This window comes from Schistocerca nitens, chromosome 1, assembly GCF_023898315.1.
Source record: "Schistocerca nitens isolate TAMUIC-IGC-003100 chromosome 1, iqSchNite1.1, whole genome shotgun sequence".
Taxonomy (NCBI): domain Eukaryota; kingdom Metazoa; phylum Arthropoda; class Insecta; order Orthoptera; family Acrididae; genus Schistocerca; species Schistocerca nitens.
Window position 1 is genome coordinate 330156364 of NC_064614.1, and position 72089 is coordinate 330228452.

Genomic DNA, 72089 nt, shown 5'->3' on the forward strand with positions numbered 1-72089 from the left:
TTTCTTTAAAAATGGTTCAAATGGCTCTGAGCACTATGGGACTCAACTGCTGAGGTCATTAGTCCCCTAGAACTTAGAACTAGTTAAACCTAACTAACCTAAGGACATCACACACATCCATGCCCGAGGCAGGATTCGAACCTGCGACCGTAGCTGTCCCGCGGTTCCAGACTGCAGCGCCAGAACCGCGCGGCCACTTCGGCCGGCCTCATTTCTTTACCGCTTGACCAGGAACAGATCCAAAAAAGCTAGCAGGCATGAGTGCCTTTTCAAAACAATTTACTTTACAGTTAACGGCTAAGCCATTTTACTTAAAACCGGCTTTGATAAAACAAATCAATATTTTCCAAGTAATGAAATTAAAAACTTTACTTTGCCGTTAATAGCCAAGCCATTTTACTTAAAACAGACTTTGATAAAGCATTTAATAACAAAATTAAAACTTTCCAAGTAATGAAACAAAACACCAATTTGCATAGAATTTCACTACCGAACATGTAGGGAGCCATTCTTTTAAATTTTGGCACAACAGGATATTAAATTACAAGGGCTCGCTAACAGGGAGGCAGAACTAGCATTTTCAGGGATGCCAAGTAGATTAAAACAATCAAAGTAAAGATACAGTCATTCACCTTTTACAATAACTAACAATTTTAAAGCCACGTAATTTTAAAAAACCCACCAATGAAAGGCAAACTTAACCTTTTTAAACAGTGGCAAAATACCATCAGAGTAAAATACAACCATTTAACATTTTACAATAACTAACAACTTTAATACCATTTGCTGCCACCAAAATGTCCTGGGAAGGAAATAATTAACCGACCGGGTGTAAGGGCAGCCACAATTGTCTCCCGAAGGATGCTCAGGCTAGAAGTGGACTAGCAGACCCACAACGCCTCACATTCAGCAATCACATCGACCTCACGCGAGGGCAGGGGAGGAGGAGTAATCAAATCAGGAACCATAATCACTGCGCAAAAATACACTTCCTTCCAGGCAGTACTAATAAGAAGTCAAAAGATCGCTGTCTACAACTACACCGGCGACAGGGACAGGAAATCCGAACGCAGGAGGCCACAAGGCAGAAAACATGTAGTCTAAAACAATAACCCCTGCCCAAAAATACACTTCCTACCGGGCAGTACTAAAAAGAAGTGCACCACAGTCACCGGCGACAGGGACAGGAAACCCGAACGTAGGAGGCCACAAGGCAGAACAGACGCTGGTTGCACAAACCAAAATTCTTCAATTAACATCTAAACCTTTACCCAACTTAACTTGCAGTTTATCAGAGAAACAGCAGGTAAACTCCGATGCAAAGGTTCCTCACACCCGACCGTGTCCACGTCGCCAGCGTACCCAACCTGGCACACTCACGCAGCCACGCGCTCTGTCACCGGAGCCCTCGTCTTCTCTGCAGCCACGGCGGCGAAAAATCACTCCTCAGGTTAGGCGAGTTACTAGTCCATCATTCCCGTACCCAGTCGGAAAATTTAAAGACATCCGTTGCCGCTCCCAGCAAGTACACCAAGTAGTGACTCGGAACCACAGCCGTGGCCCCCGGGTATTCACAGCAAGAGCTTACAGCCTTGTCCCGTCAACTCGTCCCACACGTCTCGCACCGCCAGGATAGACCACGCGGCTTCTCGGAACAACAGCCAACTCTCCACCGCCACGCCACGCCGCTGCCTCATCGTAAGATATTCTCTAATTCCCGTTTTTAAAAACGGATCGACCGACTCGTCACCCCTAGGCAACCAACCGGCCATCCCCCCAAAAATCTTATTCCCTTACACAAGGCTAACAGGAAGCAACGACTCGAAGATCGATAAGACCAGACGCGCCGCGAGAGGGGAATCTCAACAGAATCGTACGCAGCATAACTATAAATATGAAAGAATCAATTAACGATGGAATGGAAGGACTCAGAACAATCTTAACAGCGCGTTATATGTTGAGAGCCGACACACGGCTCACCCACTCACGGTGACTCTTTGCAAAGTAACTGCATCTCGTTTGATTTATGACCACTTCATCTTTGTGACTGTGTTGCACTGACAATATCTACACAGCAGTGGAAATGTCGACAATATGCACTGCATGTCTTGCTCGTAAACGAACTTGTTTCTCTCATAAACGGTGCTTTCTGTTGACAACAGTAATGCCCACTTCACTCTTCATCCTCCTTCATGCTTTCAGCACTTTTCGATTCTGTCTCGGATTTGTTTACACGGTAGCGTTAGTTGTACGTTAACAGTGATACACAACAGTATGAATAGGCTTAGTGAGAAAGACTTGCAGAGTAATAGCTCAGTACAGAATCGTTGTGGTCACTCATTCATTGCTTTCAGTAAACCTATACACGAGGCGCATGTCGGACAATTCTTCGTCAGTAAACGCACCCACGCCGCTCTGTATCACTATTAAGGCACAGTTAAACGGCATGAAAAACGAACCCGGGGCAGAACTGAATGAATGAGGGAGAAGGATAAAGTGGGTACTACCACTGTTAACAACAAATACCTCAAGTGAATAGAACAAAATTGTTTCTAAGAGGGACTGCCAGTGCATCGACATTTTCACCGACGCGTAAATATTTTCAGTGCAGTACAGATACAGAGTAAATGGTGGTAAGAAATCAAATGAAATGCAATTGCTCTGTAATGAGTCATTGAAACTGTCTAATTCAGGACATAATCATACAAACTGTGAACGGATGTCGTTACGATCGTGTTCTGCACGAAAGATGCCATTCCGATTACCGGATAATCACGCCAGCAAGCGGGGAGTGCCTGAGGAATAGTCCCACATCCACATTCGCTGTGTATGCAGTCACACACGGTGCAGTGTGGAGCAGAGAAGACGCCTACAGACTCTCTGCTGTGCAGGGCCTTAGAAAGAATGGAAGCAGGAGAGTCGCAAACTGCTGAGGCCCGATGGTTTAATGTGAATCGTTCTGTAGTTTCCCGGGTGAGGCGACAGTTTGTAGAGACGGAAACTGTATACCGGAGACCAGGACAAAGTCGACCACGAGTGACATCAGGAAGGTTGTGAAGTTACTTGGCTGTAAGGGCACGATGGTCTCGTCTTAATACTGCACTGCAATTGGCATCTGACCTCGCAGCATCCCCTGGACATGTCGTACAGTGGCAAAGCGTGTACAGAAGGCAGAGTGGCCTTTAGTCTTGGAAACATGCTGTCTGTTCACTTCTGGTGTGTCTTCACAGCAGGGAACATCTAGAATGCAGCCATCAACATGCCACACGGACGGTCGAACTATGGGCCAATGTTCCTTTCACAGATGAGTCCTGATTTAGTCTGGAGAGTGATTCTTGAGCGATTCGCATCTGGATAGTACGTGGAATATGATTTCGGGATCCACACATTGTGGAAAGAGACCAATATCGAGGAGAATTCTTAATGGTGTGGGCAGGGACTATGTTGACCACTCGAAAACCTCTTCATGAAATTCTACATCTACATCTACATTTATACTCCGCAAGCCACCCAACGGTGTGTGGCGGAGGGCACTTTACGTGCCACTGTCATTACCTCCCTTCCCTGTTCCAATCGCGTATGGTTCGCGGGAAGAACGACTGTCTGAAAGCCTCCGTGCGCGCTCTAATCTCTCTAATTTTACATTCGTGATCTCCTCGGGAGGTATAAGTAGGGGGAAGCAATATATTCGATACCTCATCCAGAAACGCACCCTCTCGAAACCTGGCGAGCAAGCTACACCGCGATGCAGAGCGCCTCTCTTGCAGAGTCTGCCACTTGAGTTTGTTAAACATCTCCGTAACGCTATCACGGTTACCAAATAACCCTGTGACGAAACGCGCCGCTCTTCTTTGGATCTTCTCTATCTCCTCCGTCAACCCGATCTGGTACGGATCCCACACTGATGAGCAATACTCAAGTATAGGTCGAACGAGTGTTTTGTAAGCCACCTCCTTTGTTGATGGACTACATTTTCTAAGGACTCTCCCAATGAATCTCAACCTGGTACCCGCCTTACCAACAATTAATTTTATATGATCATTCCACTTCAAATCGTTCCGCACGCATACTCCCAGATATTTTACAGAAGTAAGTGCTACCGGTGTTTGTTCCGCTATCATATAATCATACAATAAAGGATCCTTCTTTCTACGTATTCGCAATACATTACATTTGTCTATGTTAAGGGTCAGTTGCCACTCCCTGCACCAAGTGCCTATCCGCTGCAGATCTTCCTGCATTTCGCTACAATTTTCTAATGCTGCAACTTCTCTGTATATTACAGCATCATCCGCGAAAAGCCGCATGGAACTTCCGACACTATCTACTAGGTCGTTTATATATATTGTGAAAAGCAATGGTCCCATAACACTCCCCTGTGGCACGCCAGAGGTTACTTTAACGTCTGTAGACGTCTCTCCATTGATAACAACATGCTGTGTTCTATTTGCTAAAAACTCTTCAATCCAGCCACACAGCTGGTCTGATATTCCGTAGGCTCTTACTTTGTTTATCAGGCGACGGTGCGGAACTGTATCGAACGCCTTCCGGAAGTCAAGAAAAATAGCATCTACCTGGGAGCCTGTATCTAATATTTTCTGGGTCTCATGAACAAATAAAGCGAGTTGGGTCTCACACGATCGCTGTTTCCGGAATCTATGTTGATTCTTACAGAGTAGATTCTGTGTTTCCAGAAATGACATGATACGCGAGCAAAAAAACATGTTCTAAAAATCTACAACAGATCGATGTCAGAGATATAGGCGCCGGCCGCGGTGGTCTAGCGGTTCTGGCGCTGCAGTCCGGAACCGCGGGACTGCTACGGCCGCAGGTTCGAATCCTGCCTCGGGCATGGATGTGTGTGATGTCCTTAGGTTAGTTAGGTTTAAGTAGATTGAAGTTCTAGGGGACTTATGACCTAAGATGTTGAGTCCCATAGTGCTCAGAGCCATTTGAACCATTTGAGATATAGGCCTATAGTTTTGCGCATCTGCTCGACGACCCTTCTTGAAAACTGGGACTACCTGCGCTCTTTTCCCATCATTTGGAACCTTCCGTTCCTCTAGACTAGAGACTTGCGGTACACGGCTGTTAGAAGCGGGGAAAGTTCTTTCGCGTACTCTGTGTAGAATCGAATTGGTATACCGTCAGGTCCAGTTGTCTTTCCTCTGTTGAGTGATTCCAGATGCTTTTCTATTCCTTGGACACTTATTTCGATGTCAGCCATTTTTTCGTTTGTGCGAGGATTTAGAGAAGAAACTGCAGTGCGGTCTTCCTCTGTGAAACAGCTTTGGAAAAAGGTGTTTAGTATTTCAGCTTTACGCGTGTCATCCTCTGTTTCAATGCCATCATCATCCCGGAGTGTCTGGATATGCTGTTTCGAGCCACTTACTGATTTAACGTAAGACCAGAACTTCCTAGGATTTTCTGTCAAGTCGGTACATAGAATTTTACTTTCAAATTCACTGAACGCTTCACGCATAGCCCTCCTTACGCTAACTTTGACATCGTTTAGCTTCTGTTTGTCTGACAGGGTTTGGCTGCGTTTAAACTTGTTGTGAAGCTCTCTTTGCTTTCGCAGTAGTTTCCTAACTTTGTTTTTGTACCACGGTGGGTTTTTTCCGTCCCTCACAGTTTTACTCGGCACGTACCTGTCTAAAACGCATTTTACGATTGCCTTGAACTTTTTCCATAAACACTCAACATTGTCAGTGTCGGAACAGAAATTTTCGTTTTGATCTGTGAGGTAGTCTGAAATCTGCCTTCTATTACTCTTGCTAAACAGATAAACCTTCCTCCCTTTTTTTATATTCCTATTAACTTCCATATTTAGGGATGCTGCAACGGCCTTATGATCACTGATTCCCTGTTCTGCACATACAGAATCTAAAAGTTCGGGTCTGTTTGTTATCAGTAGGTCCAAGATGTTATCTCCACGAGTCGGTTCTCTGTTTAATTGCTCGAGGTAATTTTCGGATAGTGCACTCAGTATAATGTCACTCGATGCTCTGTCCCTACCAACCGTCCTAAACATCTGAGTGTCCCAGTCTATATCTGGTAAATTGAAATCTCCACCTAAGACTATAACATGCTGAGAAAATTTATGTGAAATGTATTCCAAATTTTCTCTCAGTTGTTCTGCCACTAATGCTGCTGAGTCGGGAGGTCGGTAAAAGGAGCCAATTATTAACCTAGCTCGGTTGTTGAGTGTAACCTCCACCCATAATAATTCACAGGAACTATCCACTTCTACTTCACTACAGGATAAACTACTACTAACAGCGACGAACACTCCACCACCGGTTGCATGCAATCTATCCCTTCTAAACACCATCTGTACCTTTGTAAAAATTTCGGCAGAATTTATCTCTGGTTTCAGCCAGCTTTCTGTACCTATAACGATTTCAGCTTCGGTGCTTTCTATCAGCGCTTGAAGTTCCGGTACTTTACCAACGCAGCTTCGACAGTTTACAATTACAATACCGATTGCTGCTTGGTCCCCGCATGTCCTGACTTTGCCCCACACCCGTTGAGGCTGTTGCCCTTTCTGTACTTGCCCAAGGCCATCTAACCTAAAAAAACCGCCCAGCCCACGCCACACAACCCCTGCTACCCGTGTAGCCGCTTGTTGCGTGTAGTGGACTCCTGATGTATCCAGCGGAACCCGAAACCCCACCACCCTATGGCGCAAGTCGAGGAATCTGCAGCCCACACGGTCGCAGAACCGTCTCAGCCTCTGATTCAGACCCTCCACTCGGCTCTGTACCAAAGGTCCGCAGTCAGTCCTGTCGACGATGATGCAGATGGTGAGCTCTGCTTTCATCCCGCTAGCGAGACTGGCAGTCTTCACCAAATCAGATAGCCGCCGGAAGCCAGAGAGGATTTCCTCCGATCCATAGCGAAACACATCATTGGTGCCGACATGAGCGACCACCTGCAGATGGGTGCACCCTGTACCCTTCATGGCGTCCGGAAGGACCCTTTCCACATTTGGAATGACTACGCACACGGAGTGCACATTGGTTTTCTTCCCCTCTCTTGCTGCCATATCCCTAAGGGGCCCCATTACGAGCCTGACGTTGGAGCTCCCAACTACCAGTAAGCCCACCCTCTGCGACCGCCCGGATCTTGCAGACTGAGGGGCAACCTCTGGAACAGGACAAGCAGCCATTTCAGGCCGAAGATTAGTATCAGCCTGAGACAGAGCCTGAAACCGCTTCGTCAGACAAACTGGATAGGCCTTCCGTTCAGCCCTCCGGAATGTCTTTCGCCCCATGCCACACCTTGAGACGACCTCCCAGTCTACCACAGGTGAGGGATCAGCCTCAATGCGGGCAGTATCACGGGCAACCACAGTCGTAGTCCGATCGGGGGATGTGTGGGACGAGCTGGCCGTCCCCGAGAAACCCCCATCCGGACCCCCACAGTGATGCCCATTGGCAACAGCCTCAAGTTGTGTGACCGAAGCCAACACTGCCTGAAGCTGGGAGCGAAGGGATGCCAACTCAGCCTGCATCTGAACACAGCAGTTGAAGTCCCTATCCATGCTAAAAACTGTTCTGCAAAGAATGTCTGATCTAATCTACAGAGAGCGCAAACAAATCGACACAAAATTTAATCGGTTATTAAAATACAAGATTGCCTAGTAAATGCAGTAATGCTGCTACTTGCGCACTGCTGACGCACTGCTCGGCGGCGGAAGGAGACTACGCGATTTTACACTATTCAGGTACTAAAACGCGATGCTACAACTCTCAAATACTATAATACGCCCGAAATTTATGAATTAAACAATGCAAGTACCAAAAACACGCAAAGAAATTAAGAATTATACTATGTAACAAATGAGTGAGCTAGGAGTATACGACTTGCTGCTGCAGCTGCTTATCCAACGGCGGCAGGGAGCACAGAAAAATTTAACTGCGTTCATGTACCGTGATGAGATCTTGGGCTCTCATGCGCAGTTGTTGCGTTGTGCTGTGGGCCCAGACCTCATGGGCGATAATGCTCGACCTCGTAGAGCACGGATGGTTGATGTTTTTTTTGGAAACGGAAGATATTGCACTCATGGCGTGGCCTGCTCTCTCTCGCGATTTGAATCCCATAGAGCATGTCCTAGATGCACTAGGGAGACGCGTTGCATCACTTCAGCATCCAACAACAACTCTCCAAGACTTGGGAGCAGCTCTGCATAAAGAATGAGCATTATTGCTACAACATGGGATTAATGACATCATTCACAGCACGTCCCGTCGTTGTCAGACCTGTGCCACACCCCATTCTGAGCACATTAACCAGCTGTGCAAGTCCGTTAAGTTGAAAAAAAAAACAAAGAACATTTTTGCGTACCGTTATGTATGTTGCAGTTGATTACATTGTGTATTCTTCACATTATTTCTACTTTACTATCACTGTTTGTACTGTTTTGTGGCAAAATAAACGCAATCTTATAAAATTTCCGTTTTTTGTTTTAATTTTGGACACCAGTGTACTTCTAGGATTTAAAGTGAAAGACGTGGGGTAAAAGGATGTGAGATATTCATGCATAGTAAGTAGTGAAATAGTAAGGAGGATAACTATGAATGGGTTAATTATGTATTGCAAGCACCTTCCATCTTTCATATTAAATCTTTGAAGTATTTTCACAGCTATTAAAAATTCGTGAAATTTCATACTCACAAATACTATGAGTATGGGATTTGGAATCTGTATGGGGCTAGGAGAAACTATTTTATACTTTGTTTTATAAAATTACGACAGAGACATGTGGTAAATTTCAGGCTTATTGTAGTTTCTCGTTCCCTGATTCAGCCAATATACTGCTTCCTCCTGCGTATCTCTTGCGAAAAGATTGTGAAAGTAAAAGTTAGAGAGATTCGAGCTCATACAGCGGTTTGGCAACAATCGGTTTTCCCACAAATCGTTCGCGACTGGAACAGGAAAAGAGGGAAATTTTAGTGGTTCATAAAGGACTCATCACCACACACGACTAGAAATCGAGTTAAAGTTGCAATGTCATCCATTTCTGAGCTATGTTGAAAGTTTCAAATCTCTAGCGCAATGGCAAATGTCAGTGGTAAACAAAGTACCATCCACCACACGCCAGACAAGAAAGGGAATTAGTTTTCATTGTCATCTAGTATTGAGCTGTATGTAAAATTTCTAGTTTTGAGCTGTATGTAAAACTTCAAGTCTCTAGCTCATCAGGAAGTTAGTTCTAAATCACTTGCAAAATTTGTATCGAAGTGACAGAAGAAAAGAACACCCATCTCCTCTTCTCCCTCTCTCTGCTCAGCCGTGCCCATCCTCTCCCATACAGCCTGAATCACATTTCGATACCACCCACATAACATGCCAGTCATGCAGAGCAGCCTGGATGTCAGGCATTACCAAACTTTTTCACTCCCACCCAAACCCCTGCAGAACAGACCGACAAGAAAGCGAGTTAACATTGCACAGTCATTCAGTCTATAGGTCATCGGGAAGTTAGTTTAAAATAAATTGAAAAATTTATATCTGACAGGCAGAAAGACAAGAAAGTGATCTCATAAAAGCATGGTAAAAAAACTTCGGTTTCAGAATACAGTTCTGGAAACACAAACACTACACACACCAATTTACTACCCAACAAACAAGGGATGTAATAAGTCCGAAATATACGCTTGTAATCATCTGCATATAGACCAAAGTAAAGTATGTTATTCTGGTTGTACCAGGCGTTCCTAGGATTTTCGTATCTGTGTATACTGTGTTTTGAAACTGACAGTCTTATGCACATATATCAGGCACTGGACAGGTAAAGCACTTATACATGTGTCTGAAACTACAAAATTATCTCCTCTTCTCTCTCACTCTGAGCACCCACAAATGAAACATTAAGTATGCAATTAATTCAACGAGGGTTTCAATTCAACATTTAACAGCACACTAATTAGCTTCGTTCAGGAGTCTTTTTCCTGAGCACACTTTCTCATAAAGCCCACATAATCTACGGCCTTCACCTAGACTACATCTGCTACACATTTCGTTCGCAAAATCGAGCTGTCACCCAGTCTTAATGCCTGACGGTTACAAATACAGTCAGCCAGTCGTGTGAACAACTGGAATTAAAACGTGTAGAAATCAAGCGCAACTATCAGATAAGCTAAATTGCGTGTAAATCAAATTTAGATTTATTGATAGGACACTGGGAAGTTACCAGCTCACGTGGAACGGCACTTTTAACGATATGTTAGCAAACGAAAAGTAAATTGTCTTCGACTCTTGCACGATTGATTGTTAACCATTTTGCTACATTTGACTGAAAAAGAGACTTAAGACATGGAACAAATGCGCCAATTGGCAGAACAGTTTGGTATCTAAAATCTTGTTCCGACTATCAGCACTGACGGCTCCCGCAAAAGCTCTTCCTTTGTGATGGAGCAACGAGGACGATTTCTGAAACCATAAGACTGTCTGTATTGTTGGTTAGAATTTTCGGTACTGACTGGAACTGTGAAACGCTTTTGGTGGACGAAGGACGGAGGGAACGGAATTTACAGTAACACAGCTGCTCGCCAAAATTTTACCAGCCGAGTATGTTCCTATGCTGTTATGTCGGCTCTTATTATAACTGAGTGGGTGCAGCTATGTTTGCTGTTTCTGTGCCGCTCCGCTTCTAGCGTCTGGTTATTTCTAGAGTAGTTGTTGCCGCATACGGGGGCGCGGAAGTCTAATAAAACGTTGGGGCCCTGCAGTAGCGCCGTAAATTTTAAACTCGATTTGCTTGTAAATTCTGGGTCACAAGCAAAGTGAAAAATAGAATTATGATATTTATTTTTCCCGTTTTCTGTTGATCCTGAAAGTATGCTTCGCAGAATTTCTACTAACCGCACTTTACAAAGTTCCATAAAACGCTGAGGGAGATGGCGGAGTTGTTAGGAGACCAGTCTCACTTTCGAGAGAACAACAGTTAAAATTCCCGCCCAGACCTCCCGAATTATGGATTTCCGTATTCTTTCTATATCGTGCCAAGGCAAATGTCGGGGTGGAGCCTTTGTAGCGGACATGGGCGGCTTCGTTCCCCGTACTTCCCGAAAATGAGTTTTTTCTTAGACTCTAACGACCTTCCTTCACTGTCATAAACCAATTTAAAATAGCGGATAGTTACCAGCACTAAATGTTATCTTACTTACGTTCCTTATGCGTAAAGAATGTGCGTCTGTGTTTTATTCTTATATTGTGTAGCATCCTCGAGTGAGGTTACTGTAATGTGTCGAGTAATTGTGAAAGTGATCATTCTTAAATAAGTATTCGTCTGTTTTCAACTTGTATTGCTGTCTGAAACTGCTTTAATTCTTGTTTTCTTTTGGGTTGGGTTCTGATTTGTTCGTTGTGGAGCTATACGAATTCTTCTGCTGTGCCAGTTTCCTCACCTCAGAGCGCCATTTCCGCACAACGCCCTGAATTATTTCTCCGATATATGACAACCTGTCTTCCTCTACGGTTTTTACCTTCTACAGCGCCATTATGTGTCGTGGAAGTTATTCCTTGATGTTGTAACACATATCCTATCACCCTGTCCCTTCTTGATGTCAAAATTTTCACACGTTCCTCTCTTCACCGATTCTGCGAGGAACCTCCAAATTTCAGAGAAAATATTTGTTTCAATCTATAGTAGCACTTTTATTTGCCCTACTGACTACCTGTTTCATCATTTAATATCTTATCAGTCAGTTTCTACATCCTACTATAGTATCTCAAACTCAATTGCTTCGAACCTTATTTTATCCGACGTTCTCAATGTCCATGATTCGTTTCCATACAGCGCTTCTTCACGGTCTTTAACGTTGGTGTTAAGTTTATTGAGACTTATTTCTGCTACTCCTCATTCCTTTCATATTTCTTCGATTTATTCTCAATCCATAGCGTGCGCCTACTAGGCGGTTCATTTCATTCAACATGTCTTATAATTCTTCCTCGCTTTTACTCAGGATAGCAACGTAATCAGCGAACCTTATCACTGGTATCCTTTCACCATTACTGTCAATCCCACTCTACAACTTTGCATTTATGACGGTCATCGCTTCCTTGGTGTATAGATTGACATTAAAGGGAAAATACTGCATCCATTTCCAATCCGCTCACCTCATTCTTAGTCTTTAATTCTTATTGTTCCTTCTTGGCTCTTCTAAATCGCTTAATTTACACCTACTTTGCTGAGACTTTCGAACAGCTAACACGATGTTGTCGAATGCTTTTTCTGTATCGGTATATCCGAGAACGTGTCTTGAACTGCCTCTCCAGTGGCTTTACTCAAATGCTATCTGATCGTCAGCTAACAGTTCTTCCATTTTCTTTTCTATTCTATCAAGTCATCACACATTCCCTTCCACTCGTAGTGGGTTTCGGTGTAATCTTACTGTCTATCAGATGTCATCTCTGCATTCGACAGCGGTATTCCTTTTGATTTTTTAATGATAAAGTCTTTATTTTTAATTTAATCGAAAGTTGTTTTACTCTTCTACATGATGTATCAGATCTTCCGACGACCACTTCTTGCTCGATTTCTTAGCATTTTTCCTGCAGCCGTTTCGTCTTCGCTTCTCTGCACTTCCTATTTATTTAATTCCTAAGTCACTTACCTTTCTGTATTCATGTCTGTTCCTGAACATTTTTGTACGTTCTTCTTTCTTTCATCGATCAACCGAAGTATTTCTTCTGTTACCCAATGTTTCTTCACAGTTACCATCTTCGGACCTATATTCGTGGAACATACTATTTCATTAACAGGTCTCATTCTGAAAGGGTATAATACATATTTTAGCATTGTACCACATGAAGACAGACCTATTTGACACGAGATTCCACTGTCCATAGTTTAAAATGAAAAAGTTTTTGCTGAAGATAACTTTTATATCAATAATTCTTTTTTACATTTGGCGCTGGCCAGCTTGTCATTTACTTTTATTCTACGACTTATCTTGATGTCATTCCTAAATGGCTTCTATCACGTTCCTCCAGAGCTGTACTTTCTTCTTAATTTTTGTTTTGTGTGGTATTTTAAACTTCTTTTCGCTCGCTTTTCGTTATCCCTGTAAAAGTATTTTCGGTTTAATTATTTTCTTATTTATTACTTTCCTTGAACTAAGCTCCATTTACGCAACGAAGAGTCACTTTCTGTAAGAATTAAGAATTTCGAATTCATATCAGTGTTTGCAGACTTACTATTATTATTATTTTTTGGTTCCTCAAAAAGGGCATGGCTCTAACCGTTAACTATCTCCTGATGTGCTCCTAAGTCCAGTGTCATTATCACTATCATCTTCTAACAATTATGTCTTCAACTATTCAACATCTTGAATATTACCATCCTAAAACTATTATTTTCTGCCGCAATTGCCTGCCTCTCCGCTCTTCAAACTTATTGCCTCAGAAGTGTATGCTCAGAAATTGCGTCTACATACATGGCTACTTTGATTTGTTCCTCGAGGAAGTTCCAGCGTTATCCACAAGATCATTTATATATATTTTAGGAAAAGTAATTGTCCTATGTCATTGCATGTCTGAAGATTTCTCTCAATTGAGAATGTCACGCTCAATAGAAATAAATTTTCAGACCTAAAAGTAACTTTGATCACACTCCAGTGCTGTTTCACAGGACCATTACTTTTCACAATATATATAAATGTGGTGTATAAAGTCGGAATTTCAATGGGGCTTTTAATGGTCGATGCTACCGTACACAGAGAAGTTGTATTGACAGAAAATTGTAGAGCTTGGTGCAGGAATTCGCAACTCACCATCGACATAAACAAATGGAACATATTGCAAATACATAGACACCAAGGCCCATTGTATGATTGCACGATTGCAGAAAAACCGCAACCCTCAAAATATCTAGGAGTTTGTGTAGAAAGCGATTTAAAGTGGAACAATCACATGAAACTAACAGTATGTAGGGCAGATGCCAGTCTGAGATTGAGAGAGGACAAATTACTCACTCACCTATTTTTCACAATGATTTTGTTACAACGTTACACAACTTGAGCGAGACCCCAGAAAGTTAACGGCCTGAGCAGGCGTTGATGGAGCCTGGTAGTGTGCTAAAAGCATGAGGTATTTTTCTGGTTCTTAGTTCATAGAAATAGAATGTTGGAAGTTGAAAGCAAGTGGCGGCGAGCCCATCCCTCAGTAAATCTTGCCAGACAGGCCCACAACCGTACAGGGCTGACAGAGCACGCCGTAGTCGAGACAGGTCTCCAGCAGCACAATGTCATTATACCTACATTGGTGCCAACCGAAGGCTGGGCTGGGGGCGACAGACTGAAGGGACACCTCTACACAGTGGAGTCGTAAACTGGGCATTGTGTGCAGCACCATACCTAATAAAAGTCCGCAAGTTTTGGTGTTCACTGATTCTGCAAATAGGCCCGTGACCCACTTCCATGGGTCGCCTCGGTCATGTAAGAAACTCGGGCGTCTGAGAAACGTTTAGAGATAGAATCTTTATTACACCTCATAGCTAGGACTAACACACTCCAATGCACAGGCAATTTAGATAAAGATCTTTAAGATTATATCTGTTGACCCACTGCGAAAACTAAAAAAATGCCAGTAATTGGTGGTTTCTTTTTTTTTCAGAGATGCAGGTTTCTTAACTCTTGCACTGGTTCGACATGAGTTTGTGCTGTCGTGTAGGAGGGGAGATTTAACGCCTCTAAAGCCCTGTGATTGGCTCAAGACGGGGTGAAGGAGGTGTCGTTCGTGCACTTTGCGGAAAAAAGGAATTGTTTTTATCTGGGGAGGTGCGAGGCACTCAGACTGTGGGCTTTAGTCTGGAAGCAACTTCTGGTCGAAGCTCTGGCGTGTGTGGCTGGTACTTGGGACCTGTCCTAAGACTGATTTCACTTGCGAGTAGTTACACTGGGGAGCCTGTGGTGAAGTTCTTACTGTACCGACAATGTGCGCCCGCATCTCGTGGTCGTGCGGTAGCGTCCTCGCTTCCCACGCCCGGGTTCCCGGGTTCGATTCCCGGCGGGGTCAGGGATTTTCTCTGCCTTGTGATGGCTGGGTGTTGTGTGCTGTCCTTAGGTTAGTTAGGTTTAAGTATTTCTAAGTTCTAGGGGACTTATGACCACAGCAGTTGAGTCCCATAGTGCTCAGAGCCATTTGAACCATTTTTGAACCGACAATGTGACTTCAAAAGTCTCGGACTACTTGTTTGCCAAAGGCACCCTTATTCGTTTTTGGTTTACCAGCCTTGACGTTTGGTATCCTTGTGCACTACGTCGTATGATTGAGCCAAATTGGTCCTTGGTACGATCAGCGAACGGGTGTGTCGCTCACTGAAATCTACCGTGATTTCAGGGCTCTGGTAGAGAGTAAATTGCGATCCGTCGGCCTGATCGCTAGACGTGAGGTTTTGCATTTCTTTCGTAGCCGCGATCGATTCACAGATGCCACCTTACGCCTCGCCTCCGCCGCACACATCTCGCCAGCTGCAAGTTACATCGCTGCACGAAGTAAACAGGGTAACCTTTTGTTGCTCCAGCCTTGTCAGGGCGTACAAATCCCAATAGCCACTTGCTTTCAGCTGCGCTAATATAAACTTCTGTAGATTGGAACAGTCAAGGTCTGCTCAGGGTCAGATTAATTCAGATTGCGTTATCCACATTTTTAGGGCCAGTGTACTTGACTCACTTCTGCCACCCAGGATCCTTGTCGATTGTGGTATTAAACAACCTGTTAGTTGTTTACGATATTCTATCATATCGTGTTTAGCATATATCATGTCTGTCTTTGTTTTGGGAAAATAAATGTTGTCAGTAAACTACATTTTGCATACATTGTCAATCATTTTTTTAGAGCCCCGAAACAGGTTAACTTTGATTGTGGCATCCAATGCCAGGTTAAATTTCATTGTGGCGTCCCCGGCCAGGTTCTCAATCATTTTTATATAGTCCAAAACAGGTTAACTTTCAAGATTCAGTGGGAGAATCCTCACGAAATGTAGTCCACTCACAAATAAGCTAGCTGACAAATACTCGTTCGGCCAGTACTGGAATATTTCTGGTTCATCTGGAACCTATAATAGGTGCGACTGACAAACGAAGTAGAGAAGATCCAAAGAAGAGCAGAGTGTTTCGTTACGTGTCCAGTAAACGCGAAAACGTCACGGAACAACTCAGACAACTCTAGTGGCAGACACTGCAGGAGAGGCGTTCTGCAATACGGTGTACTTTACTGTTAAATTTCCGAGAGCGTACGTTTTTAGAAGAGCTGCTCCCTCTTACATTTTGGAAAAAGATGATGTAGGTAATATCAGAGAGATTCGAGATCGCACGGAGACTTTCCAGCAATCCTCCTTCCTGCCGTTGCTCCACGGCAGTGCTTGACTTGGCGTGAGGGAACCGTGAATGATTTAACAGAAAACGTTACGGCAGGGAGTGACTCAAGAAGTCACAGTGGCATGGCCAGCTAGCAGTTCTTGCTCAAGAAACCACGTACTAATACAAAAAATGGCTCTGAGCACTATGGGACTTAACATCTTAGGTCATCAGTCCCCTACAACTTAGATCTACTTAAACCTAACTAACCTAAGGACATCACACACATCCATGCCCGAGGCAGGATTCGAACCTGCGACCGTAGCCGTCGCGCGGCTCCGGACTGAGCGCCTAGAACCGCGAGACCACCACTGCCGGCCGTAGTAATACATATAAGGCTCCTAGTCTCTCTCGTTAATGTCTTTTCTTGTTTAGTTTTGCAGCTATCGGACTCAAATATGGGGGCCTTACATAGTGATCTCACTTCGTTACGAAAATAACATGACCATGGACCTTGCCGTTGCTGCGGAGGCTTGCGTGACTCAACGATACAGATAGCCGTACCGTAGGTGCAACCACAACGGAGGGGTATCTGTTGAGAGGCCAGACAAACGTGTGGTTCCTGAAGAGGGGCAGCAGCCTTTTCAGTAATTGCAGGGGCAACAGTCTGGACGATTGACTGATCTGGCCTTGTAACATTAACCAAAACGGCCTTGCTGTTGTGGTACTGCGAACGGCTGAAAGAAAGGGGAAACTACAGCCGTAATTTTTCCCGAGGGCATGCAGCTTTACTGTATGGTTAAATGATGATGGCGTCCTATTGGGTAAAATATTCCGGAGGTAAAATAGTCCCCCGTTCGGATCTCCGGGCGGGGACTACTCAGAAGGACGTCGTTATCAGGAGAAAGAAAACTGGTGTTCTACGGATCGGAGCGTGGAATGTCAGATCCCTTAATCGGGCAGGTAGGTTAGAAAATTTAAAAAGGGAAATGGATAGGTTAAAGTTAGATATAGTGGGAATTAGTGAAGTTCGGTGGCAGGAGGAACAAGACTTTTGGTCAGGTGAATACAGGGTCATAAATACAAAATCAAATAGGGATAATACTGGAGTAGGTTTAATAATGAATAAAAAATAGGAGTACGGGTAAGCTACTACAAACAGCAGAGTGAACGCATTATTGTGGCCAAGATAGACACGAAGCCCACGCCTACTACGGTAGTACAAGTTTATATGCCAACTAGCTCTGCAGATGACGAAGAAATTGATGAAATGTATGATGAGATAAAAGAAATTATTCACTTAGTTAAGGGAGACGAAAATTTAATAGTCATGGGTGACTGGAATTCGAGAGTAGGAACAGGAAGAGAAGCAAACATAGTAGGTGAATATGGATTGGGGCTAAGAAATGAAAGAGGAACCGCCTGGTAGAATTTTGCGCAGACCATAACTTAATCATAGCTAACACTTGGTTCAAGAATCATAAAAGAAGGTTGTATACATGGAAGAAGCTTGGAGATACTGACATGTTTCAGATAGATTATATAATGGTAAGACAGAGATTTAGGAACCAGGTTTTAAATTGCAAGACATTTCCAGGGGCAGATGTGGACTCTGACCATAATCTATTGGTTATGAACTGTAGATTAAAACTGCAGAAACTGCAAAAAGGTAGGAATTTTAGGAGATGGGACCTGGATAAACTGAATGAACCAGAGATTGTATAGAGTTTCAGGGAGAACATAAGAGAACAATTGACAGGAATGGGTGAAAGAAGTACAGTAGAAGAAGAATGGGTAGCTTTGAGGGATGAAATAGTGAAGGCAGCAGAGGATCAAATAGGTAAAAAGACGAGGGCTAATATTAATCCTTGGGTAACAGAAGAAATATTGAATTTAATTGATGAAAGGAGAAAATATAAAAATGCAGTAAATGAAGCAGGCAAAAAGGATTACAAACGTCTCAAAAATGATATCGACAGGAAGTGCAAAATGGCTAAGCAGGGATGGCTAGAGAACAGATGTAAGGATGTAGAGGCTTATCTCACTAGGGGTAAGATAGATACTGCCTACAGGAAAATTAAAGACATCTTTGGAGAAAGGAGAACCACTTAAATGAATATCAAGAGCTCAGATGGAAACCCAGTTCTAAGCAAAGAAGGGAAAGCAGAAAGGTGGAAGGAGTGTATAGAGGGTCTATACAAGGGCGATGTACTTGAGGAGAACATTGTAGAATTGGAAGAGGATGTAGATGAAGATGAAATGGGAGATATGATACTGCGTGAAGAGTTTGACAGAGCGCTGAAAGACCTGAGTCGAAACAAGGCCCCAGGAGTAGACAACATTCCATTAGAACTACTGACAGCCTTAGGAGAGCCAGTCGTGACAAAACTCTACCATCTGGTGAGTAAGATGTATGAGACAGGCGAAATACCCTCAGACTTAAAGAAGAATAGAATAATTCCAATCCCAAAGTAATCAGGCGTTGACAGATGTGAAAATTACCGAACTATCAGTTTAATAAGTCACAGCTGCAAAATACTAACGCGAATTCTTTACAGACGAATGGAAAAACTGATAGAAGCCGACCTCGGGGAAGATCAGTTTGGATTCCGTAGAAATGTTGGAACACGTGAGGCAATACTGACCCTACGACTTAGAAAACAGATTAAGGAAAGGCAAACCTACGTTTCTAGCATTTGTAGACTTAGAGAAAGCTTTTGTCAATGTTGACTGGAACACTCTCTTTCTAATTCTGAAGTTGGCAGGGGTAAAATACAGGGAGCGAAAGGCTATTTACAATTTGTACAGAAACCAGATGACAGTTATAAGAGTCGAGGGGTATGAAAGGGAAGCAGTGGTTGGGAAGGGAGTGAGACAGGGTTGTAGCCTATCCACAATGTTATTGAATCTGTATATCGTGCAAGCAATAAAGGAAACAAAAGAAAAATTCGGTGTAGGGATTAAAATCCATGGAGAAGAAATAAAAACTTTGAGGTTCGCCGATGATATTGTAATTCTGTCAGAGACACCAAAGGACTTGGAAGAGCAGTTGAACGGAATGGACAGTGTCTTGAAACGAGGATATAAGATAAACATCAACAAAAGCAAAACGAGTATAATGGAATGTAGTCGAATTAAGTCGGGTGATGCTGAGGGAATTAGATTAGGAAATGAGACACTTAAAGTAGTAAAGGAGTTTTGCTATTTGGGGAGCAAAATAACTGATGATGGTCGAAGTAGAGAGGATATAAAATGTAGACTGGCAATGGCAAGGATATCGTTTCTGAAGAAGAGAAATTTGTTAACATCGAGTATAGATTTCAATGTCAGGAAGTCGTTTCTGAAAGTATATGTATGGAGTGTAGCCATGTATGGAAGTGAAACGTTGACGATAACTAGTTTGGACAAGAAGAGAATAGAAGCTTTCGAAATGTGGTGCTACAGAAGAATGCTGAAGATAAGGTGGGTAGATCACGTAACTAATGAGGAGGTATTGAATAGTATTGGGGAGAAGTTTTTGGCATAACTTGACTAGAAGAAGGGATCGATTGGTAGGACATGTTCTGAGGAATCGAGGGATCACCAGTTTAGTATTGGAGGGCAGGGTGGAGGGTAAAAATCGTAGAGGGAGACCAAGAGACGAATACACTAAGCAGATTCAGAAGGATGTAGGCTGCAGTAGGTACTGGGAGATGAAGAAGCTTGCACCGGATAGAGTAGCATGGAGAGCTGCATCAAACCAGTCTCAGGACTGAAGACCACAACAACAACATGTGCTAATACGACTACGTGTCTTGTATACTTTTCGAATATGAGAGCTATTTAGTTAAATAATGAAATATATCGTTTTGAAACAATAACAGTACCAGTCAAATTGCTTTGTTTTATTGTTCCTATTGCACGTGACTGACGTCCCTAACAATTTCTCTGCTTTTCCAGTCTTGTTTAACAGTTATGTTTGTTTCACATTCATAATGAAGCAACCATTGCTACGTTACATTTCCACTTTAGTTAAACAAGTTATCACTGACGATAGAAGCCTTTTTATTTACATTCTACTATCGATATGTTTCACGATGACCATTACTCATTCTCCAACAGGGCACTGTACATCCATAAATATCTTAATGAATCCCCAACACCTTTACGCGAAATAACTGAATTACTGAAATAACGTAACACTTTTAAATCTTAATTCCACTATCTACCAAATTCTTCCTACAACTTAACATCGATGCGTCTGTACGTGACAGCTCGGTACGGAAGCCCAATACAGACTATTTCCTGACGCCGAGCCGGCGCGTGGCCACTAGCGCTGGGCACTGTTATCATTACGCAGCAAGACAATGCTCCCTCAGAGAAGAGAGGCCCTCGGCTCCGAAAGTTCCAGGAGCCAAAGATAGGTAAGGCGCACATTATCAGTACGTTATGTACTCCTCACACACCGCAGGAAACGCTGCCGGTCCTCATAACAGGGGGAATTGCCAAACATCCAAACCACAACGATAGAGCCAGGACTACAGCTCTGCTGACACAACGGAAAGACAGAAGCCCCTGTGGCGATAGTGATGAGATTGCCACACACCAAACTTCGGGCCCTGGCTCCGTTAGGTGACCTAGGTGATGGGGACGATGCCCTTTCTAAAGTGAAAGCCGATCCTGCATAAAAACTCCCCATTTTAGCCAAACACCACCTGCAGTTAGCTAGGATAGAAAGCCTACGCCAGTCATCGTCAAGAACTGGGTCATCTAGCTGCTGTGCAAGATGCTGTCTTCACTAAGCTGTGGGAATTCCTGCTGCACCAAAGCCCAGATGCTGCTGGAAGCTGAACTGGTTCCTTCCAGCAGGAACACCACCTACCAGGTGACTTCCACCAACTGTCGGTCGCCTACTTTTCGGTTATTAATTCACACCAGAGCCTGAAAACCTGGGTTGTGAGGCCATACTATACTGCTGTCTGTTTACTTAATACAGGCATGCTCTCTTGCTGCTGTTTCGCCCTGCACAGGAACACTCTACTGCTGTCCATTTACCTAGTGCCGGAACACTCAACTGTTATTCGTTTTCCCTGTGCAGACATACTCTACTGCTGATGGTTTGCCCTGCGGGGGCGTGCTCTACTGCTGCTGGTTCGTCCTGTTCAGGCATACTCTAGTGCTGCTGATTCGTACTCTACTGCTGTTGCTTCACCCTGTGTGGGCATATTTTACTGCTGCTTGTTCGCCCTGTGCAGGCATACTCCGCTGGTGCTGGTTCGCTTTGCTTAGGCGAACTACACTGTGCTAGATCTCTCTGTGCAGGCATACTCTGCTGCTCCTGCTTCACCTGGGACACTCTACTGCAACTGGTTCGTGCTGTGCAGGCATACTCTACTGCTGCACTTTCGTCCTGTGCAGATACACACTACTTATTGATTCATCGTGTGCATGCATGTTCCACTGTTACTGGTTCGCCTTGTGCAGGCTGGTCCACGTGTTCAAGAATATTCTACTGCTGTTGGTTCGCCCTGTGGATGCATATTCTGCTGCTGCTAGTTCGCCCTGAGCAGGCATACTCTACTGCTGCTGGCTAACCCTGTGCAGGCATACTCTACTACTGTTAGTTCACTCCGTGCAGGCATATTCGAGTACTGATGGTTCGCCCTGTGTGGGAACACTCTGCTGCTGCCACGCAATGCCATTACAGTCGGTGTTGGAGTTCACCGAACAATTGTACACTCCCACGTATTACCTAAATTAATCCCCTGCGCCAGCACATACCAGCCCAGTCAACGTCTCCACAGACAGTCACATCCAGGCTGGAACCGTAACTCGGCATCTTCACATCGCCATATCACTGTCTGGCTATGGCATGGTTATGCTGTGAGCTGCAGCACTGTAGACGCTCACCAGGACCAACGTCCTACCCTGGCCACTGTCTGTCCCGACACAACCGCTGCGTACTGATGAATAAACGTATAACAGTGTTACGCTCTTGATTTATGAAAAGACATACACCTGGTTCCTACCCTCCACCTCGCTGCAGCCACACCCAAGGTAGAGAGTTGAATGCCATCCTGAAGAGCGGAAGTACGACCTTTACACTTTCTGTACAGGTCAAGACACTGTAGATTTCTACATTTGGCGCCAGAAGTGCTCCTCCCACGGAAAAGCTGGATTAAGGACAACTTCAGCAGCAGCTAGGTGCAACATCAAGAGCACAGAGAAATCACTGGAATAACCGGTTTTCTTCTCGTACTTGGCGCGCAAGTTTAGTCACAGAACTCCATGAGTGCCTTAAGAACTAGCAGGCGAAATTTATTAGGTCGTACCTATCACATTTTCAGGGTAATACTAGAGGACTACGCTGGTATCCGTCCAGTGAGCTGCACGTAGTGTAGCTTTCTAATCCACAGTGCACCTTTTTTGGAAGCGGCTCAGTTACCTGTTATGGCCATTGTGCTAAGAAGTGTAGTGATCAAAGATGGCTCACGATCAGACGTAAGGATTAGGAATAGTGTTTCGGTGTCACGATTGCGTACGTTGCTGTTATAAATGTTTATTTTTCCTTTTGTGTTTTTGTGTATTGGACTGGGGTTTCACAATGTCTGAGAGGTATAGCGGCTTACCCTTCAGGAAACAAGTGCAAACTTTGACATTTTAGTTAGCCTAGTTGAGAGGTAATAATGTAGATTTGTATAAGCACTTGAAGGATATAAGAGGGGAAAAGGTTTCGTTCAATGTAGCTGCTTCTGCAATAATTTGAACTACAGTTGGGTGAATTACACCTGTCGAGAGTTTTTTAGGTAGAAAACGGAAAGATAGTAAATCGAGGTTGGCTAGACACACGGAGTAATGGTTAATCCTTGGGGGAAATTATTGCAGATATAAGAAGATCTAGAAGTTAAATAAGGATAGTATTTGTGCAAAAGCAGAGAGTTAGAGTAAATAACACTGCTACAGAAGGTACTAAGACTGTGGACGTTGAGGAAAATAATGCGGGATTAGCAGCTAAAATGTTTTGTGAACATTAAGTTTGAATCAGCTCTAGTGCCAAACGAGGTAAATATTTCTGTACTGAGACAGATGAGTGCGTGATGATATTGATATAGGTGTAGTGGTATCTGCCACTGTGGAAGTTGATGGGTGTTATAAACAGGCCGTGGAGTCTAGGTCGGGTGTATTTCTGGAAAGACATGTACAAGGAGGCACATGTGCCAATAATCCTTGTGTCGTACATAGTGCAATTGAAGACGATACTTTTGCAGTAGATACTGCGAAGGATGCACTGGATGTAATTGATGATGTTAATTATGTTATGGATGTTGAGGATAACAAGGTGATACAGACACATTTATTTCTAGAGAAGACAGCTTGATTGTCACTGGTAATGGAACTACTCCTTGCAAAAGTGGGACGGGGTAAGAGAAGGAGGAGGACAAGTGTTTACAACGCTAGTGATAAAGCTGACTATGCTAAATCTTTTCGGGAATACGTGTCTGAAGATTGTGAAGTTCATAAAAGTGGTGATACTTACAATCCATTGTTTACTGGTGGTAAATGGAAACGTCGTGCGAAAACTGATTTCCGACAATGCTCGGGAACATTGTTCCAGCTGGGGACGTGTTGTCACAAGTTTCGTATGTCACGAAAGATAAACCAATTAAACTGCGTACAAAGTCATTAAGGCTCAATTCACTTGACGTTCATGAAAACGTAGCATTTGAGAAAAGATTCAGCCTGTGGTTGGCAATGAAATAAGGGAAATAAGTGAGACTACCACGGTGGGCGCAGGTAGTAATACGAGGCCAAATCAGAAAGTCTTTCCCTAACTTTTTTTATCGTCATGCATGCATGTTCAAAGGAACTTTGCAGCTAAATCAGAATGACACAGATACTGCAATATCACAGTTATAAGAGTCGAGGGTTACGAAAGGGAGGCAGTAGCCGAAAACGAAGTGAGACAGGATTGTAGCCTATCCCTTACGTTATTGAATATGTACATTGAGCAAGCAGAGTAGGTAACAAAAAAATTGGAGTAGGAATTAAAGTTCTGGGAGAAAAAACCAAAAGCTTTGAGGTTTGCAGATGACACTGTAATACTGTCAGAGACAGCAAAGGACCTGGAAGAGCAGTTGAACTGAATGGACAGTGTCTTGAAAGGAGGATGTAAGATGAACATCAACAAAAACAAAACTAGGGCAAAGGAAGATAGTCGAATGAAACCAGCTGATGCTGAGGGAATTAGACGAGGAAACGAGACCCTTTAAGTAGTAGATCAGTTTTGTTATTTGGACAGCAAAATAACTGATAATGGCTGAAGTCGAGAGGATGTAAAATGCAGACTTGAGCAATGGCAAGGAAATCGTTCCTGAAAATGAGAAATTTGTTAACATCGGTTATAGACTTACGTGTAAGGAAGTTTTTTTCTGAAGATATTTTCTGTAATACAGCCACGCATGGAAATGAAACATGGACGACAAACAGTTTAGACAAGAAGGGAGTAGAAGCTTCTTTAATGTAGCGCTACAGATTGGATGGGTTAATCTCGTAAATAAGGGGAGGTTCGGAAGAGCAATGGGGAGACAAGAAATTTGTGGCACAACTTGAGTAAAAGAAGGAATCGGTTGATAGGACACGTTGTGAGACATCAAGTAATTACCAGTTTAGTACTGGAGGGAAGTGTAGGAGAGACCAAGAGATAATACAATAAGCAAATTCAGACGGATGTAGGTTGCAGCAGTTATCCGGAGTTGAAGATTGTTGCACAGGATAGAGGCTGTCTTCTGACTGAAGACCGCAATAACAACATCATTCTGCAGTTGCATCATATGGAGCTATCGATGGAAGGTATTCTTATATAAAAAATTAACAATTCTTAAAAGTGAAGGTGTAACATCATTGACGCCAATGAAGGGCAACAGTGGGGAGGATGCACCATTGTTCTAGGAAACGCGGCTGGAGTCTGAAGCGATCGGGCGTGATGCGAGATACAGCTCCAGTTATGTCAAAATACTCTTTGTCCTTGTGAAAATTATGTATTTAGAAGTCATGTCGCCTAGGAAGTGAATTTCTTTGCGGATAAGGATATTTTTAAATTTGTATGAAATTCGCAGAATTAGACGATATCAGACAATGCGCAAAGCTTAAGCCACTCACGACGCCATTACTACAATCCACATAGGTAAGTTGGATGCTTTTATTGTTATTATGTTCACTACCTATTAGGTGTCACTTTATCGATGCTGATGACCATTTTTTTTTTGCGACAGGCAGAGGATCCTGTCAGTGTACGTTGAGGATGTGCCAGCAGTTCCTAAAATATCATGGCTGTGTGGTAACAAGGCAGGGATGTCAAGTACAGGTTTCGAAGCATAAAAGCATTGCGGCACATTAGTAATTTGCATTTTGGTGCAAGAAACTTTCTCTTACATATCGATTGTGCACCCAGCTTTACACAGTGGTAATTGCCATTTTGCATATCGGTAGTGTTCAAATGGCTCTGAGCACTATGGGACTTAACTTCTGAGGTCATCAGTCCCCTAGAACTTAGAACTATTTAAACCTAACTAACCTAAGGACATCACACACATCCATGCCCGAGGCAGGATTCGAACCTGCGACCGTAGCGGTCGCGCGGTTCCAGACTGTAGCGCCTAGAACCGCTCAGCCACCACGGCCGGCATCGGTAGTGTTGGGGCGAGAGAAAGAAGTTACGTTCGCGAGAACACTCTGCATTCTGATCAAAGCAACTGTAGCTTTGTGCAGCTGCTGTATCGAATGTATACCTTGTAAACTGGAGAACACTGGGCCTTGACAATACAGTAAGCTTTTGCCAGATTTGTGTAATTCACTTCAGATATATCAACTTCCCCAGTGAGTTATTTTCTAGCACAACCTTTCTCAGAGTTTGTACGCTGTTGTGCAACGTTCTGGTAGTTGTCCTGCAGGTAAGATAAGGTAGGTTTAATAGGTGGATAATATGCAGTTCAACTTGAAAGATGCAGAGCCAAAAAGGTAGGTCTGCTATTCACTAGACCCATTCACCCCTACTAGACCACCGTTTCCTGATTCAGGCAGTTTATGTGTGGTACATTGCTGGTTATGGTTTGGACCACCGTTATTTTCTCTCGTAGCAAACCGACGTTTTTTTATTTTGTTTGACGCTAAATGAGTAAGAACTCAAATTCACGTAAAATGCGAGCGGAATAAGGGAATAGTTTACGGGAAGGAGCCGGATAGATGTTCTTGCACAAAAAACCACAGGCAGACTATGCTGACACCGAAACTAATGGGCCTCCTGAAGAAACGGCCACAAATTCTCAACCGCTCGGTTCAACGATACACTCTCTCTGCTGTATTCTGCTTTAACCTGTCCGTCAGCACTCTACAGCATAGTCGGCGACTGCAGTGGTCCGTCACAGCTGCATTGCAAATCGGGCTGGCGTTTCCTCGCCACCATACTGCTGAAGCGTGAACGCGCCTCTCATGAGCTGCTTACGGTCTACTCTGAAGACGTGAGGGAGACTGTTGCTGAGTTGAGCATTCTCCTCAACGCCTTCCAGGGCCAACGACTGACTCTGGCCGCTGTCTAACACAACCACTGTATACTGATGAATAAACGCGTGATATTGTTACCCTCTTGATTTACCAGAAGACACCTACCTGGTTCCTACCTACTACCCCGCTGCAACCACATGCAGTGCAGAGATCTGAATGCCATCCCGACTATTAGAAGAGCGGTTCTTGCACCCACAGCAGAGGTCAAGTCAACCCAGTCCGCAATACTGTGAGTCTCTCCCGACTGGAACAGGAAAAGGGGAAAGTGACAGTGGTACTCAGAGCACCCTCCAGCGCACATCGTAATGTGTTTTACGGATTAAAGACGTACATGTAGTATGTGACAGATTAACACTGTGTGGCAGATTGGTACTCCACCCGGATCCAACCTTCTGCTTGCAATACGTCACCATCAGAGTACGCCTTGCAAATAGAGTTTCAGCATGTCACTGTATAACACCCCAAATATAGATCCCCTAATGATATCCCTTTTGACAGCAAAAGATATAAAAATTAAAAATTAGTTATCCTGACCTTGAGGGTAGCTACAGGCAACAAAATATGAACACTATTGAAAGTTTGACTGATAGAAATACTTGGGAACTAACATCATCTATTTTCACGGAAAGAAATAAGTCGCTTGGATGCAAAACTGTCCCTGTCCACTTTTTAAAAAAATTGAGTTGGCAACTTTGGATTGTAGTGCATGACATTTTACACATGCTTGAAATGCAATTTATGCTCAAAGCTCTCCATGTCCTGTGGAAAACAGCTCACGAAAAGTGTGGTTAGATTCAAAACTGTCCATGTCCATCAGTAAGTTGGGTGCAAAACTTGCCTTGTCCCTTTTGACAAATCGCATTGAAGGCTGGGGTCATGTGACCTTAATGCAAGATGGCTACCATATGCATGTAAACATTGTATTTGTGTGATATCTTACAGCTGTTTATTCTGAAAGTTATACACATTCTCAGAATGCTATAAAAGTCCAAGGGGAGCCTAATTATAATTCTGAAATCAACCTACCAGTGTCCGTATGCAAACGTGGGAAACACTTAGGACACACAAACTCGAGTTGCATTACGAACACGGTTGTTCCTATTAATGAAAAGAAACTGGAGGATGTTTCAAAACTCCTCGAGAAACACTATAGTGAGTCCTGGAGGAAACGTGAATCCTTGTCGTGGTACATGACATTACTAGGTTCCAGCATCAGTTGAATCAGAATGCCTAGCAGGAGAAGATAAAGACATTGTTCCAGATATGATGTATTAAGTGGATTGCAGTTTGTCAGTTGTTACACCATGTACCTTCAGAAACATTAAAAGAAATTAAAACTGAATACATAGTTTTATGTTCACCCCATATCCTCTCCTCATGTACAACTAGTCAGGTTCAAAAGTGTCCATGTCCATTTCAGTTGCATGCAAAAGTGGCCAACTGCAAAGTCAGATGGAAAACTGTCCAAGTCCATTTTTATTTTGCTTATATCTTACATGCATTGAGTTCCTGATTTTTTTTCAATAGCCCAAATGGTTTTGTACTAATCCATACTTATGTATACAACATACAGTGTAGGGCAGTGTGTATTTACCCAGTGAAAACAGTTTTTCCACTTTTTCTCAATACCGGTTATGGAGGACATGGACAGTTTTGCATCTAGGCGACTCAAATAAATGAAAGACTATCAGATGATCATTTAATTTACGAAGCATGAAACTCTAATTAAAGAATTCAAAATATATGCTTTACGAAGGTTAAAACCCAGTCGAGATAAAGTGAACAGAGATAACATTTATCCCAGAAAAGAGTTGTAGCAGCATAGAGCTGTAAGTACTCTGCGAATACAATGAAAAACTTCAATGGGGATTTTAATGAGCTCTCTCGTAGACGTCGTGATAGAAGCACACTTATTGACCGCTATTAGATTGTTTCAGACCGATCTGGAATTTTAAAGTTTTTCAAGTATCGTCTTGACGTTTTAGTAAAAGTTCTAAAGAAAGGTGACAGAACATTTACCGTTTAGCTAGACAACGGAACAGATGTTATACACGAGGGAAAAGTAACTCGTGTGATACTTAACTAGTTCTGGGACTTAGTTGTCATGATCTGTGATAGTCGCGAACATTGAAGGACACAGCAATATACCAAACGCCGACACAAGTTCTGCAAGCAGACTTGAGTAGGAAACATACACACGCAATCATGTAGAATTCACAGGTACGCCGTGTTGTTGGAAGCTGTAGTGAATGTCAGAATTGATCATGTAAATCGTAGCTTCATTTCCTTGAATGACAGAACGGTGTGCTTTCCAGTGCAGTGGTTAGATAATTCAGACGTTCAATAAACTCAGTTATAACATTAATACTTCGTGTCGTCTACATAACTTAATTGAACTTTATTGTGTAACCGTGAATACTTATTTTCTTGATAGAACGCCGAAGCTAAAGGTGATTGAGTGGCATTATTAACAGCGAACAGTAATTGAACATTGTATTACGACGCTTTCTGTATGTTATTTAGAGAATACATTATCTCTGGATTTACGACGTAGGAGTCGTTGAATCAGCACCGTAGCGACGCAATAACGACGCTATAATACTTCACAAATCAACATCCTCGCAAGAGTTTAATGTGGCATAGGCTTGAGTGGTGAAACTTATAATTCCAGATATCACATTATCTACGTTTGAACATTCATTTGCAAACCGGACATAAAAACTACTGTTATCAAGTTTCGCGTTAGCTTATAAGCACGTCGTGAACAGGCGAAGGATATTTTGTCTATTGTTTCAGATAAAGGGAGTTGTTGCGGTACCGAGTGGTTCAGTCGCTGTGTGTAGCAGTAAAGAAGACAGATATCCTTCGAACACCATTGCTTCAATTATAAGCGATGGCCGCTTATACATTTCGGCGTGCTGCTTCATCGATACGCGGATATCTGTTAAAGGGAGATACTATCTGAAACTAACCAAACAAAGCGAGGAGTTTGTTTTAACAGTTACTGATCGGAGTTGTTGCGATCGACGGACGCCGACCTGTGTCAACCAGACTTGAACATCCATTTACATCGAGCCGACACACGCACACTCGCCACAACTAGTTTCTCCTTTTCTTGTCAATAACAGTCAATAAGGTTATTTTCTTATTTATTTTCCAAACGTATTTTCTAAACTTACGCGTTGAGTTTCTTTTCAGTCCAGATGCTTAGCCTTCTACGCTGCCACATCAGCATTACTTCCAATCAATATTTGGATTATGTTAGTCGTAATCAGAATTCACAGTCCCATACAGGAAGTGGAGAAAAATACGAAAATAACAAAAGCGCAACACTCTACCATGTCTATTACGGGGTAGGATACCAGGCTGGCATTCAGTACAGCTTCCAGTCGTTCGGAATGGACAACTACGGGTACTGTACGGTTTTCAAGTGAATCTTGTAACATTATTCCTACAAGTGGCAAATTCAGGTAACAGTGATGGGTGTGAATTGCTGTCATGCACCTTTCTCTGCAAATTAGACCACGAGGTTTAATAATATTGAGATAGGGTGACTGTGGTGGTCAATGGAGATGCAACAGTTCATCCCCTTGTGTACAAAACAATTCTGAATGATGTGAGCTGTGTGAACAGGGGTCTGGTCGTCTTGAAACACAGCTTTACCGTTGGGAACAAACATTGCAGCATTGGATGGAGCCTCATAGTATAACACGATATGGTTGTCCAAATCAGAACAGAGCCCCAATCATTCTTGGGGTAAACTCCACCAGAATATGGAAACAGTGTGAAACAGGGCTCCTCCAATAGCATGACTTTCTCCGATTGATCATGGTCCAAGTTTTATGGCTTCGCCCCAACGCTTTCCTGTTACTTGCATTTGCATCACTGATGAGTGTGTTTAGAATACCAGCTCGCCCATCAATTCCAACCTAATGGAGAGCCCTTCGTGTTGTTTTGGTGCTGACAGTTTTCGCGAGTGTGACATATAGTTCTGCAATGGCTTTTGTAGCTTTCGTTCGCTTACTTTTGCTCGCAATCCTCTTCGATGACCATCCTTCAGAATCACTGAACGCATGCTTTCGTCTGCGTTGTGACTTAGCGGATGATGTTTTTCCTCTCTCCCCGTATGCGGTGTATATCTTCTATACTGTGACTCTTAAGACACCAAACACTTCGGCTCCCTTGGTTACGGAAACATCGAAAATAAGAGCGCGAACAAGTTCCTCGTTTCGAAGTCACTGAGCTCCGACATAATGGACTCACAACTACAGAGAACACTGTTCTGACCACAACTGACACTTGCAAAGTACTGAAGACGTTAAACAGATACACTTCGTGGTTAAATACTGCAGTGAAACCTGCAGGCTTGTCTAGCACCTGCATTTATATTCAAGCATACGTTTCTCGATGTGTTTCCATATTTTTGTCCAACCTCTGAATGCTGTAAAACGTAAGACTAACATCTACTTGAAGTGGATGGTTTAGGTACATACAGCGTATCGATGAATGTAAAGCCTAAATGGTGATCAATAGGATTTTAAATCATTCTTCTCGAAGTAACGCTGCCATTTCCTTTGGAGAAGCTGGAAAAGGACAACGGACCCAGAACTGTTTTCCTTGCACAAATCACAACGGCTCGAAGGTATTCAAATACATGTTTTGCGGGCACTAAGAAATACGAGTTCTTATATCTTCATGCACATCAAACCAGTCTAGGACGTAACCGCCATTTTCTTTAAGTATGAACATCCATAGCTCAGAACGATGCGAAAATGATTGTTACGGGAGCGAAGAGAGAAGCACTCTACAACTTTCAAAGTAAAATTTAGGCAACCGATCTGACTAAAAATCCTAAGGGGTTTTGGACTTACGTAAAATCAGTAACCCGTTTGAAATCAACTATTGAGTCACTCAGTGACCATAATGGGACCGGAACGGAAAATGACAGAGAGAATCTTTCAGTCACTGCAACAACTTCGAAATGGCAGATATTGAGATAACTCATCGCGGAACAGAGAAACTAGGCCTACAGTAGTTCTGTAGCGGAAAGGCATCAGGACTAGGTGAGATAGCTGTAAGATTCTACAGCGATTGTGCGAAAGGTCCGCCCCCGGTAGCTGAGTGGTCAGCGCGAAGGACTGTCAATCCAAAGGACCCGGTTTCGATTCCCGGCTGGGCTGGAGATTTTCTCCACTCAGGGACTGGGTGTTGTGTTGTCCTCATCATCATCATTTCATCCCCATCGACGCGCAAGTCGCCAAAGTGGCGTCAAATCGAAAGACTTGCACCAGGCGAGCGGTCTACCCGACGGGAGGCCCTCGTCACACGCCATTATTATTATTATGCGAAAGAACTTCTTCCTCTTCCAGCAACTGTTTGTCGTGGATCGCTGGAGCAACGACCAGTACCTACCGACAAGAACAAAGCGCAGGTCATTCACATTTTCAAGGAGGGTCGTAGGACAGATGTACATAAGTCTAGGCCTATATCGTTGACTTCAGTCTGTTGTAGTTATGGAACAAATTTTTGGAGGTTGGTCGCGTGTTCCTTGATTTTGGTTGGCATTTGACACTGTCTCGTACTGCTGTTTAGTAAAAATTACGAGCTTATCGAGTACTGGACCAGATTTGCTTCGGGATTCAGGATTTCCTTGCAGATAGAAATCAAGACGCCACTCTTAACGGAACAACAATCGACAAAAACAAACGTAATTTCCGAAGTATCCCCCAAAAAGAATAAATGATTTAGTGTAATGTGCTGGAAGCTCTTTAAGTTTGCAGAAGGCACTACAGAGGCTTGATGCGTGGTGCAAGGAGCGGCAGTTGAAACTGAACGTAAATAAACGTAGCATATTGCAGATACATAGGAAAATAAATCCACTACTGTACAACTACACTATTGATGAAAAATTGTTGGAAACAGTAACTGGCGTATAATATCTAGAAGTATGTATCTGGAGCTACTTTAAGTGGAATGACCACATGAAACAAGTAGTAAGAAAAGTAGATGCTAGACTCAGATTCTCAGGAAGACTCTTAAGCAACTGTAGTTCATCCTCTACAGAAGTGACTTACAAAGCGCTTGTTCGACTGATTGTCAAATATTATTCATCATTATGGGACGCTTACCAAGTAATACTGATAGAAGGGATAGAGATGATCCAACGAATAGAGGCAACTTTCGTCACACAATCGTCTAGGCCACGCGAGAGCGTTACAGAGATATTAAGTACACTCCAGTGGCAGACTTAACAAGAAAGTCGTTGTGTGTCACGGAAATATTTACTACTGAAGTTACGAGTGAGCAATTTCTGGGGCTGCCTCCTGTGGTCTGGAACCGCGCTGCTGCTACGGTCGCAGGTTCGAATCCTGCCTCGGGCATGGATGTGTGTGATGTCCTTAGGTTAGTTAGGTTTAAGTAGTTCTAAGTCTAGGGGACTGATGACATGAGATGTTAAGTCCCATATTGCTTAGAGCCCTTTGAATGATTTTGAAATTTCTGGGAAGAGTCGGATAACAACTTCCTTCCTTCCACATACATCTCGCGAAATGACCATAACGACAAAATTCGAGATATTAGAGCTAATGCAGAGATCTCCCGTCAGCCATTCTTCCCATGCAGCATTTGCGGACTGAACCGTGACGTGGGGATCAGTTACTGCTGCAAGAATTATTGTGCATCACAAACAGACAGGTGGATTGCACAGTGTTGATGTAGACGATTTGGCTGTAGAAATATGACTTATGCACCATTTCTTCGCTAGGGGTCGTTGAAGGATTTGAGGCTGGTCGCCCTTAAGTCTGCGTTCACAGTTGTTTTGACTAATTCATATTTAACACATGCAACACAGTTACATCCTGCTGCTAGGATGGGCAAGTTTTAATTATGTCTGGCTGTGTTCACATCCCTGGATAATGTTATGTTGTATTTACATGAAAATCTCTAGTGATATTTACAGGCTCATGAATGCTTACTACTCTCTAACCGAGTTATCTGGCATGCGACGCATTTGTTGGGAAGCACTATAAAAAAAAGCCGAGCAGCAATACGCTTGTATACAGAAAGGTAAGGGAGAAGGTTACCAATTAACACCATATTTCATTGATTTAGTGGCCATCTTCGTAAACCAAGGTTCCTTAGACCAATGAGAAACTGGTAGACCTCGCAGTGTGTGAAATATTCAGTCTGAGGAAGCTGTGTTACAGTGAACTGAGGCTAACCCCAGCACCAGCGCAGGATCCATAGCCAAAGAAATTAATACCTCCAGTATCAATGTGTGGAGTATCCTGCACGAGACAGACATGCGTACATTCAAGTATCGGAAGGTACAAGATCTGTCAGCTGATGACTTTCTCCAGTGCAAGGAATTCTGTCAATGGTATCTACACGAAACTGCAAACGTCTCAGATTCCAAATGTGTGTTTTGTTTACCAACGAGGCTGCCTCCAGAAGAGGAGCAACGCACGGCAGCCACAGCAGCCATGTGTGGGAACTGGAAAAAGGCAGCTCAATATAAGGGCACTGGGTGTTTGTGAGTGCTGTATTCTATGTTATGATGAAGTGACAGAGAATAATGATTTGTTTTTTTTTTTTCTTTATGAGGTTGGAACGGTTAGATGTGATCATGAGTCAATATGTTTCTATGTAGTGATTATTACTTTATGTGAATGATGGGTAAGCGTTAACTGACATGTTGTGAAGATTTACTTTTTTTTTCAATTTTCTATTCTGAGTGCATTAAACCGCTTCCGGTGCTCTTCGAACCACACACGTACAATACGGGCTGTGTGACACGTTGCATTATCCTACTGGTAGATGACATAATGCTCAGAAAAAAAAGACAGGCTACATGTAGGACTGAACATGGTAAACAAGGATAGATGCATACTTGTGCCGATGTTATGGCTTTCGGACAGACGAAATCACCTAGGGACTACCACGAAAACCTTCGCCAGACCACAGCTCTCCCGCCTCCTGCCTGGAGGGTGTTCCCTTTCAGACGTTTAGCACCTTACACGCCAACGGCCATCTGTCCGATGGAGCATGAAAAGTGATTCGTCTGAAATGGTCACCTATCGCCGTTCACTGAACGTCCATTGAGGAATTGGCGTGCAGCGTAGGTTCATGAATCATGCGCCTACTATGGAGGTCCATACGCAGCAACATTCGTTCAACGATGATTGAGTGGACACTGTTGGTAGACCCTTGGATCATCCGGGCTGTCAGTTGCCCAACAGTTGGGCGTATATTCGCCCCTACACGACTCCTCAGGTGCCGTTCTTCCCTGTTATGTGTAGCTCGTGCTGCACCACAGTTGCCTTGAATATCGCCGTCTTTACATGCACTGCATGCTTTAACCACAGAGGCACGTGAACAGTTTACAATCTTAGCCTTTTCGGAAATTCTCCGACCTTCGGCCAGAAAGCCAATGATCATGCCCTTCCGGACGCCAGATAAATCGTTCCGTTTGTGCATTACGACAACGCCTGCACTCTTGTCTGCATCTCCCCCCCCCCTCCCCCTATTCCAACATGCTTTATGTATCCTCCAACGCTAGTGCTGCCAGCTGCCATCTGTGAGGGGTTATTACACTTTGACGTCGAACGTTGGCTGTGGTCACAGCAATATGACTGGGCAGCGTATTGGCTCAATTGGCTCTGAGCACTATGGGACTCAACATCTTAGGTCATAAGTCCCCTAGAACTTAGAACTACTTAAACCTAACTAGTCTAAGGACATCACACACACCCATGCCCGAGGCAGGATTCGAACCTGCGACCGTAGCAGTCCCGCGGTTCCGAACTGCAGCGCCAGAACCGCTAGACCACCGCGGCCGGCCGGCAGCGTATTAATTACGTGGAAATGCCACAAGGATAACTAGGGTGTCCCATTAAATTTATGTACGGGATGTTAAAAAAGTCTCTCCTTAGTACCGTATGATTGTTAGCCACGCGTGACGTATGCCGCAGTGAATATACCGAAATGAAACTCAGTGAAATTCAAGTTATTAATTTACTGAATATTCATTTTTACTTACAAATTTTACATTAAATGTTGGAAGTGTTCCCCCCCCCCCGTTGTTGAATACACAATTCAATTCGTGTAATCATGTTTCCAAACACAAGCTGTAACATTTCTTCTGTACCAGGAACAGTGAAAGTGAATATTGCAGTTTTCAATTTATCGATGGATTTTTGGACGGTTTTTGTAGACAGTTGCTTTCGGTGCACCCCGGAAGAAAAAGTCAGGTGGTGTTAGGTCGAGCGATCGTGGAGGCCAAAAGTCCCTGTGAAATGATGCTATCAGCAAAAACATCAGCAAGCAGTGACATTGAAACGCGAGCTGTATGCGCTGTTGCAACATCTTGTTGAATGTAACAGTTCAGTATTTCACTTAACACAAGTTCTCCTATGAATGGGTACAGAATATCACTGCAGTATCGTTGTCTGTTTATTATTTTGTTGAAAAATATGGGATCCACAATCCGACGTCTAGAAATTGCAATTCAAACTCCTATTTTCACAGAATGAAGTGGTTCCTCATGAATACACAATGGATTTGCAGTACTCCACATACGAGAATTTTGCGAGTTCATGTACCCGGAAAAATGAAACCACGCCTCATCAGTTAAAACGTTTCATTAAGAATATCTCTTTCATTTTGTTGAACGAAATATTATCCCTTTCATTTTGTTAAACGAAATATTTGAACCATTGACAATAATGCAGTCTCTTGCCATGATCAGTATTTTTCAGTTCTTGCACGACTGTCACTTTTTATGGGAAAAGTACTAATTTTTTCCTTACAGCTGTGTGGGCCGTTCCGACACTAACATCGATTTCCTGGGCGAGTTTTGTTACTGCCGTGTTCGGACTCATGGACATTTTAGCGGAAATATCGAGTAGTTTATCCTTAGACCAAACGCTAGGACGACCACTTCTCAGTGCATCTCTCACTGAAGCCGTACTTCGAAACTTGTTAGTCAAATCTCGCACAGTATCGTGATGTGGGACTGTTGTCTCCGGGAAAACTGAATTAAATGTCTGAAAACGAACAAAGGAACTAAACTAAAAAATTCACGTCAACATCTAACGATACTACTGACGCTGGCTGAGGTAAACGAAGCAGTGGAATATTGGGAGAGTCCACTTGAAGGGAAGTAACCCAGGCAGGCAAACAATCTTACGGCACGCGCGGCTAACAATCATACGGCACTGCGGAGAGACTTTTTGAACACCCCGTATTTGTATATCATGCTTTTATTTTGAATCGAGTCCACCCCGATAGCTGAATGGTCCCGGCTTGGTCGGGGATTTTCTCCGCTCAGGGACTGAGTGTTGCGTTGTCTTCATCATCATTTCATCCCCATCTGGCGCGCAGGTCGCCCAGTGTGGCGTCGAATGTAATAAGACCTGCACCAAGGCGGCCGGACCTGCCCCGTAAGGGGCCTCCCGGCCAATGACGCCAAACGCTCATTTCCATTTCCATGACCTTGATTCGACTGTTATATTGTAATATCACGTATATCATTTTCACGTGAAGAAATCTCATTTTTTTCTGTAAGCCATGTGAAAGAAGTGTGATTGGAGATGCTGTGCATATAACAGAGTTTTCAGGCAAGGAACAGGAGTGTTTCGTGTGGCAGTCTGTGAGTTATGTAACTTAATCCTTGAAATACCAACAACTTTTGCATAACATATACTATAGACGCGCTGGAGGGTGCCCACCGCAAAAAATACAGATTTCGTTGTTTATGACTTTTATAAGCATTCTAGTTTCTAACTACTTACAAGGGAACCTCCCCATCGCACCCCCCTCAGATTTAGTTATAAATTGACACAGTGGATAGGCCTTGAGAAACTGAACACAGATCAATCGAGAAAACAGGAAGAAGTTGTGTGGAACTATGAAAAAGTAAGCTTATTTTCTGTCTGTCGATCGCTATTTTGATTTCAAAATGACCGATTTCGGGCAATGTTGCTCATCTTCAGATCATATGTCGTAGTTACAACTAAACAGCCTTTGCCAAAAATTCCGTTTCACTGTCATGATTTAACAAAGGCATTTGACTGTGTTGATCACACAATATTGTTCCAGAAGTTGGACCATTACGGAATAAGGGGAGTAGCTCACAATTGGTTAACCTCTTACTTTAGCAACAGGCAGCAAAAGGTCATTATTCACAATGTTGATAATGGCTGTGATGCGGGATCTGAGTGGGGTACTGTCAAGTGGGGGGTGCCCCAGGGATCAGTGTTGGGCCGCTCCTGTTCCTTATTTATATAAATAATATGCCCTCTAGTAATATGGGTAACTCTAAAATATTTCTGTTTGCTGATGACACTAGCTTGGTAGTAAAGGATGTTGTGTGTAACATTGACTCGGTTTCAAGTAGAGCAGTACATGACCTCAGTTCATGGCTTGTAGAAAATAAACTAACGTTAAATCACAGTAAGACTCAGTTTTTACAGTTCCTAACACACAGTTCAACAAAACCTGACGTTTTAATCTCACAGAACGGGCATATGATTAGTGAAACTGAACAGTTCAAATTCCTAGATGTTCAGATAGATAGTAAGCTGTCGTTGAAAGCCCACGTTCAGCATCTTGTTCAAAGACTTAATACTGCCATTTTCACTATTCGAACGGTATCGAAAGTGAGTGATATTTCGGCACGTAAATTAGTCTACTTTGCTTATTTTCATTCACTTATGCCGTATGGTATTATGTTTTGGGGTAACTCTTCCCATTCTAGAAGGATATTTTGGCCTCAGAAACGGGCGGTTCGGGCAATAAGTGGTGTGAGTTCACGAACCTCTTGTCGACCTTTTTTCACGAGTCTGGGTATTTTGACATTGACCTCTCAATATGTATATTGCTTATTGTCGTTTCTTGTTACCAATATTAGTTTATTTCCAACAATAAGCAGCTTTCACTCGGTTAATACTCGGCAGAAATGAAATCTCCATTTGGATCGGACTTCCTTAACTCCTGTGCAAAAAGGTGTGCATTATACTGCTGCATCCATTTTCAATAAGCTGCCACTCGAATTCAAAAACCTTAGCAGAAATCCACGCGCTTTCAAATCGAAACTGAAGAGTTCCTTAAAAAATTAAGATGATTCTCATTGTATTGCTGGTAGCGTTTGCTTAAACTTATGGACTGATTTTCTTTCAGGTTCATGCACATTTATTTTTATCTGTTATTACTTTTTATGTTGTAAGTTCATGTGCTGACACGTTCCATGACCTTGGAGATTTGCTCCTCAATTTGGTCTTACGGAATTTGACATGTAAATAAATAAAGAAAAATATGTTATGGGTGAATGTACATTTTATTCGATTTGATGGCTGTCTCTGAGCACTATGGGACTTAATTTCGGAGGTCATCAGTCCCCTAGAACTTAGAACTACTTAAACCTAACTAACCTAAGGACATCACACACATCCATGCCCGAGGCAGGATTCGAACCTGCGAGCGTAGCGGTAGCGCGGTTCCAGACTGTAGCGCCTAGAACCGCTCGGCCACCCCGGCCGGCTCGATTTGATGCTTTTCTGATGTTGTTAGTTGCGCTCTCAGGAGCTACTCAAATACTGCGTCAGTTCTTTTTGTATTTTTATTGGGTCATTCATTGAAAGGCACTAGAGTTATAAGGGGGAAGAAAAGAGTAGAAAGGAAGCGAGTTAAACATTTAGCTGTATGTAGAGTAAATAGGAGTTAGAAAACTGTAAATTACAATGTAACCGACCTACTGTCTTTGAAAGTCATCCGAATCGAAGATCCGTCCGTTTTCCCACTGCATGAGACACTTAACACGTTGTACATCTTTTGTATTTTAATATTAAGCACCGAAGTTATTTTTGTCGGTTGCACTCTAACAAGAAAGAAATGCGACTTCACGTAATCAGCATTGGTCCTAGATGCATTTGCAGCGTTAAATTTCATTTCAGTTTCTGAATTTTCACTTATGTCATTACCTCCATTAGATTTAATATTGTGATGGTGTATGTGATCTGAATAACCGTTTCACTTTTGTACACAGTAATTATTTGATGATGGCCTTCCACGCCTGTAATGACTCGTAAAAGAAATGTATACCAGAAGTTTCAGATTTTTGTATTAAAAGTTGCTCCTGTTGGCCATCCTGATTTCGGGATGCAGGAACATAACGCAGTTGATGACAGATACAAGTAATGCGACTAAGGTAAATTACAATCTTGTAGTCTAATTCATTTGCTTTCCATTTCCTTCCGAGAGTTGTAATGAATGAAGGCAGTGACAGAGGACAAATTAAAGGCAAAAATAACAGAAAAAAATCAGGTAAGGGACGGGTCCAATCCATTCGTGAACGTGTTCTTTTATAGCATTGTCATAATTATTACAAAACAGCTTGTGCACTGATCTTAAAGAACTCACAGCCTGTCATTGTAGCGACCTTCATTGTCATGAAAACAGAATTTGGAACGGCTGTAGCCGAAATTGTAGTTCCGTTTCATAAATTCCCCCTACTTGACACGTTGTTTCATTGAATCGATATGGCTTATTTCCTTATAATGAATGTACTGAAATATCACATACAAACAATGTATACTATTCACTCTGTTGTAAAATTTTTGAGACGAGGAGTATTAAAAACTAATAATCTCTCTTTTATATTTATGTTCTGTAGCTACACTTCCTTTTCATTCTTTCAGTGGAATGCAAAATCGAATGCTGCGGAATACGATTTAATGCGTCACGCCCGTTATTCGTTTTTTTCTGTTACGAAAAATATGAAACAATTTGTTTTTTTAATTAAAAATCTATTTGTGGCACCATTCTTTTTTTGAATGAAATTCTGCTTTGTTCTGTACGCAGGCGTTCGTTGCTCCCTAGTGGATTTTCGGTTGAAAAGCAATTACAAACACATCACACCGTTGCGTCCACGTGAAGAGAAACAAACGGATACTTAGAGAACGCGTGAAATTCATTCAACACAGAGAGTCCCAGCGCTCCAACGCTTCGGTGATGGAGAGATTGTGGGGGGGGGGGGGGGGAAGAGGGGAGGGTGCTGCACTAGGGGTCTGGGAACGTATTTCCCTGGGCACAGGATTATGGGGTTAAGCCACTGCCTCTGTACGGTAGATTTTTAATCTTTCGTTGCTTCCTAACGAAATTTAATATTTCATGCTTGCGATGAATATAGACAGAGAAACACTTCAATGATGAAAATTTTTGGCCAGGCGAAAATTGTACATCGCTTAAGTACTTCTTTTCTGGACGGTTAATGAACATCTTTCGTCAATTCTCTTCTATGTGTCTGGCTTAACATGCCGTCCAATGGAACTGCCAGAGAAACTTAAGACTGCCCGAGGTACTGAGAGATGGATGATTATATGTTCCGAAATATTTAAAGTGAAGTGATACGTATATTAAAAAAAATTAGTCAACTGCGAGTGGGACTCTCGCACCGGTGGTTCCGTACAAACTTAACTATGTATGTAGATAGTTCATCCATTTCTGGTATAGAGGATTTCGACGAGTTTTGTTTGTTACCGACATTGGTACTGGCAAGCTAATAAATATTCCTAGGGATTCCAAGACTTTGGAGAATGTTTTAATTTCAAGTTTGAAGTCGGATAAAAAAGACAAATATTTTTGTGTGTGATATAATAAGAAATTTACAATTTTCTGATTCTTTTCCTGTACTTGTACAGTACAAGAATTACAAGAATTTCTTGCCAAATTTCGTGATTGTTCTTGAAGGGGAAGTACCCTGCAGGTTTAGATGAGTGAGTTTGCGAGTAGAAAGATATGTGACATAAATGGCCGTACCTTTTTATTAGTTTGACTTAGAAGCTAACGTTTATTACACCGTCAAGGGACCACAGACCTTAGTATTTGGCACAAAATTTCAACTTAGTATATCTACCTGTTCCTTAGCAAAAGGGGTCGTAACAGATGGACAGTCTCATAACAAATTACAAATTGTTTTGTGCGATATATTGCAGATTGGCAGTTTTCGGATTTCTTTCTTTGGTCGTAGTGCAAAATCTTGCTTCCTGCCAAATTTCATGTTTCATGTTTAGGTGAATGAGGCAAGTGACATCAATAGCCATATCTTTGGATTGCACTGGCTTAAAAGCTACACTTTTTTACATCGCCTAGTACTCGTGGATCTTAATAAGCGGCACAATTTTCAACTTGATGCATCTAAACGTTGCTGAGTAAAAGGGTTTTGAACAGTCGGGCAGAACAGTCGGGCAGACAGACAAACAGACAGACTGAAGACAAAGTGATACTAGAAGGGTTTTGTTTTGCCTGATTGGGGTACAAAACACTAATAATGTTAGCTTTCCCAGAAGAAGGGACGCATACTTGAGTAAGAAATAGTATTAATCCTACAGAGGCGGAATCAGAGTGAGAAATTATTTGAGCTATATTAAATGGCCTAAGTCCATCGAGATTAATTTTAACTCTCCATCAAATTCAGCTATGCAATGGTATAGTCATCTAAAAGCCATTGAAGGTCGATAGCAGAGCAATATCGGAATAAAGCAATAATAACAGAGATGACTTCCATTAAGAGAGTCTGTAGTGGAATGGGTGTGGATTTGCTCTCGAAAATATACACAAATACTCTTGTCGAAAAGAGCCTAATTCGGTAGTGCTCCTGATTAAACTATGGAAAGGGTGACATAATAATAGTGTGGAAGGGGGAAACATCGTTTGTGTTGTAAGATCGGCAGTCATAATAGCATCAACCGCTAATTGCGACTCCTTAAATAACAGGAGTGGAGGACTAAAGCTGACAGACTCCATAGATCGTCTAGTCGTCATGCGATCCCACTATATGTACGTGTCTCAACTGTCAGCCTCCAGACTGCACAGATTTTGTACCACAACAGGAACGTGTGTAATGGACTATAAGGTAAGCCCCGTTATCTTTTCGCATCACCATGCACGACCTAACGTAATGGGAAAGGAATTCTGCAAGTTAAACTGCAACCTACTCAACGATGAGTGGGAAAAAACAGAATTCTGCGAATGCTATCGAATGGGTTCATCGGAAGCGGTTCTTAAGTAGCGTTCTTGAATGGCGGTATAAACTGCCGAAACGTGGAATTCGTAAACTGTTCAGAAACGTAGCGCATTGGATCAGTGGCACTAGAAAGAAAGACATCGAATTCTATTATGTGATTGTTCGAGAACCCATTGAAAAAGTGAATAACGGAGAAGACCGATTTCGCATATTGAAGAAATTCAAAAGGAAGGTTCTAGGGCTACAGGAAAAAGAACTCGAAGGCAAAATAATCACTTGCAAAAGCAAAGGATACATTCCAGACGAACAATGGAGAACGAAAACGATGCAGACATATTTATCGGAAATTTAACGTTTCCGACGGGAACGAAACCGCTAATATGGAAGATATTATGGACAATTACCGGGGACTTATCGGAGAACAGCCATCAGATCCTACCAAGAAACCAAGTTTGCTACAATACTATGCGACTACTCTCTCCAACGAAAATGTCGCTATGTTGATAGAGCCTGTATATGAAGAAGAAATTGAGGACATTATAACGCACTTACTACGAAATAGGAGTCAGGTAACTGACGGCATATCATATCAATTTTACAAAGTCTTCTGGTTAGTTATCAAAGTGGAATTCACGGAGCTCATAATAGAGAAACGAAGAGTGGGTCATATGTATTTAGAAAATGAACCAGGAACTATAGTCCTTCCATTCAAAACTTCGAAACCAAGAAGCATAACGGATTATAGGTCAATAGCTTTGTTATGCACTGACTCAAAAATAATGGCGTGCATAACATTCGCAAGACTAAAAGAAACTCTCCCAGAGATAATCGGGTCTCGCCAAACGTGTAGTGTTCCCAACAGGAAAATCATTGATGGACTTCGCTCTCTGAGAGGCATGACCCTTTTCTCGCGGATGTTGCAAACGGAACAATAGTCACTCACCAAAATGTAAGAAATGTGCTGCAACAGCATAACTTCCCACAGGCCACAATAGTTCTGCTACCACCAGATTGGAATCAAATGGTCTCCGAAATGCAAATAAACAGCCACTTCACTGGAGAATTCTTAAGTCACCGCCAGATCTGGAGGGATGTCCCTTGTTCCTGATGTTGTATGTAATTTCCTGCGAACCAGCGATCCTCTCAATTACCAACCAGATCTCTGGAATAAATATTGGTGCACAAAGGTTCGCCGTTAACGCTTATGCCTACGATATGATAATTGTAATAACGCAGCATCAAGGCATTTGGAACATATTAGAAATAATGGATTTTTATAAGGAAGCAGCAGGGGCAATAACAAACAATGAAATCCGGCTCCTTTGGTTTAGCAAAACTTCACAACTTTCACCACATCTCTTCACAGAATGCAACGAAATGGAAGTGCTCTGCTTTAAAGTGAAGAAGAACATGAACTAAATGGTTAAGAATAATTTTAAATCAATGGTGGAGAAAGTAAAACGCTCTTTAATAGTGAACAGCACTAGGAACTTAAATTTTATTCAGAGGATACAATACGTTAATATGTTGGCTCTTTCAAAAATGTGGTATGCAGTTTAAATAATACCCATAGAGCGACAATATGTTTCTAAAATAAAGAAGAATATAGGATGGTTCATCTGGAAGCTGATGCTACTCCGTGTAGCCAGAGACCTATTAAAAAAATCGTCAAATGAAGGTGGATTATGGTTAATAAACTGTGAAAAAGAATGAACAGCCGTCATAGTTAAAAAAAACTTATAAAATCCTTGAAACAACGAGCAAGTCAGATTTATTGAAGGCAGCATGTGGAATTACCACAAGAAGCAGAACTCAACGACAGACACCCACGTATATTACTCGCACCCTTAAATCACAGCGGGAATTGTAGAAAAACTCCCAAATGAAAATAACTTCACCGTGAAAAAGATTATGGGAGGACTACTAAAAGAAAAAGAGGATCAGGTAGTGATTGTGAGTGGGGCTGGTAATAGTATTGATAGGGATGGGGAGAATGACATAGATGGTGACCTGGAAAAGATAGCCACTCAGACTGGCAACACGAATGTGCATTTCGTGGAACTGCTTCAGCGTCACGATCGGCCTCATCTTAATACAGCCGTCAGGCGTAATAACATGAGACTTGGGGGTGCGCTGATGACAGAAAGCATGGGTCACATTTCAGTGGTGTCTGTGGAGTCTATTAGCAGGACGGGTTTCACTAGACATGGCCTGCACCTCAACAGGTATGGGAAGGGGAGGTTGGCAAAGCTTATAGGTGGGGTTGGTAGGATCACTCATGGGAAAATTCCTGCAGTAGTGGGTGTTGGAGCTGCACCTTTTTTAGACTGAAGTCAGCTGATAGGTATTCCTGCTTAAGGGAAGTCTCTCTAACAAATGAACCACTTTTGACAAAGCTTAGGTATCGGAGTAATGAGGGAATTAGTATATTTCATCAAAATATACAAGGTATTAGAGATAAAGTTAGTGAACTGCTTATAGATGTTGACTCTGAAATTATTGGTATATCTGAACACTTCTTAAATAAGGAGATAATTCAGAGGCTTCCTTTACCAGGATACAGGTTGGCTGGCAGCTTTTCGAGGAGCTCTTTGCGGTGTGGGGGAGTAGCCATGTATGTGAAAAACGGCATCCCATTTGAGTCAACTGATGTTTCAAAGTACTGCACTGAAAAGGTGTTTGAATGTTGTGCAGGTGTGGTTAAATTTAACGGAGCTAAACTTCTAACTGTTGTTATTTATAGATCCCCAGGCTCCGATTTCACAACATTTTTGCTAAAGCTAGAGGAGGTTCTTGGTTCACTTTATAGGAAATACAAAAAGTTAGTTATATGTGGTGACTTCAATATTAAATGTATAAGTGACTGTGCAAGGAAGAGGATGCTGGTAGACCTCCTTAATTCATATAATCTTATGCAAACCGTATTCTTTCCAACGAGAGTGCAAGGGAACAGTAGAACAACCATAGACAACATTTTTGTTCATTTCTCATTACTAGAGGACATTCTGTTAGCAAAATGGTGAATGGCCTTTCAGATCATGATGCACAAATTTTAACTCTAAAAGATTTTTGTGCTGCAACACGTGTTAAATATAGTCATCAGCTGTTTAGGAAAGCTGATCCAGTTGCTATAGGGACCTTTGTAAACATTATCAAGGAACAAGTGTGGCAAGATGTTTATAGCGCTGATACAGTAGACAATAAATATAACGCTTTTCTCAAGACTTTTCTCGTGCTCTTTGAAAGTTGCTTTCCGTTAGAACGTTCAAAACAGGGCACTAGCACAAACAGGCAGCCTGGGTGGCTGACTAGAGGGATAAGAATATCTTGTACAACGAAGTGGCAGTTATATCAAAACGTTAGAAACAGTCCAAATCTAAATGCAGCAGCCCATTACAAACAATATTGTAAGGTGCTTAAAAATGTTATTAGGAAGGCAAAAAGTATGTGGTATGCAGATAGAGTAGCTAAGTCTCAGGATAAAATTAAAACCATATGGTCAGTCGTAAAGGAAGTGGCTGGTCTGCAGAGACAGGGCGAGGATATAGAGTCAGTGCGTAGTGGGAATGTCCGTGTTACTGATAAGTTGCATATATGTACAGTATTTAATAATCACTTTCTGAATATAGCAGGTGAACTAAATAGAAGCCTAGTCCCAACAGGGAATCATATAGCGCTCTCAGAAAAAGTGTTCTGAGACTGTTACCTAAAATGCTCCTCAATGATACTGACAAGAGGGAGATTGAGTTAATAATTAAATCCCTAAAGACTAAGAACTCTCATGGATATGACGGGGTATCTAGCAGAATACTGAAGTATTGTTCTATGTATGTTAGCCCAGTATTTAGCCATATCTGTAACTTTTCCATTAGGAGTGGTCGGTTTCCTGAGCGATTAAAGTACTCGGTAGTGAAGCCACTTTATAAAAAGGGAGACATTGATAATGTTGACAATTTTAGACCTATTTCTATGCCATCGGTGTTTGCTAGAGTCATCGAGAAGGTTGTGTATACAAGGTTACTGGAGCATTTAAATTCACATAATTTGCTGTCAAATGTTCAATATCGTTTTAGAAATGGTTTAACAACTGAAAATGCTATATTCTCTTTTCTCTGTGAGGTTTTGGACGGATTAAATAAAAGGTTGCGAACGCTAGGTGTTTTCTTTGATTTAACGAAGGCTTTTGACTGTGTTGACCACAAAATATTACTGCAGAAGATGGACCATTACGGAGTAAGGGGAGTAGCTTACAATTGGTTCGCCTCTTACTTTAAGAACAGAAAGCAGAAAGTAATTCTCCGCAATATTGAGTGTGGTAGTGATGTTCAGTCCCAATGGGGCACAGTTAAATGGGGCGTTCCCCAAGGGTCGGTGCTGGGGCCACTGCTGTTTCTTATTTATATAAATGATATGCCTTCTAGTATTACAGGTGATTCAAAAATATTTCTGTTTGCTGATGACACCAGCTTGATAGTGAAGGATCTTGTGTGTAATATTGAAACAGTATCAAATAATGTAGTTCATGAAATAAGTTCATGGCTCGTGGAAAATACTTTGATGCTAAATCACAGTAAGACTCAGTTTTTACAGTTTCTAACTCACAATTCAACAAGAACCGATATTTTGATAAGACAGAATGGACATATTATAAGCGAGACGGAACAGTTCAAGTTCCTAGGCGTTCGGATAAATAGTAAGCTGTTGTGGGAAGCCCATGTCCAGGATCTTGTTCAAAAACTAAATGCTGCTTTATTTACCATTAGAACAGTATCTGAAATAAGTGACACTTCAACACGAAAAGTAGTCTACTTCGCATATTTTCATATGCTTAAGTCGTATGGTATTATTTTTTGGGGTAATTCTTCTGATTCAAAAAGGGTATTTTTGGCTCAAAAACGGGCTATTCGAGCTATATGTGGTGTAAGTTCGAGAACCTCTTGTCGACCCCTATTCAATAGTCCGGGAATTCTGACATTGCCCTCACAGTATATATTTTCTTTAATGTCGTTTGTTGTTAGCGATATTAGCCTATTCCCAAGAGTTAGCAGCTTTCACTCAGTTAATACTAGGCAGAAATCCAATCTGCATGTGGAATGCACTTCCTTGACTCTTGTACAGAAAGGAGTGCAGTATTCTGCTGCATCAATTTTCAATAAGCTACCACCAGAACTCAAAAATCTTAGCAGTAGCCCAAACTCTTTTAAGTCTAAACTGAAGAGTTTCCTCATGGCTCACTCCTTCTATTCTGTCGAGGAGCTCCTGGAAGAGCTAAAAAATTAAGCAAATTCCAGTGTTACATTGTTGATTTTCTTTATTTAAACTTACGACTTGTCACCCGAATATGTTTTTTTTATATTTCATTTTATCTCTTTCTAATATCGTGTTATAATTTCATGTATTGACTCGTTCCATGACCATGGAGACTTCTCCTTAATATGATTCCACGGAACAATAAATAAATAAGAAACAGTCCACACACAGGTCATCCAAATAAAACACAAATATCTTAACTGGAAGCTAGTGTGGTCTAACTTTTCAGATGCAGCTATAAGTCCAACGGTGCGCTCGGCCGCTCACACGTTCTTAAACGATCTGTTTCCAACGGCATCACGGCGACACCACCCGCGACTCACGGGAAACCCTTACTGTGAACATTGTGGCCTGCCTGATACAGCTTCCCAACGAACAGTAGGGTGTTCACGAATCCTACGCTTGTGGAAGAGGATTGAATTTTAATGTCGAATGCTATTAACGACAATAACGGCTGCAATTAACACCAAAAAGATACTATTCCCTGGTTTCAAAAAGTTCTCGGCTTCAAAGACGAGAACAGTCACGTAACTTATATGTTCCTATATAAAAGTCATCAGCAATGAAGGTGAATCTGTAACTGAATTCAAACTATACTTCACCAAGAACCGAACAAAACTGTCAGAGACAACTGGAGAAAGGAAAAACTTGTCCCATTGAGACACTTTTTATAAGAACTAATATGTTTGAAAAGGAAAGCACCAAACAATTGTTTTTCAGACGAAGTCCCGAGTTTGTGTAGAAGTGTAGCTAATTTCCCTTAGTTCAAATACAATCAGAACATAATTTTAATTCCTCTAAAATTCCAGAAATTGAATTTTAACATACCCTTAAGAAGAAGGAGGTTTCGGTTTCGAAAGGGAGATGAAGTTTTTAGTTAAATTTGAAGGTGAAAAATTTTAGTAATTAGAAAAACGTAGCGTAATCGGTACGTGCTGGAATTTTACTAAAGTTTCACATGCTAGATCCTCACTGAAAGCAATTTATTTATCTTTTCACGCCGCTTATAACTATTATCTTCTTAAGCTTACTTTATGAGTAATACATTTATGTAAGAGGTTTAAATTCCATATTACATTACACTTTAATACCTATTTTCATTTATTAGCTTCATTTCACATCTGATCAATTTGAGACGAATTACAAGAATGGTGATAAAAAACTGTATTTCATTCCTGATATAGCTCTTATTATGAAGAATCTGAGAAACCATTTAACAATTTCCGACCATCATTCTTCCCAAACAACCGTTGAAGACAACAATTTCCATTGAACATTGCTTGGGACTTACGAGAAAGGGTAACAAGATTACGATAGAATTAAAGTTGGTACTAGAATGAAATTTTCACTCTACAGCGAAGTGTGCGCTGATATGAAACTTCCTGGCAGATTAAAACTGTGTGCCGGACCGAGACTCGAACTCGGGACCTTTGCCTTTCGCGGGCAAGTGCTCTACCAACTGAGCTACCCAAGCACGACTCATGCCCCATCCTCACAGCTTTACTTCTGCCAGTACCTCGTCTCCTACCTTCCAAACTTTACAGAAGCTCTCTTGCGAACCTAACTTTGTTTGGAAGGTAGGAGACGAGGTAATGGCAGAAGTAAAGCTGTGAGACGGGGCGTGAGTCGTGCGTGGGTAGCTCAGTTGGTAGAGCACTTACCCGCGAAAGGCAAAGGTCCCGAGTTCGAGTCTCGGTCCGGCACACAGTTTTAATCTGTCAGGAAGTTTCAAAGTTGGTACTGCTTAACCACTTTTAAATGATGGTGTTTCAGCAGCTGTCAAGTATATAGGACAACATATACTTTAAGATTTTGCTGCGTTAACTGCATATTTTATAGACATCATTTTCTGGTGGTTTAAATTAATGACCTAGACGGACACAAAACCTTCAATATGTAAGCTGCTGAACGCAAACACAGTGATACTCTGCAGTTCCCCATGTGTGTTATTACACTGTCTGAAAATCTGAAAAAGAGGTACTTAGAAAACAGTAGTAGTTCTGGCAACAAGCACAGTAGCTAACAATGAGAACTGACTTCTGAATACAAAATGTTTCCACAGTGTTTTACCGTGCAGGCTTTCTCAAGATGCCCTGGAAAAACTTTTCGGTATGGTTCAAGTAAATAATCGCAGTTTCAGATTCTTTCTGTTTTAGGACAATTCTGCGGCATATTGCTGTGATATAGTATTTTCGTTAGAGTCGCCATAGCAATTTCCCCACAGAAAATGATTATTCCTCATCGACTACCTAGAAAACAGGCGTACTTGTGACGAGTCACAGAGCAACAACTATGCAGCCATGCCTCTAAGTGTCAGTTTAGACAAAGCGACGTAGATTTTAAACGAGAAAAACAGTTTCTGAATTGTCTAGCTTCTGAGTCATCTAGTCGGGAGAACTGTAAAACAAGTTAAGCAGAATTACGTGTTATTTGATATGTACCTCTTACAGCAAGTAAGCAGTCTGAGTGAGAAAAAGTTCGTACATTAACCAAACTCAGAATTACACGTCCGACGACAGTAGGACGTTTAGCCCCACATGCTTTCTCATAAATGATAATTTAACAGTGCTGTCCATAGAGCTGCTTTATCCGCTTGGGTCCAAAATGGCAACCGCCGCTGAGTTGGCGATACTTTGTCTGGTATCATGTATCGATACCAACCAACCGCCGTCAAAAGCATAATAGGCGAACATTACTGCAAGCAAACATAAAATGTAAGTTGTTTCTTATTTTAGTAAGTAGTGAAAACGTTTTTATTGAATGTTCTGTTTCTACGTACATAAATTGAAGTCCTCTGGTCGCTTCTTTTTGTATGTCCGGGCTACTCCGACGGATTACTGTGGAAATTTTCGTACGGTCTTAGAATTACCAGGATCAAAGCAGGGTTGAACATTATTCAAATGGCAGAAAAAGATTTCGGTCTCAATGAAAAATAAATTTTGGAAACGAAGTTGCCGCTTCAAGTACTCGAGAGAGGTGCATGTAAAGCAACCAAGAAACTCCCTTATCGTATTCCATCTTGTCACGCCGTCACAGGATAATTGTACATGCATCTTTGACAAAAAAGTATTTATTCTTTTGAGGAAATATAGCCGATAGGCAGAGATAAACGGCACAGCAAACTGTGGCAGTAACAGTATAGGTATGACGTGGTTGTGGTAAGTTCCTATGGGACCAAACTGCAGAGGTCGTCGGTCCCTAGGCTTACATACTACTTAATCCGCCTTAAACTAACTTACGCTAAGGACAACGCACACAGACATGCCAGAGGGAACACTTGAACCTCCGACAGAGAGGACCGCGCGAAACGTGACAAAGGTTACTTGGTATGATAAATGTAGTAAGCTTAATTTAAGAGCCAGCTACCAAGCATATAATTTTTTCCTGTATTTTTTGACTAACTATACCTAGATGTAAAAAGAGTTGTAATCTGCAAACAACACGAACATTAAATATGTTAATATGTAAACGGAAGTGTGTGTTTCAATATGATCTGCAGTTTCCAAAGATCCGCTTCAGACAAACAGAAAGGGCATAATATATAATGCTATTACATATAGAGCACGTATTATTTATAAGAGAAGAAGAGCAAGCAAGTCTTACTCAAATTACGAGGAAAATAAAATGCCACGATTTCTGTGACAGACTTAATGGAAGTCGTCATTTTATTCAATTAATATTTCCGGTGGAACCTAAGAAAGAATTGAAAACTGTAGTTGATTGTTTACTTTACACAGTAGGATATCACATGCACGTTTAGCCCCACATGCTTTCTCATAAATGATAATTTAACAGTGCTGTCCATAGAGCTGCTTTATCCGCTTGGGTCCAAAATGGCAACCGCCGCTGAGTTGGCGATACTTTGTCTGGTATCATGTATCGATACCAACCAACCGCCGTCAAAAGCATAATAGGCGAACATTACTGCAAGCAAACATAAAATGTAAGTTGTTTCTTATTTTAGTAAGTAGTGAAAACGTTTTTATTGAATGTTCTGTTTCTACGTACATAAATTGAAGTCCTCTGGTCGCTTCTTTTTGTATGTCCGGGCTACTCCGACGGATTACTGTGGAAATTTTCGTACGGTCTTAGAATTACCAGGATCAATATTTTGCCAGTATTGATACAGGTTTGTTCGGAACCCTCAGAGTGCAACGATTTTGCTTCTGTTACCGTACATTTAAATCCACGGCAGCTTTCACTACTAATTACGGTACATTCTGTCGGGATTGTTGGTTAAGGCTACCATATATTACGGGACACCCGCAAGGATACTCCAGTATTACCCTCAGGGACGAAGACGGCCTGGACATTCACCAAAACTACTTATGGAACGCGTTTAACTGGAACCGAAGCGGGTCAACAGCAGCTATAAACGAATAAAATCTATCTTGAGCTGGTCAGTCACTCTCATACAGTTTCAGTGACAAGGATTTAACTTGGAGACTCAAAAAATTATCTCTACCCAATGCTTCGGAAATACAAAATTCTGCTTGTTTGAAAGATATTTAGCTGATTGTGCACAAATTGTAACAATAATTCTAGTTCTTTGTTACTGAAAAACGAATGCAAAGCAGCAAGGCACCCCAATTCTGACAGAAAAAATGATGTTAAAGTATGAAACAATACCACAATCCTTTCAAGTGCAGGCATTAATGCTTACCACCCTGTGCCGCTGTAACCCAATACTTGCTGATATTCAGTATTCACAAATTCACGGAATTCCTTTAGTCGTTCCACCTTATTACCGTATGTATGGAACTACTTATAAATTTGATACACAGTGTTTTCTGCTTCGATTGGTAACTTGCCTACTGCTTTTTCTACGCTGTTGTGAATTATATGTGCCATGCAACCAAGCCCTACAAGATACTTTTTCAGATTTACTTCCGATTTGCTGAAAACGTTTTCTTTACCTCTTTTCTTAACCCCAGCATACATACTAGTCGTATTATCATCTGAGAGACGCACAAATTTTGACGCCAAACTCTGTACACGCTGTGATAAATCAGCTGATGCTTCATTTTCGACAGAACAGAAGCCTAACAACTTTATACGTACCACAGTTTCAAGTTTGAAACATCTAACAATGAGAGGAAGTAATTAGTAGATTGATGATTGCTGTTATCGATAAAAATGCTTATTAAATCAACTTTATTAAGGTCTTCAGTAAGAAGCTCTTTGCACCATCGAGCCAATATATTATTAAGAATACATTCTGTTTTTGTCCTTGCACAACTACACTTGATATCATACAGTTTCTTAATCTTTTTCGGTGTGTAGTCAATGGAACTATAGCTGCGACTGAGACACACAGTGTGGCAGACAAATGTTTCTTCTGCCACAGCCAGTTTTAATTCTTCATTGCTTGAGACAAAAGTAATTTGTAAAAGTTACTTACAAAATAAAAAATCCCAGTTGTCAGTAACAAAAGTATAATATTTAAATATTAAAATATTCTGTCAACGTACCTAATGTTGTGCTGGGCAAGAATGTGCTCGTTTTCGATGATGTTGCAGCAGTTTTTGAACAGAATATATGTTTCGAAGTTTTATCGTGCTGTAAAATGTCTGAACTTCCACCATGTCCAATGGAAAATGTCTTGTGCTAGTTGTGCAATAAATGTCAGAATTTATTTTGGTACTTTCCAGAAAAGGATACTTTTTCTTGACTTTAGATAAAAATATGCACTTGCATTTTGGCTTAATCTGAAGATATGTTGTATCGAAGTAATGAAGAGAAAAATTCTCTAAATACTGCATATGAATACGATACTGAAATAATTATTTACAACACTGAACAAGGACACTCGTACTCCTCACAGCATTCAACACTCAACACCACCACTTAGTTGAGGTCGGCACAAGAATGTACAGAAAATAAATAAGAACTGTCGATATTCAAATAAAGAAACAAACGTGTGGTTAAATTTAAACCTTCACTACTTCTCAGCTAAGTCATACATTGTCACTATTTGTAAGTAAATATTAACATGGTTTAGTGTAGTCGAGATATAGGAGGCTTGGAAGGGGTGGAAGGAGGGGAGGCGATTGTTGACCATGATAGTGTTGTGTGGGAGCAGATAGGTACTTCAGCAGAAACCTAACAAAAATAAATAAAACGATAACCAAGAAAAGAAGGTAATTTTACGATGTACTCGTATTTTCAAAATTAGATCCCAACATTTTCAAACTATTATACTTAACTTAAATGAAAATCAGCATTATTAATTTATGGTATAAAACGTATTAGCGAAATTTTAATACACGGGCATTTACGCGTCGCGACAAAAATTACACGACACAAGACATTTGGGCCAGAAAATGGGACTGCTTACGAAAACCATTCTGGGCTAATAGAGGTTTTAAAAGAGGTAATTAACGATCCAGACTATGAGAGGAATCTGTAGTTTCAAAAATAGCCTCTTAGACTTTGTTTTTCTTTTCTCTGTTCTTCTAAGAATAAAGGCTGAACTGCTTATCAACATTCTTCAGAAAAAAATAATGATGCACAGTTTTGGGACAACGCTGTCTCCGAATGCACAGCTTACATAAAAAACCTTGAGAAATGAAGATAAATTGATCGACTTCGTGAATTCCACGAAACGCTCGACTAGTTCGAAACCTGAAGCTTCCATGAATAGAGCTGAAATTATGGATGAACGCATTGATGTCAGAATATAAACAGGTGCACTTCCAACTTTGGATAATACTGGAACACAACTGGAAACACGATTTCTACATGGTGATAAATTGCTCTGTCTTACATTAGGTGACGCTACTCAGATTGCAAGTTATGCCCAGTGGTTCCCTGTCGACGGAGAGGAGTCATTACGGTACGTTTCTCAGTCGCTCTGTGCTACGTGTAAAACTGGAGACTGTATTTTCTTCCCAGCAGAAACATTTAACTCTGTCAGTTTGGGTGGCATTATCAAAAGAACGATTGAGACTGAAACGGAACAAATATTTCCAAAAGCTTTGGAACTATCTTGTCTAATTGCTACTATTCCTGCACCAAGTGTTTGAGTTGAAAGAAGTTTTCCTTGTCTGAAACTCGTAAAAATGTATTTGAGGAACAGTATGGCGCTCTTGCTCGTACCTCAGTTGAAAATCTAGTACGTCGAATACTTAGACACCGAGACACATGGTATGATGATGTCATCGGAAAGTTCGGGAAGAAGAAGGATCATGTAGTTAACTTGTTTTACGAATAATAACGCTCAAATGCCCATCTACCAGTTCGTAAATAAAAGTGAGTGTCATTATTATTGTTATTATAGTAGCAGTAGTGGTAGTAGTCCTTAGGAAAGATAATTGTGCGTACATTAAAAGGGAAGGAAAGGGGTTTTCCAATAAGTTTCATGGCCTCCCTAGAATATAGGCCCATGATCCGCCACTACGTTCGTAGTGCGGACGGTCAGAGAAAGAAGTCTCAATCGATGATCTTGTTCAATGCGTGGATTAGGAGAATCGAGAAAATCGTCTACGAAGGGGATTTCAGAAAAAGCGAAGAGGAATTTTGGCATCAAGCAATACACTTCTGCGATGCTCCGGTTTCCCGCCAAAAGAAACTCAATGACAGCTCTTTACTTGTAAAGCAATTCCATTACAGGCGCCATTTTGATGGCTACGTATGGCACCGCCACCTATCAGAACTTGAAACTAAAGTGGCAGAAGAGGGAATGTTCCACGTCGTCCCACAATTTCCGCAGCTTCAACCAAAACTGGCCTAGAAAAAAAGTGTTGCATTACTTATTGAACGATCTCGTGTTTAAAGCATTCACTAGTTCTGCCTTTGGCATTGCCCAGTTGACTTCCATTCGTATTGTCACCTCACCACCGTCCATAATTGTGTCTTCGTTAACGTTTACGGGAGACACTTAGATTTTACTGACTGCACCACATGCATTGTAAACAGAAAGACTGAGCTCTTGACGTTGGTAGAGCATTTTTCTTCTACGTCCAGACCCCGGGAAGGTGTACAGCTTAGGAGATCAAATCATTAACGAATACTCGTACTTCAGCTGGATATGGGGTGCCTAAAGAAACTTGTGGCCTCTGCTCTTTGTCGAATTGAGGCCATTATCAGTACTATGGGCGTTATTAGCGCGATGTCTCTTGACGGTTTATACTGTTTTTATTCGGTGTTTCCGTCACCACTAGATATAGTTCACAACGAACAGGTGACACTGGTGTAATATTTCGCTTGCAAAAATACAGCTGCCAATCTATGTCTTTACAAAAAAGTTCTGCGTTATTATCCTCCCTGTTCAACGAAAATGTCTGGATGAAAGTGCAATACTACATAAAAAGGACAGCGAATTACATGCATTTTCCATCTCAGTGACGTACCAAACATACAGTACCTCCAAATACCACATGAAAGATTTTCATATTCTCTCCTTTGCTTTCTGCATACTGTTAGACCTACAGAAGAAATGAACATTATCCTTTTGTAGGATATTTAATGTAGTTGAAATTTGTACTGGGATACGTTTTCGCTAGAGGCGTAGTTTTCGAATTATTCTAGAAAACTTACGAAAGTGGCCTTCAAACGCGTTTTTCTTGAATAACTCGAAAACTGTGACCCTGTCCAAAATTTAACTGCATTAAATTTCCAACAAAAAAGTCATGTTCATTTTTTCTGTAATGCTAATAGTTTCTGTGTAGCGAGCAAGAGAATATCAAAATCTGCCGCGTGGTTTTTGAAGGCGTTGCAGCTGCCGCTATGTCCCCACGTGCTCTGTCATCGCTAACCGAGTGCGATCCGGCGCACCTTCAAAACCACAATACTGTGGAGCGGGAGATGGGAACTTGTTACGCGCCGGGCCCTTCATCAGGCTGTTATTCGCGAGCACCGGCGCTCCGGAAGCTGAAAGCGTGCCGCGCCCTGCGACATAGACCCTGTGATCAAAGTTGCCTGCGGGTGGCTTTTGCGGCGCCGTTATAACACGGCCTCTAAACCTGCCGAGTTGGCTCGCAAGTTCCGGAACTCCGTTACCCTGGCGATATACTGTTTCGCCCTGTTCAGCCGGTACAGAACGAGTTTTTCAATCTAAAGTTTAGTCACATGGGCCGTCGAAGGGAGAAGTAATTTCTGAACGTCTAAGCATTTGCAGAAGTAAGGCGGTAACCACAGAAAACGTAAGTGAAAATATCAGGATTTCAGATTATACTGGTCCAACGCGAATCTCTTTAAACATATTGCATATTGTTGTGTCATCAGCCTGAAGACTAGTTGGATGCAGCTCTCTGTTACTGTATCTTGTGCATGCTTCCTCATCCGCGGACAACTACTGCAACCTACTTCCTTCTGAATTTGCTTACTATATTAATTTTTTGGTCTCCCTCTACAATTACTACCCCTCACACTTCTCTCCAATATTAAATTGATGATCTTTTGATGTCACAGACTCTAACTCATCATTAGTTACTTGATTTACCCATCTACGGCACTCTACTATAGCACAACATTTCAAAAGCTCCTAATTTCTTCTTGTCTAAACTGTTTATCGTCCATGTTTAATTTTAGTACAGAGCTACACTCCATACAAATAGTTTGAGAAAGAACTAACACTTAAAGCTGTATTCCACATTAACAAATTTCTTTTCTTCAGAAACGCTTTTCTTGCCCTTGCGTGTTTACATATTATATCCTCTCCAATTCAGCCGTCATTAGCTAATTTGCTGCCCAAATAACAAAACTCATTTTCTATTTTAAGTGTCTCGTTTCCTAATCTAATTCCCTCATCATCGCCTGTTTTAATTCGACCACATTCCATGATCTTTGTTTTGCTTTTGTTGATGTTCATCTTTTATCCTCCTTTCAAGACGTCTCCCAAGTTCTTTGCTGTCTCTGTCAGAATTACAATGTCGTCGTCAAACTTTAAAGTTTTTATTTCTTCTCCCTGAACTTTTAATTTCTACTCCAAAATTTCCTTTGGTTATTTTTACTGTTTGTTCAATGCACAGATTGAGTAACAGCGGGGCCACGCTAAAACCCCGTCTCACTCCCTTCTTAGCTACTGCCTCCCTTTCATGCTTCTCTACTCTACAACTGCCATCTGGTTTCTGTATAAGTTGTAAATACCCTTACACTCCCTGTATTCTACGCCTGCTACCTAAAGAATTTCAAGGAGAGTATTCCTGCCGACATTGTCAAAGGCTATCTCTAAGTCTACATAGTTCTGTCTTTCATATATAAACATAGCTCTGTCTTTCCTTAACTTATTTTCTAAGATAAGTCGTAGGGTTAGTATCCCTTCACGGGTTCCTACATTTCTCTGGAATCCAGACTGATCATCCCCGAGGTCAGCTTCTACCAGTTTTTCCATTCTTCTGTAAAGAATTCGTTTTAGTATTTTGCAAACATGATTTATTAAGCTGATAGTTCGGCAATATTCATACCTGCCTGCATCTGATTCCTTTGAAATAGGAATTATTACATTTTTTAAAAGTATGAGGGTATTTTCCTGCCTCACACATCTTACACACGAGATGGAAGAGTTCTGTCCTGGCTGGGTCTCCCGAGGCTATGAGTAGTTCTGGCGGAATACCGCAGGACCTTATTTCGACTTAGGTCTTCCAGTGAACTGTCAAATTCTTCTCGCATTGTTGTATTTTCTTCTCTTCGTCTACGTCCTATTTCATTTCTATAATATTACCTTCATCTCCCTTGAATAGACCCTCTGTATACTCTTTCCACCTTTCATCTTTCCCTTCTTTTCTCAGGACTGGTTTTCCATTAGGGATCTTGATGTTCATACAGCTGCTTCGCTTTTCTCCAAAGGCCTCTTTAATGTTCCTGTAGGCGGTATCTATCTGTTCCCTAGTGAAATATACTTTTAAATGTATAAATTTGTCCTCTACCCATTTCTGCTTACTTATTTTGCACTTCCTGACCATATCATTTTTAAGCATTTGTGTATACATCTATACAGAAGAGATTCATGCTCTCGCGGAAAATTACAGCTGTATTTTCCTATGTTTTCAGCCGTTCAGCACAGCAAGGCCGCTTTGCTTTATGTTACAAGGCCAGATCAGTCAGTTATCTAGACTGTTGCCCCGGCAACTACTGAAAAGGCTGCTGCCCCTCTTCAGGAACTATGCGTCTTTCTGGCCTGTCACCATATACCCCTCCATTGTCGTTGCACCTACGCTACGGCTATTTGTATCGCTGAGGCACGCAAGGGTACCCACCAAAGGCAAGGTCAGTGGTTCGTGGGGAGGGGGGTGGGGGTGTACAGGTGTTATCTCGGGGGTATCTTGCATATATGATTTAATATTAATTTAAATCAATCGAAACGCTAATGTCTCTAGAGAAACATACCCAGAAAGAACCTACATCTAGACAAACGTATATATTCTAGACGACACGCTACGCTGTTTGGCGGAGAGTGCTAATCGATTCGCGTAATTAGAAATGACTGTCTGCTTACCTCTGTCCATGACCTAATATGTCTTACAGTAATCTCATGGTCCCTACGTGAGTACACTAATGAACCAAAGCACTACGAGTACCTAATTAATAAAATGTTGGGCCATCTTTGGAAAGCAATACAAAACCGATTCTGCGTGGCACGGATTCGACAAGACATTAGTCGGTTCCTGGGGGTATGTGGTACGAGATGTCTATGCACAGGTCACGCAATCCCTGTAAATTACAAATTAGAGTGCAGTGGCTTGTGGCCATTCAGCCGGAGTCAGGCAGCATCCCAGATGTGTTCCATCGCGATCAGATGAGACAAATTTGGTGGACACGTAAGTTCACTGTCATCCCACTCAAATCACTGTCGCACGATTCTGGCCCTGAAACACGAACAGTTATCCTGCAGGAAGAGGCCATTGGAACGCGGGTGGTCCACAATAATGTTCTTGCAGTCCCAATCTACCATGATGCTTTCGATTACTACAACAGGTCCTATGGAAGCCCATGTAAACGTCCCCCATTTCATAATACTGCCCCCAAAGGCCTCCCCATTTCATAATACTGACCCCAAAGGCTAGTGTTCGTAGCGCGGTGCATTTTTCGAACAGCCTTTTGCCTGGATGACGGCGTATCCGGTCACGAGCGTCAACCTGGTGTTAACAAGGAGTATGATCCATCAGACCGAAGAACCCGTTTACAACCTAGCTGATTCCGTATCGTAACTAACGATTTCGTAGTGTCACCACGGGAACACATGTAGATCATGTGTTGCCGGGCGCCATGTTAAACAATGTATGCTGAACGGTCTTCCGAAACAATTCCACCTACACCAGCGTTGTAATCTGTCGTCAAATGTGCCACAGATCGCCTTCTAGCTTAATTTTATTTTTATTCATTTATTTGTTTTTGAGTCATCAGTCTACTGACTGGTGTGATGCGACCCGCCACGAATTCCTCTCCTGTGCCAACCTCTTCATCTCAGCGCAGCACATGCAACCTACGTCTTCAATTATTTGCTGGATGTATTCCAATCTCTGTCTTTCTCTACAGTTTTCACCTTCTACAGCTCCCTCTAGTATCTTGGAAGTTATTTTCTGATGTCTTAACAGATGTCCTACCATTCAGTCCCTCATTCTTGTAAGCGTTTTCCATATATTCATTTCCTCTCACATTTTGTGGAGGACCTCCCCATTTCATACTTTATCATTCCACCTAATTTTCAACATTCTCCTGTAGCATCACATTTCAAATGCCTCGATTTTCTTCTGTTCCGGTTTTCCCACAATTCATTTTTCACTACCATACAATGCTGTACTCCAGACGTACATTCTCAGAAATTTCTTCCTCAAATTAAGGTCTATGGTTGATACTAGTAGATTTCTCTTGGCCACGAATGACCTTTTCGCCAGTGCTAATCTGTCTTTGATGTCCTCTTTGCTCCTTCCGTCATTGGTTATTTTGCTGCCTAGGTAGCAGAATTCCTTAACTTCATCTACTTTGTGACCATCAATCCTGATGTTAAGTTTCTCGCTGTTCTCGTTTCTGCTACTTCTCATTACTTTTGTCTCTCTTAAATTTACTCTCAATCCATAGTCTGAACTCACTGGACTGTTCATTCCATTCGGCAGATCATGTAGTTCCTCTTCACTTTCACTGAGGACAGCAATGTCGTCAGCGAATCGTATCATTGATATTATTTCACCTTGAATTTTAATTCTTCTCCTGAACCTATCTTTTATTTCCACCATTGTTTTTTTCGATGTAGAGATTGAACAGTAGGGGCGAAAGACTACATCCCTGTCTTACACCCTTTTTAATCCGAGCACTTCGTTCTTTGTCGTCCACTCTTATCATTTCCTCTTGGCTCTTGTACATATTGCATATTACGCTTCTCTCCCTATAGCTTACCTCTATTTTCAAAATGAGATTTTCACTCTGCAGCGGAGTGTGCGCTGATATGAAACTCCCTAGCAGATTAAAACTATGTTCCGGACCGAGACTCGAAGTCGGGACCTTTGCGTTTCGCGTGCAAGTGCTCTGAGCTACCAAAGCACGACTCACGACCCACACTCAAAACTTCAGTTTTTTTACCTCTATTTTTCTCAGAATTTCGGACGTCTTGCACAATTTTACATTGTCGAACGCTTTTCCAGGTCGACAAATCCTATGAACGTGTGTTGATTTTTCTTTGCTCTTTCTTCCATCTTCCCCCATGAACCATGGACCTTGCAGTTGGTGGGGAGGCTTGCGTGCCTCAGCGATACAGATGGCCGTACCGTAGGTGCAACCACAACGGAGGGGTATCTGTTGAGAGGCCAGATAAACATGTGGTTCCTGAAGAGGGGCAGCAGCCTTTTCAGTAGTTGCAGGGGCAACAGTCTGGATGATTGACTGATCTGGCCTTGTAACATTAACCAAAACGGCCTTGCTGTGCTGGTACTGCGAACGGCTGAAAGCAAGGGGAAACTACAGCCGTAATTTTTCACGAGGACATGCAGCTTTACTGTATGATTAAATGATGATGGCGTCCTATTGGGTAAAATATTCCGGAGGTAAAATAGTCCCCCATTCGGATCTCCGGGCGGGGACTACTCAAGAGGACGTCGTTATCAAGAGAAAGAAAACTGGCATTCTACGGATCGGAGCGTGGAATGTCAGATCCCTTAATCGGGCAGGTAGGTTAGAAAATTTAAAAAGGGAAATGGATAGATTAAAGTTAGATATAGTGGGAATTAGTGAAGTTCAGTGGCAGGAGGAACAAGAATTTTGGTCAGGTGATTACAGGGTTATAAATACAAAATCAAATAGGGGTAATGCAGGAGTAGGTTTAATAATGAATAAAAAAATAGGAGTGCGGGTTAGCTACTACAAACAGCTTAGTGAACGCATTATTGTGGCCAAGATAGACACAAAGCCCATGCCTACTACAGTAATACAAGTTTATATGCCAACTAGCTCTGCAGATGATGAAGAAATTGATGAAATGTATGACGAGATAAAAGAAATTATTCAGGTAGTGAAGGGAGACGAAAATTTAATAGTCATGGGTGACTGGAATTCGTCAGTAGGAAAATGGAGAGAAGGAAACATAGTAGGTGAATATGGATTGGGGGGAAGAAATGAAAGAGGAAGCCGCCTTGTAGAATTTTGCACAGAGCATAACTTAATCATAGCTAACACTTGGTTCATGACTCATAAAAGAAGGTTGTGTACCTGGAAGAATCCTGGAGATACTAAAAGGTATCAGATATATTATATAATGGTAAGACAGAGATTTAGGAACCAGGTTTTAAATTGTAAGACATTTCCAGGGGCAGATGTGGATTCTGACCACAATCTATTGGTTATGAACTGCAGTTTGAAACTGAAGAAACTGCAAAAAGGTGGGAATTTAAGGAGATGGGACCTAGATAAACTGAAAGAACCAGAGGTTGTAGAGAGTTTCAGGGAGAGCATAAGGGAACAACGGACAGAAATGGGGGAAGGAAATACAGTAGAAGAAGAGTGTGTAGCTCTGAGGGATGAAGTAGTGAAGGCAGCAGAGGATCAAGTAGGTAAAAAGACGAGGGCTAATAGAAATCCTTGGGTAACAGAAGAAATATTGAATTTAATTGATGAAGGGAGAAAATATAAAAATGCAGTAAATGAAGCAGGCAAAAAGGAATACAAACGTCTCAAAAATGAGATCGACAGGAAGTCCAAAATGGCTAAGCAGGGATGGCTAGGGGACAAATGTAAGGATGTAGAGGCTTGTCTCACTAGGGGTAAGATAGATACTGCCTACAGGAAAATTAAAGAGATCTTTGGAGAAAGGAGAACCACTTACATGAATATCAAGAACTCAGATGGAAACCCAGTTCTAAGCAAAGAAGGGAAAGCAGAAAGGTGGAAGGAATGTATAGAGGATCTATACAAGGGCGATGTACTTGAGGAGAACATTATGGAATTGGAAGAGGATGTAGATGAAGATGAAATGGGAGATATGATACTGCGTGAAGAGTTTGACAGAGCGCTGAATGACCTGAGTCGAAGTAAGGCCCCAGGAGTAGACAACATTCCATTAGAACTACTGACAGCCTTAGGAGAGCCAGTCCTGACAAAACTCTACCATCTGGTGAGCAAGATTTATGAGACAGGCGAAATACCCTCAGACTTCAAGAAGAATATAATAATTCCAATACCAAAGAAAGCAGGTGTTGACAGATGTGAAAATTACCGAACTATCAGTTTAATAAGTCACAGCTGCAAAATACTAACGCGAATTCTTTACAGACGAATGGAAAAACTGGTAGAAGCGGACCTCGGGGAAGATCAGTTTGGATTCCGTAGAAATGTTGGAACACGTGAGGCAATACTAACCTTACGACTTACCTTAGAAGAAAGATTAAGAAAAGGCAAACCTACGTTTCTAGCATTTGTAGACTTAGAGAAAGCTTTTGACAACGTTAACTGGAATACGCTCTTTCAAATTCTGAAGGTGGCAGGGGTAAAATACAAGGAGCGAAAGGCTATTTACAATTTGTACAGAAACCAGATGGCAGTCATAAGAGTCGAGGGGCATGAAAGGGAAGCAGTGGTTGGGAAAGGAGTGAGACAGGGTTGTAGCCTCTCCCCGATGTTATTCAATCTGTATATTGAGCAAGCAGTAAAGGAAACAAAAGAAAAATTCGGAGTAGGTATTAAAATTCATGGAGAAGAAGTAAAAACTTTGAGGTTCGCCGATGACATTGTAATTCTGTCAGAGACAGCAAAGGACTTGGAAGAGCAGTTGAACGGAATGGACAGTGTCTTGAAAGGAGGATATAAGATGAACATCAACAAAAGCAAAACGAGGATAATGGAATGTGGTCAAATTAAATCGGGTGATGCTGAGGGGATTAGATTAGGAAATGAGGCACTTAAAGTAGTAAAGGAGTTTTGCTATTTAGGGAGTAAATTAACTGATGATGGTCGAAGTAGAGAGGATATAAAATGTAGACTGGCAATGGCAAGGAAATCGTTTCTGAAGAAGAGAAATTTGTTAACATCTAGTATAGATTTAAGTGTCAGGAAGTCGTTTCTGAAAGTATTTGTATGGAGTGTAGCCATGTGTGGAAGTGAAACATGGACGATAACCAGTTTGGACAAGAAGAGAATAGAAGCTTTCGAAATGTGGTGCTACAGAAGAATGCTGAAGATAAGGTGGGTAGATCACGTAACTAATGAGGAGGTATTGAATAGGATTGGGGAGAAGAGAAGATTGTGGCACAACTTGACTAGAAGAAGGGATCGGTTGGTAGGACATGTTTTGAGGCATCAAGGGATCACAAATTTAGCATTGGAGGGCAGCGTGGAGGGTAAAAATCGTAGAGGGAGACCTAGAGATCATTACACTAAGCAGATTCAGAAGGATGTAGGTTGCAGTAGGTACTGGCAGATGAAGAAGCTTGCACAGGATAGAGTAGCATGGAGAGCTGCATCAAACCAGTCTCAGGACTGAAGACCACAACAACAACAACTTTCTTCCATTGTCAACTGTAAAGTCAGAATTGCTTCTCTGGTGGCTTTATCTTTCCTAAAGCCAAACTGATAGTCATCTAACACATCCTCAATTTTCTTTTTCATTCTTCTGTATATTATTCTTGCCAGCAACTTGGATGCATGAACTGTTAAGCTGAATATGCAACAATTTTCGCACTTGTGTGCTCTTGCAGTCTTCGGAATTGTGCGAATCATATTTTTCCTGAAGATGGATGGTATATAGCCAGACTTGTACATTCACACCAGCGTGGGTAATCGTTTTGTTGCCCTTTCCCCCAGTGATTTTAGATATTCTGTGGAATGTTATCTATCCCTTCTGCCTTATTAGATCTTAAGTATTCCAATATTCTTTCAAATTCTCTAATTCTGATACTGGATCCCCTAACTATTATCTCCCGATTCTCGTTTCTTCTTCGATCACAACAGACATGTCTTCCCCCTCACAGAGGCTTTCAATGTATTCTTTCCACCTATCCGCTCTCTCGTCTGTATTTAACAGTTGAATTCCCATTGCGCTCATAGTTTTACCGCCATTGCTTTTAATTACACCGATTTTGTTTCGATTTTTCAATGTGTTGAGTCCGTCGTCCCGGGAACCATTTATTTATCGATTTCTTCACATTTTTTTATGCAGCCATTTCGCCTTAGCTTCACTGCGCTTCTCATTTATTTCGTTCCTTAGTAATTTGCATTTCTATACAGTCTATTCGAATTTCCCTGTAGATTTTTGTATTTCTTTCTTTCGTCGACCAACATAAGTATTTCTTCGATGACCTATGGTTTCTTCACAGTTACCTTCCATGCACCTACCTTTTCCTTTCCAACTTCAGTGATTACCCTTTTAAGAAATATCCATTCCTCTTCAACTGTACAGCCCTAATGAGCTATTCATTATCGCAATGTCTATAACATCTGAGAACTTCAAGCATAGCTCTTTACTCGTTAGTGCTTACGTATCCCACTTCTTCGCGCATTTATTAAAAAAAAATGGTTCAAATGGCTCTGAGCACTATGGGACTCTCAACGTCTGAGGTCATCAGTCCCCTAGAACTTAGAACTACTTAAACCTAGCTAACCGAAGGACGTCACACACATCCATGCCCGAGGCAGGATTCGAATCTGCGACCGTAGCAGCAGCGCGGCTCCGAACTGAAGCGCTTCTGCCCTCTCCTCCGCCTTCTTTGACAAGGCCGTTGGCAAATGAGGGTGACTTCTTATGCCGGTAGTCTTCGGCCGCAAAGCTGAGTATGATTTTTATTCAAATTTTATGCGGTGGTGCGGTTTGAACTGGGGACCAAAAATGTGTTGCTTAGTAATCAGAGGCGCTTCCCCCAGACTACGGGTTCTCCTTTACAGAAATGGAAAGGCTCCGACTTCCACTTTCTGTGATGTCGCGTGGACGCCCAACATCTTGTCACCCGTCGGTGGTTTCATCTACAGCCACTTTCCTACTTTGGAGACGCGAACCTGCGACCACGAAGACAGGGGAAATTAAGTGATTCTTCTAATGTCGTAGGCACACTTTTAACATACTTCATAATATGGGCAGCGAAAGCAGTTGAAATTCATGGTAAGCTGAACTTGAATAAAACCGTAAACAGCCGTTAAGTGATAATTTATTCACGACCGGTCCTTGCGTTATAGCAGCATCTTCACATGGTTCTACATGGAAAGCATTCTTGTAATCTATATATTTTAAAAATTAAATAAGGACAGCCATTGAAATAATACCTGAATAAAAGCACTTACTGTGGTGTCACAATGATTAACTCACAGACACGCCCCAACGTTCCTGGTCACAGAAACCACTGCCGTCGGAGTATTGGGGTGAATAACGCACAGGATGAGGCACTATGACAAGAAGAATCTTAATTAATGAAATAAATGTGGTTAAAATTTTATACAAGAAGCATTCCGTCAATGGAGCGTTTGTCTGAGGAACGTAGTCCACTAACTAGCCCTGTTTCTACAAAGATAAAAACCCCCAGAAGGACGAAATTATGCAATATTAGAAACGGTGAAGTGAGAAGTTAATGAAGCTGTTGGGCCTACATGTGTATCCATGTGCCAACTGAATTCAGTTGAAGAACAAGCATATTAAAAATCTTTAAGGTTACAAACTTTATTAAAGACACCAAAAACTAGTAACAACCTAGAATGAGCATGAGATAATGGGGATTCCATTTATAAAAACAAAACTGGGAAGCAGAAAAACAGATTAATGAACCGCCAAACGCTACTTGAGTGTCAAAAGGTACTATCACACGAAATTTACATTTCAAGCATATGGTTGTCGCGACGGTAAAGCATTGGAGGCCGAATTTATAACCTTATAAGACTTTTAATACCTTGTCCTTCATTTGCATTCAGTTTACACGTGGAGCAACATGTAAGCCCAATAGCTTAATTAACTACTCGCTTCCCCAGTTTTAATACTGCGTGAGTTTATATTACTGAGGGCTGGTAGTTTTTTAGAAAAGGAGCTGGTTAGTGAGTTACGTTCCTCAGATGGACTTTAGACTGATGATGTCTTTTTTTATACTTCTTGTTTACATTTTAACCGTACTTATTACATCAGCTACGGTTATTTCTGTCATGGTGCCTCATCTTCTGCACTATTCGCCCCAGTGCTCTGCCAGTTATTATTTGTTGACGACTTTCCCTTTTCATGTGGTTGGATTCTGTGACTGCGAACGTTGGGTACGTCTCCTTGTGCTAATCTATGTGACACTACTGTGATCGCTTTTATTTAGGTTTGCTTTTATTCATTGTCCTTAATTTTAAATGCAGCGAAATCGGTCGTGAACAAATCGTCTCTCAATAGCTGTTCGCCGTTTTATTTAAGTTCATTTTCCCACACTTTTAAAATTTCTGGTTCACCATCCATAACATAATGAAACGGACTTAAGTCCTCAATGAACTATTCTAGTTTCCTTGTGGAACAGCAGACAGACACCGAGAGTTCGAGAGTGCGCCCGTTCGTTTGAATCCACTCGGCGCGCAGCTACGTAGGCCCTTATGGAACGCCGGCGAACCAGTTGCTGTTACACCAAGTACAGAAGGGTTTAATGAGCAACAGATATCGATACTAACGCACTCACAGTTCAACCATGTCATATACTTCATATGAATAATAAGAAGGATGATTTGATGAAGATGAAGAATCCTTTCGTATTATGCATATGAAATATGTAAACATGGTTGATGCGAGGATAGTGTCCTCTCAAAATTAACAGTTATCGATTAACGCACTTCATAGCGAGTTGTCGAGAATGCCACATCAGCTGTTTTCCATACTAGACCTTTTCCCAGAATCCGTGGTGGTTCTGTCAGACAAGATTCTTTTCCTTCATGATCGTCATAACATCTGGACTCTGTATGCTTTATAGGATGCAGCAATAGACCGGTTAGTGACATTCTGTCTGCAAGTCTCTGCAAACGTTCTTTTACCTGTTTTGTAAATACAAGTGACCAGCACATTGTTCAGTTCACGTGCACTGTGCAATAGATCCCCGACACATTTTATATAGGTAAGAGTCTAACTCGGAAGCAGATTTCATTTAAAACAGTGGAGAGTTAACTTCGATATGTTTCTGTCGGTTTATGAGGGACCTTTTACATCGTGACCGGGAAGGTCTGCCGAAAACCCTTGGCAAGCGCGGTGTACTCAGCTCTTGTGAGGCCAGCAGAGGAGCTACTTGATAGAGAAGTCACGAAAACTGACAATAGACGGTAGAGCGGTGAGCTGACCACATGCCCCTCCATATCCGCATTCAGTGACACGGCGGTCAGTCAGTATTGTTGGGCTTTCCGAGGCCTGTTCGGGCGGATTTTTTATATCCTTCGGCCAGATCCAGATGTTGGCAGTATGAGCTCCGTCCATGTGATATCCCCAGATGTGCATAAAGTCTACACTTCGCCATTAACTGTGTACTTAATTGTATTCTTAACGAAGTAGTGTGAAATTAGTAATGTTGGCGTTTTTATAATTCAAGAAACATTCATTCTATAGTGTAAAGGGTATAGTTACCAGCGTCTATCATGTCACAAACTTTAGTGTGTATGTCCCATAAGCTGTTTACATTGTTCGTGTATTAATAATTTGAAATTCTTCAATCATTCATTTTTCCGTTTTCATATTTTGTGTCGCTCCTTAGTTATTCTTTATTATTACTGTTGCTCTGAGCATCTACATAAAAGGCTGTTTGTGATACGTCCATCAAAGGCGCCACTAGAAAAAACGTTCATGTAGAAAATGACTTTGTGGTTTTTTGTATACAAATTAGCCATCTTCTACGAAGGGAGTCAGAATCGAACATAGTAACTTAAACCAAGTCACTTCCATAATATTTAATGAACAAGGAACATAAGACAAGGCTGAATGCCTGTAAATGACTAAGACGGAATTTGGTGTGGTACAATAATTAAACAAAAATCACTTTTCCAAGAATAGAGGCCAAAAATAATATTTGCAAGTCGAAACTGGATACTGAAACATTCCCATTATTAAGCGCACCACTATCAACGACAGTATGACACATGCATAGTCAAAGTCCGAAGAGAACGAACAAACGTTAAGGTCCGTAAGGGATGTGTAAAATTGAATTCTTGTGTATTCCCAATGAATAATAAGAGAAATACACTGAAGCGCCAAAGAAATTGGTATATAGGCAAGCGTATTGAAATATGCAGATATGTAAAGAGGTAGAATACGGCGCTGCGGTCGGCAACGCCTATGTAAGACAACAAGTGTCTGGCGCAGTTGTTAGATCGGTGACTGCAGCTACAACGGCAGGTTATCAAGATTTAAAAGGGTTTGAACGTGGTTTACAGTCAGCGCACAAGCGATGGTACACAGCATCTCCGAAGTAGCGATGAAGTGGGGATTTTCCCGTAAGACCACTTCACGAATGTATGTGAATATCAGGAATCTGGTAAAACATCAGATCCCCGACATCGCTGCTGCCGGAAAAAGATACTGCAAGAACGGGACCAACGTCGATTGAAGAGAATCATTCAACGTGACAGAACTGCAACCCTTCCGCAAATTCCTACAGATTACAGTGCTGGGCCACCGACAAGTGTCTCCCTGGAAGGCAGAAACGAGCGCAGAAACGTGTGAGTTGCTAGAGGATGGAGTTGAGTGGTTCGAAATCTTTGTGCTCAGAGAATCTTGGAAGGGAGAGTAATGGTACCTGTAGGTCAAAGATGGCTGCAGAAGGAACAGAGAAGTCAGTATAAAGAGATATACGCAAATTGCTTGTGGTTGTTAGGCACAGAAAAAGTATCCAGAGATAGTGTGTGTGTGGATTAAGCCTGGAGAGGACATTCGTAGAACAAGTACACAGATAAGGAATAGGAAAATGTGTCACAGAGTGCATGCAGGGATTAGGCACTGGCTGGGCCGAGCAGGAGAGAGAGGATGGAATTATGGAAGCGGTCTAGTGTGAGTCGCCGTAAGATCCATACATGAAGAAGTGTTAGGGCGCAGGTTCCAGTCCTGTCTGGCGATGGTTGACGCTGGAGGAGTTCTAGGGAGTGCAGCTGGAGGCGACTGGCATCGTAACGATGTGAGTCTTCCAAGAGCGAGCAACCATGGAGCCAACTAAATCCCACAGAACTTGAAGGTCGTCCCAAGAAACAGCTGTGGCTGTCCTGAGGGAAGCTAAATGACCCTGGAGGTGGCCATGGCGTCGTCCTGTGAAGGACTCATGACATATAAGCCAAACTGCTTCAAACAGTGGACGAGGGTTCCTGAAGGGCCAGTGGTTTGGGAAGGAGAAGGTAAGGACAAGAAGCATGACAGTGGCCAACACTAATGGCCAACACTAACGTCCGCACCAGTCTTTGGCAGAGGCTCTGTCACAGCGAAACCTGGTGACAGTGGTGGCAACACTCTGAAACGTCGCCAATGGCTGGTTCATGGCGAAGAAAATCGGGAGTGTTCCCTCATGACTCTCTGAGAGAGGAGCTGCATTTAGTTCCTGGCATCGATAGATAGCCTAATGTATGACGGTAGTCATAGGAAGGAGCCCAAATTGTAAGTCTATACAACGACTAGCTACATTTGATGCTCAGTCGGAGACACAATGTCCTTGGTGCCACTCGTGGCCAGCGAGTGTGGAGCAAAAGGAGGCAGATGGTGTTGTGCTGCTGCCATGGTGAGGAGACTTGATACCACAATCAAAGAATCTGTCCTCCCAATAACAGCCCGATGGAGTGCAGGAACTGAAATCGGAACTGGAGCATCATGGCGAGAAGGAGCAGTAGTGACAGCACTTAACACAAAAATTAACATGCCACCTCGGGTGCAGAGGATAAAAGACAAATGCAGCCCATGATCAGAAGAGTGGCAGACATGTTGTAAGCAAGACAGAAAAGGAATAAATCTTTGAAGGAATGAATCCGTCGAGAACAGAACTGGATGACAGGAATACAGTAGTACGTAATGGTAAAGAAGTATCGTGAAAAACCCTTGAGGGGGAAGCTGGAATTGTTGTCGCAACTGTAAAGTGCAGAGGAATGTGAACGCACTCTGAAATGAATTATAATGAATATGTCTCGCTCAGAGGGAGTGCGGCAGCCCCAAGGCGACTGAAGCATTCCTGTTACACTAGAGAGGGGTCGCCCTCCCGAGAAGTGGTTGGGAGGACAGAAGGACCTACACGAGTGGCACATTTTGTCGCAAAGGATGTCGTGAACTTGGTGCTGGTATTGTGGGCAGAACGCACACTTGCCTTGCTGAAGATGACTGGGAAACATTGGCATGCGTTTGTGCACCAATGATCTTTGTGAGAGACGACGTAGGCGTAAAACCGTGCGCTTGAGCACTATCATGTGCCGAGTTACGGAGGAGCACCGAAATTCGGTTATGAAGCAAAATATGCCATAAGCTGGTCTTTGAGGCAGATATATGGTAAGGTACGAAGGTCCACACCTGGACTGAGACGCTGAAGAACTTGATA